Consider the following 72,089-nt stretch of genomic DNA (forward strand, 5'->3'; position numbering starts at 1 on the left):
TATATCTTAAAACAAAGCTTTTCTAATTACATCATTACAAAACATGTGTTACGTTATACAACAGTTTACATAATCAAAAAACTAGTAATAACGTGTAAAAAGTCACGTTTTTACCCGAAAAGCAAAAAGTTACACAATCGGTACCGCTTTAGTAGAGTTCATGGAAGAACGTATATCTCTTTCACTTTAGGCAAGAAAAATATAAAAGAACCTAATATATACTTTTATTAGCTTATTTTGTAGATCTTGAAAGAACGGAGACAATGGTGCAAGAATTGAACTTATAACGAAGAAACAAGAGCAAAATTGAGAAAGACGAATCACTTACACACCAATTAACTATATATTTGATGAAATTGAAGATAAATATCCTACCCAATACCATCTTATAGATAATTGAGTTAAGAACGTGTGGGCGCGAGAATCGTCAAAATTGGTCAAGAAACAATTTTGAGCAACACATTTCTTCTTACGAGGACTGTAGTTTTCTAGCCAATTCAAATATTAAGGGCTTCTTGCTATGATACTTCACTATTAGAAAAACCCTCTTTAAAAATATATAAAATATAAATATATAAATAAAAAAATAGATCCATCTATTATACTCCTTCCGTCCCATATTAAAAGTCCACAAACAAAAGATACACAATTTAAGAAAATATCATAAAAGTACTATACTTTCTGTTTATTTTTCAGTTTTACTCTTACCTTTTCTTTTTCCTATAATCATATCCACACACAGTAAGGGCATAATGGAACTTAAACTTCTTATTATTTTTCTATTTATGAAAAAAAATTATTAATTTGGAACATCCCAAAATAAAATACTGGACTATTAATGTGAGACGAACAGAGTACTTAATTTCTATTTTACCTTAAATTAAAAGATGTAGCCGTATGTAACTATGGTTTATTTTGATCAGAGATAAAAATATGGCATGTAAGTGAAATGTGATTACATGAATTAATGTATTGGATGATAATTATTTTGATCAGGGATGAATAATATATGTGTGTAGATGATGTTGAAAACATCAACTAAAATTTCCCCTTCTTTCTTTTACACAGAGTTTTGTAAAAACATAGAACCCATGTTTAATCGATAACAATCTGATATTGATGGTAAAGATGGTAAGGTTGCAATGTTAAGGAATTAATTTTTACAAGGATGGTCCATACTTAACGGAAATTTAACTTTTGTTAGGGTGAGAGATGAATTTGGAACTTTAAAATACTTATAAGGATGAAAAATGCAGAAAATAAAACACAAGGATGACACAGGCAAAAAGTAAAAAAAAAAAAAAAAAAATAGCGATGAAATGAGCAATTTAGTCTAATTAAAGCTTTAAATGGAAGTCATGGATGGTCAAGCATTTGAGGCATGGAAGGAAGGAATTATAAGTAGCCGTTCAGGAAGTAGATTGAAAAAAAATTGGGAAAAAAAAAACTAAACTCATGCTGGGATTCGAACTCAGGTGGCGGCCAAAACTAACACCTTTGTTAACCAACCAAGCTAGAAAGCAGTTTTGGTTGTTTCCGTATTAACTAAATATATCTAATATAAAGAAAGTTTGAAACTAGAGTATATAACGTAAAAAAAAAACAAAATTAATTAGCGAAAGACGGTTTTACCCTCGTGAACAGTGTCAAGCTCATGAGGATTATAATTAAAGCTTTAAATGGAAGTCATGGATGGTCAAGCATTTGAGGCATGGCCGGAAGGAACTATAAGTAGCCATTAGGAAAGAAAAAAAAAACTAAACCCATGCTGGGATTTGAACTCAAGTGGAGGCCAAAACTAACACATTTATTAACCAACCAAGCTAGAAAGTAGTTTTGGTTGTTTCCATATTAACTAAATATATCTAATATAACGAAAGTTTAAAACTGAAGTATATAACGTAAAAATAAAAAAAATTAATCAGCGAAAGTTGGTCTTACCCTCGTGAACAGTGTTAAGCTCATGAGGGTTAGTATTACTTGATAATTACCCTCACCCACTCTTTTCTCTTTCGCTGCCCCTTTCTCATAAAACATTTTGTTGCACATTTACGTCTATCTTTAAATTTGTTATCACTAAACATCAGCGGAACATAGTGTTACCGAAAGGGGTATCCGTCTCACCTGAATTTGATGGGAAAAAAGTTTTACACTATAAAAAAAAGAAAATTTTTATCAAAAAATAAATATTTTTTTAGTACTTACTCTTGCTGACACTAAAAAATTTATTAATTTTTTACGCCCTCCTTCCGCTACTATCACTAATTCACTAATAAATTATTCAACTAGAGTTATAAATAAATTAATTACATACTAATATACTCTATATAAAATGTATACTTTGATTATTCGGATATCTTTATTGATTTCTAGGTGGATTCGGTTAATCATTTCATAAGGAAAATCCATGTAAACATTGTCATATAGTCAACATTGAAGTTTTGTTCAGGAATAAGTCAACATAGAAGATGACCTAAAACACGTTTAGGTTCAGGTTACCTTTTATGTTTTTTTCTTTCGCTTTCAGGTTCTTTTTCATAAAGTGTAAAATAGTTAGTTTTAAAATTTTTTGTTATTTGGACGTGTGGTGTAAATGCGATGACATTGTCTCTCTAATAATTCGCCCATTTCAAACTTAATATTTACAATACTCCGTATTACAATAATTATTTGATACATATATATTAATTATAGTCAATGCATCCGTCCTATATTAATAGTCCAGTATTTTATTTTAGGTTGTTCCAAATTAATAGTCCACTTTCATATATAAATAAGAATAATAAGGTAAAGTTCTATTATGCCCTTAATGTATGTGACATGCCTCTCTTAATGGAAATGGTAAAACTGGAAAGTGAACAGAAAGTACAATACTTTTATGACATTTCCTTAAATTGTATGTTTTTTGCACTATTAATATGGTAGAAAGGGAGTTCTTTATTCTAGAGAAAAATATGGTGGTTACACATGGCATAATTAAATGAAGTAATTACATGTGGCATAACTGAATCTGGTAGTGACACGTAGGATTTATTGCACACGTTTTATATAATGTATAGATAGATAGATAGATAGATAGATAGATAGATAGATAGAAGATTTTACATGCATATATATAAAGGTAATTCGTAAAAGAATTTCTCTATTTATACCAATTTATGATATTTATAAAAGTTTATAGTTAATTAAAAAAAATATTAAGGTATATAGTAATATTCATTGTATCCTTAATTTTGTTTGAAAATCTAAAAGATAAATTTACATATTAATTAATAGACAAAAGTTATGAATAGTAACTAGGGGCATTTTCGACTTTTCACCTTCTTCTTTTTTAAATTTTAACTAAATATCATTTTACCAACAACGCCCCCACACTTTTTTGAAAAATTCAAATCGACTTCCCAAACAGGGGGTAAAGTATCAAATAACTATTTTCATAAAAAATCTTAAATAAACTCCACCCAAATATTTAACGGGTCATATCTTCTCGCTCGCTACGAGTTAAATTTTTCCGACACCATCGTTAAACTCGAAATAATTTTATGAACACAATGTCACTAGCTATACGCAAAACGGACGCTTTTTAAAAAACGTCAAATATTTGGGGTACTTTTCATACACGTTGATTTCGCGTTAAATTTTTAAAAGTCGACAATTCCATAGCGAAACGCGGAGATGCACATATATTGTTAATTTAAAATAACATTTAAATCTCTCACGGGTTATACCTTTTAGTTCGACTCGAATTGCGCTTCAACGACATCATCGTTAGCTACAAAATAATTTTACTAAACGCAATAAAATACATTGAAAACCGAACCCCCGGTGCGAAACGAGGGTTCGATAACTAGTTTTAGTCATTGGATCAATATAATCAATGGATGTGATTTTACATATTTCAAGTAAAATTAAGGATTTAAAAGAATATTTTTCTTAAAGTATATCGTAAGATAAAATATACAGACAGAGAAAGTTTATTTTTTTGTAAGATAAAATATACAGACGGAGAAAGTTTATTTTTTGTACTGTTGTTTACTTTAATCTATTCCTAATTTATTCCCAATCAGCGTTATTGAAATTAGATATTTTGTATTCATGCGCCTACCAACAATTTTTAAAATACGCTCTTTTTGTTACATACTTGCAAAAAAACGGTGGATCAAAAACGGTGTTGTGAATACACAGTTTGTTTTCTTAGTTAACGTTCAAAGAATTAACTAAAGTATACATTTTTATTATTATTTTATTATATATAATGTATAATTATTATAATTATAATAATAACAATATAATACTAGTATTAGTATCATTAAAATATGTGATATATATAAAGATTCTATCTATATAGTCTAATAAAACTCTAAAATGATGATGTTATCATTATGCTAAATACGCGTTAATTTTGCTACACCATAATGTCATTATTATTTTTATAATAAAAAAACGGCTGATAATGATATAAACATACTTGCCGATTTAAAACCAAACATAAGCTAACCAAATCCCATCTAGATTCGTTTATTATATATTAAAATTACTCGATTCTTAATTTTAGATTCATTTGGGTTTTATACAATTAACTCTTACATATTTAATTGGTGTATTAACTAATTGGATTTATTATGATTTGGTTTAATCTAGATTAAAATTACTATTATTATTAAAAATATAAATGCTCAACTTATAATAATTATAATTATAATTATTACATTATTAATATTTAAATATGAATTCTTTTTAAGAAATTAATTACGTTACATATGTATGCGAAAATATATGTCTCTATATATTTGTAAAAACAACGATAAGTTTCATAGTGAAACGAGTCATTAAAATAAATGACTTTAGCATTTACATTCACTTAATACCTAAAACATATCATTAAATTGTTTCATTTAAAAAAACTTGTGTTTTCACGAGTCATTTCACTAGTTATATTCTATATCTCATTAAAATAATAAATTTACAATAGCTCTTGTATAATTCTTTTTTTTTCTTCTGGTAAATAGTTACCCTAGAAAATATTATTAAAAATAATAAAAGAATAGAACAGTACAAAACAACTGCTACTAGAGAGCCTACAAGAAGTCAAGAAAATATACATACATATAGTAAAAGTATTTATTCTACAAAACCTTGTATTGTAGTTCATATGGTAATGATCTGCCTCTTTTGAATTCCACACAAGGTTTCCACTTAACCCTTGAATTTCACCCAAGTGTGTCTTCTACACATTGCGTTGCGGGGGCAGTGGAGGAGGAGGGGGTGTTTACTGCCTATGCCCTCAGATTGGGCAGTGTTTCCTCTTTATATAATTGCTGGAGATGAACAAATGAGTGGTTTAGTCCCCACTGGGTGATCCGCTTCTATTTCGTATACAATAACCTTTTTTTCCCTTTAATCTCTGTTACCGAGTTAAAAAAAAATAAAAAAAAATAAAGTGATGAAAAATGAAAAGGGGAGAAAAGAGTGTTAAGCGTATCATAATCATCGTGTATTTCATATCAATATAAAGACTAAGATATAAAGCTTACTTGAATTGAGAGATGACGTTGATGACATAAGAACAAGAACAATAACAAGATAGGATGTTGATCTTCTACTTGATACCTCTTCGACTTAGTGATGAAATTAAGTTATTCGTATGTGTTATTGTGTTAAATTAATGAGGTGATACATAAGCCTCTATATATAGGAGAGGTCAAGGTAGGGATCAACTCCCGTGCTTTATGAAGTGGTATCTCAGTAGTCTCTCATCAAGACTTTTTAAGAACACTTCATTATGATAATAATGAGACTCATCATTATGGTTATATCTTGGACATAAGACGATGATTAAAGATATTAATTCAAGAGTCTCATAACATAAGTATGTATTAACATACGTATTAATATTCATAAGGTACATCATAATGCATAATAGGTAGGACATAATAATGTGGAATATAATAATTCTAACATTCTCCCACTTGGTCGTATACCTATTTATGCTTTGTACTTATAGTTCGGTATCACGCCCCAGGTTTAGCACATAATACTTGGCGTGATTCAGAGTGTCCTAGTTTTATTGAACGACCTCTAAATGAGACGTTTTAAAGTTTTTTTTCGTAAATCGACTACATAGTTTTTTGATACAGCCCAAAAGTACAAACATACGTGAAACGACCCGTCCATATTACTATAAACGCAGTACGTTATTCATTGGTCCCATAGCGAGGTATTTGACCTCTATATGATACGTTTAAGAAAAATATTGCATTCGTTTCATAAAAAGCACACCATTATTATTCATAATGCATGTTTTAAACAAGTGGACGATTATTTAAGAAATAATCCCCATGATACATCGGTTACCAAATACTACACACATGACATAACAGTCGAATATAATACATGACAAAGGTTTTATTGAATGCAACACTTCATTTAAACAAAACCATGAGACTCCATGCACAGCTTGCTCAGATAATGCAACAGCGGAAGACTTTCTTAAGGACCTGAGAATAAACATGCTTAAACAGTCAACACAAAGGTTGGTGAGATATATAGGTTTAGCATCGATATAAATATAGACCACAAGATTTCATAGTTATAAATATATGTACACTCGCAAGTGTATAAAATTATTCTATAAGTTGTTGAACGCTTCGGTAACCATACTTAACAATTAATGTAGCATATTCCCTTTATTATGAAATCTCCATACACTGTACCAAGTGTAGTAAAAACGAAGTACTATGCAACCATTTACGATACTAGAGCGACTAGCCCGGTTGGGGTTGTCAAACCCGATAGATCAATCAATAGGATTCGCGCTTACATGTTCTCACAACATGTAAATATTAGTTACCAAGCTATTAGGGAAGATATGCAAGGTGGTACAACTCAACGTAGAATATATTATAAGTACTTGTGTCCATAGCGTAAAACATAAAATGCATGTATTCTCATCCCAAAATATTTTTAGAGTTTAAAAATGGGACTATATACTCACGTTAGTAAAAGTATATTAATAATAAGTTTTCAGCTTATTTAAAATATGGCCGTCGTCCATGGATTCACGAACCTATAACAATAATAATGATTCAGATAATAATACGACATGTGAATAAAATAAAACAAGTTCATAGAATACTTATATATTAATTTTTAACATTTTTATTTTAGTAGTCCTTTATTAGTAGTCCAAAATAGTCCGAAATGTCCAACAGTCCAATAATCGGTATATATATAATCTTAGAATTACCCCACGACGTATTGTATACGTATTATCTTTGCATCAACCCAGAGACGTATTGTATACGTATTTTATTAGAATTTATTAAAACGTATTGTATACTTATTGTCTTAAGATTTATCAAAACGTATTGTATACTTATTGTCTTAGGATTTATCAAAACGTATTGTATACTTATTGTCATGGAATGTACCAAGATTATTATATATATACAATCTCGGAATTAACTAAGATTATAATATTTTGTTATACTAATGATAACATGTCCAAATATATATAGGATATAGGAAAAGTTATCAAGGATATGGTTAATATAGTTTTTATAATATAAATTTCGTCCATACAACGTTAATTTTAGTAGATTTTGTTTTGCTCGCCAAATATTCATTACAACTCCGTTTAAAGTGAATAAAATTGCTATGAATTCATTAAGAAGTAAATTTTACAAATAAAATTCAAAAAGTTCATCCCAAGTAGTAATTTTTAGAGCTTTACCTTCTTTTTGTGTCGGTGGACAGATTTAGAAAAATCCCGGCATCCACCCAATATATGATTTTTGATAAAATACTTCCACTTTGTCTAAAATTATGAAAAAAATACTGGAAGTCTTATTTACATATATTAACATATTTATAAAGTCTTAGCCTCGAACTCAAAGTCTAAGATAGGTTTTTAATTCCCAACCCAAAACAGCCCGCTTTTTACCGAATGAAGATTAAACGATATATGTTAAGTTTCAAGGTGTTCTTCATATGTACAAGTTATAAGTTTTTATATTAACTTAATATAATATTATAATATATATAAATAAGTGTTATTAGAATTAAGTTAGAAAGATTAGATTAGTTTTTCAAACAAGTTTAGAATCAACTAAACTATGTTCTAGTTTATAAACTCTTATATAGATAGCTATAAACATATGAATTGAACAAGAGTTGAAGTAAAGTTTTTACCTCAATTTTAGAATGTAAAGTTGCTGGAAAGAAGTAGTAGAACAAAACTTGAGAGAGTTCTTGCAAGTGTGTGTGAGAATTGGAAGTAAAATTTGGAAAATGAATGTGTAAAAATGAGTTAGAAATGGTGCTTATTTATAGGCTTGAAAATTTGGTTTTTAGTGAAAATATCTAAGATAAGTTAAAATGTAATATGTCATGGATGACATATTAAATTGATTAGGTCATGGATGACATATTACACAAATAATTGCAGATTTCTATTGGTATATACCAATAGTAAATACTTCTAGAAGCTGCGTAAAATACGGGTAAAAATGCCGTATGAATGCGAGTAGAATTCTTGAGGACATTGAATGAAAATATGAGTATAGCTATCCTTTATATGTATTGATATATTATAAAGTGTATTTAATACTTGTAAGGATGTATTTATACTCGTAATACATTATATGTAAATACATTTTAACATAAGTTAATTACGTCGTTTAAATAGTAACATATATATTGTTCAAAAACTCTTTAAATTAGTAGTATGAAAATATATATATAATACTTTGTTAATATACTTAATGAGATATTTAATTATCATATTTTTGAGTTATATATATATATATATATATATATATAATACAAGTTATGACGTTCGTGAATCGTAAGAATAAAAGGGTGACTAAAAGCTTGTGTAAAACTCTTTCCAGAGGTTCAAGACTTATTAAAATTCATTGCTTATCAAGTCGGAATTATTAAATCATGTAAATAGTATAATCAAGTAGTCGGAAAAATTCGGGTCATTACAGTACCTACTCGTTAAAGAAATTTCGTCCCGAAATTTGATCGAGATCGTCATTGCTGACAATAAGTATGTTTTCATGACGAATACGAGTAGAAAATTTAGAGTTTTATCATCAGTGAGTAATATGGATAAAATAATTCGATTATGTGAAGTGTATGAGTGAAGCTATCGCAAAATAGTGAAATGTGGAAAGTAAAGATTCGTCTTAACTTTTGACGTCTTCACGGTTGATTTTCGGATTAAAGAAAATCTTTTTAATCTTAATAAGATTTGATTCTTCGGTAATTAAGGAAATTAGAATTTTCTTCGATTAGGTGCATAATCTGCCTTGATTGCTATGTCTGATATATCGCTATAAATTAACACCCCATTCGTTTCCTTATTTCCACATCTCTCATCTTCTATACTTTCTTCCTTAATTCATACTTCCAAAACATTCATCAATATGCTCCATCCGGTTCTAATCCTTGATATACTCCTAACTTTTATATCCAGCATTCTTCTTTTTCATCTGCCGCTGGAAGAATCTATTCACTTCTACTATACTCTTGGTTTTATAGTGTTTTTAGTTCTCCCGTGTCTTTTCGTTGCAATACATATTGATATACACGGTTTGTAATTTATGTATTGTCGTCGGGCCTTATATCTTTTCTTATTTTTCGGAGTCCCTGCTCCTGTTTTTCTATAATCATTGACATCTACGGTTAATGGTCTTTTCTGTTTGCTGCGATTTATACCCCCTTTCTATTTCGGAGCTTCATGCTTTTGTGTTCTTTTCGCAAGTAATGGTCCAGAATTCCTAGGTATGGAGTTTCGAATTATCATAATATACAAAGTAGAAAGGAAAGGTAGTAGCACGATTTGATTTGTCAAATTACCAGAATATCTGAAAAAGACCGAATCATCAAGAAAATATTTTCTTGATATTTTTTTAGAGGTTAAATAGAATGCAAGAGTTGTGTAACATGGCACATGATGACGTTATGATCTGTGAATCATCACATTCCATTTAGAAACTCAGCATGACGTACTGTAATATAATCACGTTGATCAAGTGTCATTATATTATGCTAACTCATGCTTCAGTTCCCAACACTACTTCAACAACATTCATATTTTAAATTTTGAATTTTTCCTAGATTTAGAAACTAAACAGTTTCCTTTATGACGTAACACTGATAGCGCGAAGAGATAAAAGATTTCAGATAAGAATAGTTATGAAAATATCTTCAGAAATATGGAGGATATTTATAATGAAAGATACGATGATATCTTAGAATATCTAAGATCAGAGGATGATGAAGAATATTGTCCATAAGGTTTTAGAGTAAAGAGCAAGGTATTCGCTAAAGACTTTAGCAGACACTGAATCATTTGAATTCTTTGAAGGCAGATTTAGTCTTTATGATTTGTCCACAGCCTCCTTCATGGTTTACTCAATCCGTTTTCCAATTCCAAACCTTCTCTTTTTCTGAGCTTTGCCAACACACTATTCTTTATCATGAAACTTTTGACTGTTACGGTTGTCTACAGTTTCTGCTGCTTCATTCAGCTTTTTCAAAATTCAGAGTATTGATTCATAGACTGGGTGCTTTTCAGAAATTCAGAATTGAAGATCAAAATTTCCAGGAGTTGCACATTATATGTATACATATAATTGAAGTGAAAATGCTGCGAGATTCGAGATTGATGATTGATGATTCATGGTAATTAGTATGGCAATTATTGTTACAGGATGTAGGTGAGTACATGATGGGGTTTCATGAATAATATAGATATTTTTCAGAGAGACTAAAGCCGAAGTTGCTGGTACATCTGTTGATAATATAGTGGAATATAAAAGGTGCTCCGGTAACGATGGCGAATGGGCAACGTATATATTGAGGTTATTATACGGCTAATCCGACTGAAAAATCGAAGTTGACTTGCTGGAGCTGTGACAAAACTGGCTACTTTGAAAAGGAATTGCAAGGTTATATTCGGCAACAACAACGCTAATGGCTCACGGATTTGTGTTAAACTTCTACTTAGGTTCCGAGAGTTTTCCAGATGCATGATTGTGGATAACATGTGGTTGGATCATCATCTCAATTATTTCTTAATTGAGGTATTTTCAAGAATCATGAAGGGTTTGAATGTAGATTGCAATGAATTTTTGAACAACACAAAAATTGTTTTATGGGTTTAATGAATAGAAGTGATGTTTTAGCACAGTTTTGAAGTCAAAGTATAGCTTTGAAAGATGTAGAGATTTAAGAGTGATGTCTCCCGTTGAGTCTTGACTTGGATTCTGATCTGTCAAAATTAGAATATGAAATTGAATTTGGATGAGAACGGTTGTTTTGATTTCTATGAAAGAATGTATATCGTTGTGAAAGTAGTGAGTATAGTTGATGATTGCTGAATCAGATTCGAAGAATGTAATATATTAATTGTGAATTTACATATCTCTCGGGTATTATCTACCCGTTAAAAGTTTCACAAGTAATATTTTGGTACAGGAGAATTTTTATTACAGTCTTTATGAAAATATATGTATATTTTCTTCAGATGTAATACAGATTTGATGAGTTAATATTAAATTAAGCTCATTTGATTTTCGGCTGGTATTAGAAATGAATAATCTCTAAAACAATAGAGATTACATAATCTTCGCGGAGTATTTCACTAATGTAATCAATACTTTATTATTTATTCTTATTGACATTCCTTGGTGATGAATGTTGATGCTTGTGAATTCTTGCGAACTTCGTAAGATATGAATGATGTTTTCTAGAAAGCTTCAAGTATATCTAAGTGTAAAATCAAACATGTAATTGAATAATACACTTAGTTTATTATGAAACGGAATTCATGGAGTTGAAACAGAGGTCGTAGTTAACGATGGTTAAGTTGTTAAGGAAGGATGTACATCATAGCATATTAGTAATATGAATTTAACCGAGTAGTATCTACCCTTATTTAATTCATACATAATAGCTTAGTACGGAAAGATATATTTTGATCTCAAAATTCATATATATATAAAATATACATATAATTTCATCAGGGGGAATGAGTTAATACTTCATAACTCGTTGATACAATATACGCGTTGTTTATTTGTGATGGTGTTGATGATTATGGAATTGGCGGAGCTTGTAGTGCTACAGGTTTTGCAGGTGTTGGTGATACTGATGGTGATGCTGGTGGTACTACCGGTGGTGCTTGTATAACAAGTCTAGCTTGTAAACCAGGCACCATTCTTGTCAGGGTTTCTACTCTTCCTTCTATCATTTCAGTCCACTCATCTGATTTATGGTTAAGGTTTGAATAGATAATCTCTAAGACTTTAGAGATTACATAATCACCGCAGAATTTTTCTCCAATGAAGTTATGAATCAATACTTCATCGTTGATTTTTATTAGTACTCCTTGGTATCTATGGTGCGTATGATGTTGATGCTCGAGGTATAGATTGTGTCGTTGAGGTGTGGAATGCGGATGTTGTTGTTGATGGTGGTAATGGTACTGTTGAAATTGCTGATGGTGGTATTGTTGATGCTGGTGATGCTGCTGGTGCTTGTAACCTTTGCACCATATTCTCCAAAGCCACTAGCCGAGTGCGAAGCTCGTTGACTTCTTCTATTACACCGGGATGATTGTCGGTTCGGACGAGCGGATGAATAAGATCTAGAATGTGAGATAGTATATAATCGTGGCGAAATACTCTGAAATGAGAGAGAAAATGGTGTTTCAGACAGGTTCGCCGGTAAGTGCTTCAGGTTCTTCGCCAAGAGGGAAATGTGGTGGATGGAAGGAATCACCTTCATCTTGTCTCCAATGATTAAGTAGACTGCGAACCCATCCCCAATTCATCCAGAATAGATGATGGCTAATTGGTTAATCCATTCCAGTCACACTGGTTTCGGAGCTCGAGTGAAACTCCATATCGGAATCCGAGGCACTTGAACTAGTGGCGGGTTCCATTTCATACGATTGAATAAAGAATTTTTCGATATGAAATGATTTCCGGCTCTCGGATGGTATTCTAATTATATAGAATATCTATATATATGGAATAAAAGATTTCGTAGATTACGGAGGAATTTACGGAATATGTCAGGCAAAGTTTACAGTAACAGATACGCTAAGATATGATTTAGCAGATATGCTAAGATATGAATTTTGTCTATACACTATCTATGCAATAATTGCAGGAAGACACGTCAAGACTTAAGATGATAAACAGGTAATTTTCGACAAGAAATAATAAGCAAAACTTTTGACATGTAGACATGGCCGAAGTCCAGACTCACTAATGCATCCTAACAACTATCAGTTAGACACACTAATGCAAGACCTGGTTCGCTAAGACCACCGCTCTGATACAAACTGAAACGACCCGTCCATATTACTATAAACGCAGTACGTTATTCATTGGTCCCATAGCGAGGTATTTGACCTCTATATGATACGTTTTAGAAAAATATTGTATTCGTTTCATAAAAAGCACACTATTATTATACATAATGCATGTTTTAAACAAGTAGGTGATTATTTAAGAAATAATCCCCATGATACATCAGTTACTAAATACTACACACATGACATAACAGTCGAATATAATACATGACAAAGGTTTTATTGAATGCAACACTTCATTTAAACAAAAGCATGAGACTCCATACACAGCTTGCTCAGATAATGCAACAGCGGAAGACTTTCTTAAGGATCTGAGAATAAACATGCTTAAACAGTCAACACAAAGGTTGGTGAGATATATAGGTTTAGCATCGATATAAATATAGACCACAAGAGTTCATAGTTATAAATATATGTACACTCGCAAGTATATAAAAGTATTCTATAAGTTGTTGAGCGCTTCGGTAACCATACTTAACAATTAATGTAGCATATTCCCTTATTTATGAAATCTCCCTACACTGTACCAAGTGTAGTAAAAATGAAGTACTATGCAACCGTTTACGATACTTGAGCGACTAGCCCGGTTGGGGTTGTCAAAACTAATAGATCTATCAATAGGATTCGCGCTTACATGTTCTTACAACATGTAAATATTAGTTACCAAGCTATTAGGGAAGATATGCAAGGTGGTACAACTCAACGTAGAATATATTTTAAGTACTTGTGTCCATAGAGTAAAACATAAAATGCATGTATTCTCATCCCAAAATATTTTTTGAGTTTAAAAATGGGACTATATACTCACGGTAGTAAAAGTATATTAATAATAAGTTTTCAGCTTATTAAAAATATGGCCCTCGTCCTTGGATTCACGAACCTATAACAATAATAATAATTCAGATAATAATACGACATGTGAATAAAATAAAACAAGTTCATAGAATACTTATATATTAATTTTTAACATTTTTATGTTAGTAGTCCTTTGTTAGTAGTCCAAAATAGTCCGAAATGTCCAACAGTCCAATAATTGGTATGTATATAATCTTAGAATTACCCCACGACGTATTGTATACGTATTGTCTTTGCATCAACCCAGAGATGTATTGTATATGTATTATCTTAGAATTTATTAAAACGTATTGTATACTTATTGTCTTAGGATTTATCAAAACGTATTGTATACTTATTGTCTTAGGATTTATCAAAACGTATTGTATACTTATTGTCATGGAATGTACCAAGATTATTATATATATACAATCTCGGAATTAACTAAGATTATAATATTTTGTTATACTAATGATAACATGTTCAAATATATATATATGATATAGGAAAAGTTCGCAAGGATATGGTTAATATAGTTTTTATAATATAAATTTCGTCCATACAACGTTAATTTTAGTAGATTTTGTTTTGCTCGCCAAATATTCACTACAACTCCGTTTAAAGTGAATCAAATTGCTATGGATTTATTAAGAAGTAAATTTTACAAAACCAATTCGAAAAGTTCATTCCAAGTAGTAATTTTTAGAGCTTTACCCTCTTTTTGTGTCGGTGGACAGATTTGGAAAAATCCCGGCATCCACCCAATATATGATTTTTGATAAAATACTTCCAATTTGTCTAAAATCATGAAAAAAATACTGGAAGCCTTATTTACATATATTAATATATTTCCAAAGTCTTAGCCTCGAACTCAAAGTCTAAGATAGGTTTTTAATTCTCAACCCAAAACAGCCCGCTTTTTACCGAATGGAGATTAAACGATATATGTTAAGTTTCAAGGTGTTCTTCCTATGTACAAGTTATAAGTTCTTATATTAACTTAATATAACATCATAATACATATAAATAAGTGTTATTAGAGTTAAGTTAGAAAGATTAGATTAGTTTTTCAAACAAGGTTAGAATCAACTAAACTATGTTCTAGTTTATAAACTCTTATATAGATAGCTATAAACATATGAATTGAACAAGAGTTGAAGTAAAGTTTTTACCTCAAGTTTAGAATGTAAAGTTGCTGGAAAGAAGTAGTAGAACAAAACTTGAAAGAGTTCTTGCAAGTGTGTGTGAGAATTGGAAGTAAAATTTGAAAAATGAAGTGTAAAAATGAGTTAGAAATGGTGCTTATTTATAGACTTGAAAATTTGGTTTTTAGTGAAAATATCTAAGATAAGTTAAAATGTAATATGTCATGGATGACATATTAAATTGATTAGGTCATGGATGACATATTACACAAATAATTGCAGATTTCTATTGGTATATACCAATAGTAAATACTTCTAGAAGCTGCGTATAATACGGGTAAAAATGCCGTATGAATGCGAGTAGAATTCTTGAGGAAATTGAATGAAAATATGAGTATAGCTATCCTTTATATGTATTGGTATATTATAAAGTGTATTTAATACTTGTAAGGATGTATTTATACTCGTAATACATTATATGTAAATACATTTTAACATAAGTTAATTACGTCGTTTAAATAGTAACATATATATTGTTCAAAAACTCTTTAAATTAGTAGTATGAAAATATATATATAATACTTTGTTAATATACTTAATGAGATATTTAATTATCATATTTTCAAGTTATATATATATATATATATATATATATATATATATATATATATATATATATATATATATATATATATATATATATATATATAATTAATACAAGTTATGACGTTCGTGAATCGTAAGAATAAAAGGGTGACTAAAAGCTTGTGTAAAATCTTTCCGGAGGTTCAAGACTTATTAAAATTCATTGCTTATCAAGTCGGAATTATTAAATCATGTAAATAGTATAATCAAGTAGTCGGAAAAATCCGGGTCGTTACAATACGACAATACGAGTTTGCAATATATAATATAGAATAAGCGATAGCGGAAGTTTTCAAAATATGCGACCAATGCTTCTATGCAACCACTTAAGGACCTGAGAAACACATGCTAAAATGTCAACATAAAGTTGGTGAGTTCATAAGTTTGTTATATCAATAATATTATGGACCACAAGATTTGTATTGTTTAAAACAGTTATAAAAACATTCTTAAATTCCATGAGCACCCAATATCGAAGCTTAACGTTGTACCTTTACCCCATATGTAACACTTGTAATCCGTAATGTTATAGGATCAAATTATTATGCACCCGTTTGACCGGCTGTCAAGTTAGCTGCTGACTAACCCGGGTGAGAGTGTCAACCCCGAATAGCTATTCACAATAAATCGCGCTTAAGTCCATAACTAACGATATTAAATTAGGGGATTTGTGTGGATTACAGAACGAACAACTCATACATAAGAATAAAGTTATAGTACTTGTGTCCATGCGTAAAACGTAAAGTAGCATGTGTTCTCACCCCGAGTATAAAACAGTAAAAAGTGGAGCTATGAAACTCACCTTAGTACGAGTAATGAAAGCTATCGATAAAAACAAGAGGCTGACCAGAAACGAGTATGTCCTGGATAATTGTATAAATACTTTTTATAAGTTTTCTTAAGATATTTATATATAGATATTTCAACTACGTTTTAAAATGTTTCTTGAATCAATTTATTAAGAATTCGTCTTATTTTAAGATTTTATTCATTTATAGGTTTATCAAAGGTTGCTAATATTATTAATATTAATATAAAGTATCAAATATTTTCCTAGCTGTTGGAGATGGAATTAAATTAGTAATTTTAGCCATCCGCTCATCAAGTAATTTGTATTTTCATTTTCGTTAGTTAAATTATTTTATGTAGTATAAGAAAATTAGAGGATCCTTTTGACTTTGTGAGCAGAAAGCGAATAGATTTTAAAACAAAAAGACTATACATTCATAGAAGATACTTAACATGTCATAATGCTTATAATTATAATGCACCTAAAATTTAAGTGTTGATAAAAAAATTGAGGGTCGTTACATTATCCACCTGTTAAAGGAAATTTTGTCCCGAAATTTAGGTAGTGACTTCTGCTGGTGATATGTCAGTGAAAAGGTGAGGGTATTTTTGTTTCATTTGATCCCCATGCTCCCAAGTAAATTCATGACCTCGACGAGAATTCCAACGGACTTTAACTATCAAAATATGACTTTGTTTCAACCTTTTGACCACACGATCCATAATTTCCACAAGTTCTTCAATAAAGTGAAGTTTGTTGTCTAAGTGAAGTTCTTCTAAGGGTATGATGAGGTTTTCATCGGCTAGGCATTTCTTCAAGTTTGATACATGAAAGGTATTGTGAACACCACTTAGTTCATGTGGCAACTTCAAGCGGTAAGCCACTGGACCAATCCTTTCTAATATTTCAAAAGGTCCAATGTATCCAGGATTTAGTTTCCCTCGCTTGCCAAACCGTATCACGCCCTTCCATGGTGATACCTTTAGCATGACCTTATCTCCTACTTGAAATTCTAATGGCTTCCTTCTAACATCCGCGTAACTCTTTTGGCGACTTCTGGCCATTTTTAATCTCTCTAGTATCTGAAAAATCTTCTCGGTTGTCTCATGAATAATTTCTGAACCAGTAAGTTGTCTGTCTCCTACTTCATTCCAACATACAGGGAATCTACACTTTTTCCCATAAAGTGCCTCAAATGGTACAACCTTAATGCTAGCGTGGAAGCTGTCATTGTATGAAAATTATGCCAAGGGTAAATACTTATCCCAACCACTTCTAAAATCAATCACACAAGCACGAAGCATATCTTCTAAGGTTTGAATGGTTCTATCACTTTGACAATCAGTTTGCGGATGATAGGTTGTACTCATGTCCAAACGAGTCCCTAATGCTTTCTGTAATGACTGCCAAAACCTTGATGTAAACCTATTGTCGCGATCAGAGATAATGGAGATGGTCACTCCATGTCTAGAGACAACTTCTTTCAAGTGTATTTGAGTCAACTTATCCATCTTATTTGTCTCTTTTATAGGTAAAAAATGCGCTCACTTAGGTAGACGATCAACTATCACCCAAATAGTATCACAACCATCCATTGTCTTTGGTAATTTGGTAATGAAGTCTATAGCTATTTGTTCCCACTTCCATTGGAGAATTTATAGTTGTTACAATAATCCAAATGGTTTCTGATTCTCTGTCTTGACCTTAGAGCATGTCAGACACTTGCTAACATAGGTGGCAACATCTGCCTTTAGATTGAGACACCAATAGAATTCTTTTAAATCATGATACATTTTTACAGTTCTCGGATGGATTGAATACCTCATTTTGTGTGCCTCGTTCAACACAAGTTTCCTCAGTCCACCATAATTAGGTACCCAGATCCGACTTGAAAAGTATCGGGTTCCATCTGTCCTTTCTTCAAATTGGTTGTCCAATCCTTTTAACGCTTCATCTTTTATATTTTCATCCTTCATTGCCTCTAGTTGAGCATCTCGAATTTGCGAGGTGAGATTTGTATGAATAGTCATATTCAATGCTCGAACCCTTATAGGTTTAATTATCTCATACCGACTCAAGGCATCTGCAACCACGTTTTCCTTACCAGGATGATAACGGATCTCACAATCATAGTCATTTAACAACTCGACCCAACATCCCTGCCGCATATTCAACTATTTCTGATCAAGGTTGTGTTGAAGACTCTTATGATCCGTGAATACCGTACACTTGGTACCATATAAGTAGTGTCACCACATTTTTAGTACAAAAATCACAGCTCCGAGTTCCAGATCGTGTGTTGTATAATTTTGTTCATGAACCTTCAACTGTCGGGAGGCATATGCAATGACTTTTTGTCATTGCATTAGCACACATCCAAGACCTTGACGTGAGGCATCACAATAAACCACGAAATCGTCATTCCCTTCAGGTAGCGATAGAATAGGTGCAGTGGTTAGTTTCTACTTTAGTGTCTGGAAGGCAGATTCTTGTTCATTCGTCCACTGAAACTTAGTATCCTTTTGAGTCAAGAAAGTCAAGGATCGTGTGACCTTGGAAAAATCTTGAATGAACCTTCGATAGTACCCAGCAAGACCCAAAAATTGTCGGACTTGTGTTGGGGTCTTAGGCGCTTCCCAATTTCTGATTGCTTCAATTTTTGCCGGGTCAACATGAATTCCTTGGCTATTGACTACATGACCCAAGAATTGTACCGTTTGAAGCCAGAATCTACACTTTGAGAACTTTGCGTACAAATGTTCCTGTTTTAGTAACTCCAAAATGAGCTTTAAATGTTGTTCATGTTCTTCTCTACTTCGAGAGTAGATTAAGATGTCATCAATGAACACGATGACAAACTTGTCTAAGTATGGTTTGCAAACCCGGTTCATAAGATCCATGAACACCACTGGTGCATTAGTCAAACCAAATGGCATTACTAGGAACTCGTAATGGCCATAGCGTGTTCTAAACGCTGTCTTGGAAACATCCTCCTTCTTAACCCTTAATTGGTGATATCCCGATCTTAAATCAATCTTGGAGTAGAAACTGGAACCTTGCAATTGGTCAAATACATCGTCGATTCTAGGAAGAGGGTATCGATTCTTTAATGTCAACTTATTTAACTCTCTATAGTCAATACACATTCGAAAGGAAACATCCTTCTTCTTAAAGAATAAAACTGGAGCTCCCTATGGCTATGAACTTGGTCGGATAAATCCCTTCTGTAAGAGTTCTTGCAACTAGCTCGATAATTCTTGCGTCTCTGATGGAGCCAATCTATAGGGTGATCGGGCTGCCAGTGTAGCTCCTGGCACAAGATCAATATGGAATTCCACATGTCTGTGTAGGGGAAGACCAGGTAGGTCCTCGAGAAATACTTCAGGGAAATCACGTACGTTAGGCACGTCTTCGAGTCAGTTTTCTTCTGGCTTATTTTCCTTCACGTGAGCTAGTATGGCATGGTACCCCTTCATTAGGTACTTCTGGGTCTTTATGCACGTTATAATGTTCAACTTCGAGTTGCTCTTCTCCCCTTATATAACCAAGGTCTCTCCGTCCGTGAGAGGAATACAAATGCTTTTCTCAAAACACACAATTTCTGCTTTGTTCTTTGATAACCAGTTCATCCCGATGACTACATCAAAACTTCCTAGTTCAATCATCATTAGATTAACCTTAAATACTTTGTCGGCTAGATTTATAGTACAATCTTCTAATATCTTATCTACCCTCATCAATTTACCATTAGCTAGATCTATAGAATATTTAACGTCTAAAGTTGTCGAGGGCATATTGAATAGGGAACTAAATTTCTTGGACACAAAGCTTCTAAACGCCCCGGTATCAAATAACACAGAAGCATAACAGTTGTTGAGGAGAAACATACCAGTGACTAAAGCTGGATCATGACGGGCTTCTTCAACAGTGATAACGAAAGCTCTCCCATGAGTAGTCCCATCTCCTTTCGTGTTTGGGCAATTGTTCTTGAAGTGCCTAGTCTGCCCACATCCATAACAATTTCCAGGAGCTATCTTATTTGTTGCTGGTGCAGTGCTCCTACAATCATTGGCCATGTGGCCAATCTTATTACATCTCCCGCAGACCATCAGACAAATACCATGGTGGTGCTTACCACACTTGTTACAAAGTAGTTGGTTTCCAATGTATCCCCTTTTATCATTTCTCCACGTGTTATGGGACTTGGCTACATCAAGCTTCTTGTTGTGGTATTGATTAAAATTATTTCCTTGGTTTCTATCCCACTTCCTCTTTCCATCATTGGTTTTAATGTCCGTTTGCTTCACCATGGATTACTGTCGAACGACTTGATCCATAAGGTAGTGTGCCATGCGTATGGCACTCTGAATAGTTCCTGGTTTTGATGAGGTCACAAGTCCTTGAATTTGAGGTGAAACTCCCCAAATGTAATGCTCGATAATCTTAAATTCAGGTGTGACCATGGATGGACATAACAGCGATAACTCCAGGAACCGATTAGTATATCCAACAATATTAGTGCACTTCCCCTTCAAATCCCAAAATTCAACCTCCATCTTCTGGATCTCATTTCGTGGACAATACTCTTCAATCATCATTTGCTTCACATCTTCCCACGGGGTTTCATATGTTGCGTCAATCCCGATTGATTGAGCAAAAGCGTTATACCAAGTAAGAGCACTGTCAAGAAGAGTGCATGTGGCAAATTTTACTCGGTCTGTTTCAGCACAGTTACTGATTCTGAACACACACTCAAGTTTCTCAAACCAACTATAACAACCCAGAAATTTTCGACTAAATTTAAACCATATGATTCCGACGATTCACGAACAATTATTTGTAAATAATTACGCATTAATTTGTTATATTAATATTATTATTATTATTAATATCTTTCTTTTTAAAATATATCAATGATTAATATCATTATTATCAGTATTATTAATATTCAGTATTATTAATATATTTATCAATACTACAATCTATTATTATTATAATCATTACTATTATATAGCAACAATAGAAATTATTATCATTAATATTATAGTTATTATTTGCAATTATCATTATAGTATTGTCCTTATTATTAATATTATTATTATCAAAATTATTATTATTATCATTTATCATTTATTATTATTATGATTAATATGATTATTAATATCATTAACATAATTTATATTATTATTATTATTATTATTATTATTATTATTATTATTATTATTATTATTATTATTATTATTATTAGTATTATCATCACTAATATTATTATTATTATTATTGTTATTATTATTATTATTATTATTGTTATGTTATACTTGTTATTATTATTAATATTTTCATTAATATTATTATTATTATTATTATTATTATTATTATTATTATTATTATTATTATTATTATTATTATTATTATTATTATTATTATTATTATTATTATTATCATATTTATAATTATTATTATTATATATTTATTAATATATTTAATAATAATATCAAAAGTTAAAACTATCGTACTAATCAGTTATATATTTTATAAAACAAATCTGCTTTCTATATTTTTATATATATCTTTTCACCTGCTTCTATTTTTTTATGATTCTTTCCAGATCATGATCGAGCATTAATATTTTTTATCTGCTTTTATTTTTTTATATTTTTTTCCTTCTTTTCTTCTTACGTGTGCTTGAATGTCGACCCATTTATTTGCTATAAATCAATCAGATGTAGTTGTTAAACAATTCATTCACTCACATCATTATCAATTACAATTACCCATTGAAATTCATAAAATAAATACAGAAAGATAAAAAGCTTAACTCTCTGTTATTGATTCATTTTTCAAAAGCTTTAATTTCTAATCAGTCTTCAAAATGTAATAACGCAGTTGTGTTAGGAATCCTTTGAGCGAACTATCTGCAAAATTTCAATCTTTAATTCCTTCGTTTGATTTTTAATTTTAGAGTCAAACTTTATATTCAAAAAGTCAAAGATTGTGTTCATCGTAAAATTTGAATCTGTTTTAATGTTTCTGTTGAGGTTAATGATTCCTAAAGTTTCTAGGAGGAATGTACTATCTAATTCAGGTGGTAATTGTGATCCAAAACGTTCAAAAGTTCGAAATTGAATTTTGTGTTCATCGTGTTCTTACGAGTCTGCTGCTGCTCAATTTTTTATTATTATTTTTGTTTCTGTTAAATTAAACAACCACAATAGAACGTTTTTGTATCAAGTTCCTAATATAATTCAAGCCTTTAATTAGCTATTACGATTGTCGTTTGGTTTTAGTAGATTATAGTATGAAGAAGAAGAAAAAGATGAAACGGGTTAAAAGGTTTTGAATTTAGTTTTAATTCAGAAAAATGGAAACAGAAGAGTGGTTAAGGTGTTTGTGTGTGAGCGAGAGGTCTCGGGTTTGAGTCTAGGCGACGACATTTATTTTTAAGGCTTTTTTTAAAGGTAGTTTCATTTTTTATTTGTTATTATTATTATTATTATTATTATTATTATTATTATTATTATTATTATTATTATTATTATTATTATTATTATCATTATAATTATTATAATTATTATTACTAGTATTATCATTATTATGATTAAATAACATTAAGTATCATTATTATTAATATTAGTATTAGAATTACCATTTAACATTAATTTTAGTGTTATTATTAATAAGATTAATGAAATTACTATTAAACTATCATTTTTATTAAAATTAACATTTTTATTATTACTTTTATTATTTTATTTTTATTATTATTATCATAACTATAATTACAATTATGATTATTATTATTATTATTATTATTATTATTATTATTATTATTATTATTATTATTATTATTATTATTATTATTATTATTATTATTATTATTATTATTATTATTGTTATTACTAATATTATTATTATAAGTATTATTATTTATATTATAATGAGTATTATTATTATGTAATTACCAAAATCATTATCATAACTAACATTAACAGTAAAATTTATATTTTTACAATTATTATTATTAATATCATTATTCTTATCACTAATATATTTATTAACATTGTTATCATAAACATTAAGTATTATCATTGTTATTTTTATCATTACTAATATTATTTTAATAGTATTACAATTACTATTTTAACAAATAAATGACATATATATATATATATATATACACATAACATAATAAAATTTATATTCTTAAATATATAAAATGAATATGAGAAACTTATATGTTATTAATATAAAACTGGCATAACTAATAAATTTATATATATATATTTATATATAAACTTATTCGATTACAAGTATATGTGTTAGTATATATAAAACTGATATAGGTTTGTGAATCCAAGGACAACTCTGTACTGTTCAGTGCCATTCTATGCATATTTACTACAAACTATCGTATCGTGAGTTTTCATAGCTCCCTTTTTATATGTATTTTTGGGCTGAGAATGCATGCGCAACTTTTATAACTGTTTTACACGTTACACACAAGTACCAACTATTAAACTGTGCTATATCTGGCTATGTCCTGCAAGTCCCCACTGTGATATTTTTAATTTCTTTTACATAACGCATTCTTAATTATTGGGGGTAGGCCTATCGGGAGTAACGTCCCTGATACATTTGACCAAGTCATTGTATTACTTAATAATGATTCAAACCGACAAGGATAATACAACTTGTCACAGGGCAAACTTTGAAACTGTTTAGTCTAAATATCACAAACTTGGCACTACTTTTAGATCCTTGCGAGATCTACTTTTTAAAAATCTTGTGGTCTATATCTATTACTGAAATCATTATTTATGACAAACCTATGAACTCACTCAACCTCGTGTTGACTTTTTAAGCATGTTTATTCTCAGGTACTTAAATATTGCTTCCGCTGTATATCTGCTACTTTGATGATGATTGATTGCTATGCTTGGAGTCTTCATTACATATCATATCAATTAAAGACATTAAATGATCTAAATACAATGTAATCTATTTATCTTCCGCTGCAAAGCTCAATAAAACATTTCATATAGAGTCGTTCTCGTTTATACAACTGTGATTTGATATAATTAGTCACAAATACCCCAGGCCCTATTTGGGGTGTGACACCAACGCAGCAATCCTACTGGTCCTTCTGTTCCTTTAAAATTTTGGGGTTTGCAGTTCATGAATCCCTTATATGAACATCCTTGTGAAGTGTTCACTCCTTCGCCATTTACATCTTGGCTCCCATTTCCCGATTCTCTTTGTGCCTCGATGGCAGCCAGTGCCTCAGTTACTCTTTGGGAAATCATTTTTTTGATATCCTCGGCATTCATTTTCCTTCTAGGCCGCTTGTTTCTTCAAAACAAAACTTTTTTTCCAAACCAATACAACGTTAATTACATGGAGTCATCACAGGCATACATAAGTATGAGTAAAAGAATATGCACATGCAATGAAAATGATGATTCAGCTATAGTCTAGACTCCTTAATGGATCCTAACGATTCCGATTAGACACACTAATGCAACCTAGTTCCCTATAACTGGAGCTCTAATACCATCTATCATGCCCCAGGTTTGGCACATAATACTTGGCGTGATTCAGAGTGTCTTAGTTTTATTGAACGACCTCTAAATGAGATGTTTTAAAGTTTTTATTCATAAATCGACTACATAGTTTTTTGATACAGCCAAAAAGTACAAACATAACGACAATACAACTTTGCAATATATAATACAGAATAAGCAACAGTGGAAGTTTTCAAAATATGCGACCAATGCTTCTGACCGAGACTTCAAGCTATGCAACCACTTAAGGACCTGAGAAACACATGCTAAAATGTCAACATAAAGTTGGTGAGTTCATAGGTTTGTTATATCAATAATATTAAGCACCACAAGATTTGTATTGTTTAAAACAGTTATAAAAACATTCTTAAATGCCATGAGCACCCAATATCGATGCTTAACGTTGTACCTTTACCCCATGTGTAACACTTGTAATTCAGAATGTTATAGGATCAAATTATTATGCACCCGTTTGACCAGCGGTCAAGTTAGCAGCTGACTAACCCGGGTGAGAGTGTCAATCCCGAACAGCTATTGACAATAAATCGCGCTTAAGTCCATAACTAACGATATTGAATTAGGGGATTTGTGTGGATTACAGAAGGAATAACTCATGCATAAGAATAAAGTTATAGTACTTGTCTTCATGTGTAAAACGTAAAGAAGCATGTGTTCTCACCCCGAGTTAAAACAGTAAAAAGTGGAGCTATGAAACTCACCTTAGTACGAGTAATGAAAGTTATCGATAAAAACGAGAGGCTGACCCGAAATGAGTATGTCCTGGATAATTGTATAAATACATTTTATAAGTTTTCTTAAGATATTTATATATAGATATTTCAACTACATTCTAAAATGTTTCTTGAATCAATTTATTAAGAATTCGTCTTATTTTACGATTTAATTCATTTATAGGTTTATCAAATGTTGCTAATATTATTAATATTAATATAAAGTATCAAATATTTTCCCAGCTGTTGGAGATGGAATTAAATTAGTAATTGTAGCCACCGCTCATCAAATAACTCGTATTTACATTTTCGTTAGTTAAATTATTTTATGTAGTATAAGAAAATTAGAGGATCCTTTTGACTTTGTGAGCAGAAAGCGAATAGATTTTAAAACAAAAAGGCTATACATTCATAGAAGATACTTAACTTGTCAAAATACTTATAATTATAATGCACCTAAAATTTAAGGGTTGATAAAAAAAATTGAGGGTCGTTACATTTTGTCAAGTACTTTATTTAATAATTAATCGTCATTAGGTAGAACTTCTAATGCAAATCAAAGTAGTCACATGTATCATTTTTCGATACATGGCCCCTATCAATTATACAGTTAGTCATTTACATAATTCATAAATTTCATAATCCATAATGAATTTCAGTGGCAAATAAAACATGAGTGGTAACCAAACATAAAACCAATGATACTAATGATCCATTAATAATAGTTTGTTGATAATATCTCTTTAATGTGCACAAAATAGAGAATAACAAACTTCAACGTAATGTGGATGAAACGTAATAGAAAGAGCACAATCCTTAAGTTAGGTTATTACATAATCCTATGACGGCATCATGCTCTATAAAGAGCTTGGGAAGTAAACCTTTCGTAAGTGGATTAGCCAACATTGCATTACTACGTACATACTTTATGGCAATGCTCTTATCTTCAGTTCTCTCGAACATACAGATACATAATGTCAAGATAGAAACCAGCTCCACTAGAACCAGTTCAATTTAAAACTAACTAACGTCACTATTTTCATAATATAGCCTAATAAATCGTTCTACAAAGTCAACCACCTTAAGTCCACAAATTATGTTCTTAGGCAGAATATCATGATAAGTCATGTGATTGTATGCAACATACTAAACCATTATTCTTGAGCATATACAAGATTTTGATAAAACTAAAACATAAGGAATATATCTCATCTCTTCGTGTTCTTCCTCATTTTTAGGACATTTAAATGAGCCAAATCGGCCACCTTTAACATTAAGGGGTAACTAACGGTGAGCAAATATTCATGTTGTATTTCTTCATGACTTTTTCAATATAAAGATATATCTTGGTGTATTTCAATACCAATTACATAAGAGGCTTCTCCGAGTTGCGTCATGTTAAACTTAGTTGGATAAACTGTTGGTCTCGTGCGATATATCTGTATCATTATATGCCAAAAAACATATCATTAACGTATAATACAAGGATAGCATAGTTGCTCCCACTGATCTTAAGGTATATACATTGATCCACTTGATTTTTCTTAAACTGAGATATATATCAATTACATAATGAAATTTCAGATACCATTGTCCAGAAGCTTTCTTTAACCTATATATGGATATTTTCAAGTTATATAGATAACTTTATTGAAGTTATCATTTAGAATTACAGTTTTAACATTCATCTGATGCAACTCTAACCATAATGAACTATTAGATCCATAATTGTCCTTAATAATTATTTTCTTAACATGGAAGAACAAGTTTCATTATAATCATTCATTCCATTAAGTATTGCCTTTAGTAACTAGTCGTGCTTTATATCGATTTCAACTCGTCATAAATGACTTTAAACCAATGAGTTGATTTATTGCTCATAATGACTTATTTATAGAAGATGAGATCTTCAACTTTACTTAAGTTATATAGTCAACTTAGTTGACAGATTTTCTAGATCTTATAGAAGTTCATAATGGTTGCTCACTATTGGTTTCACAATTTTGAACATTACTATGCTATTGTTGATTGTTCATTGATTATCAGAGTAGTATGTGGCAGCTTATTATGTGGTTCATTAATAATAGGGACATCATATAATCATTTTGAGACAATGATGATGTATTTCTCATATGTAGTGGTAATTGAACATCAGAGTTATGAGTGTTTACATTCTCTTCAAGTTCAATAGTTCTTCCCAAGCTCCTACTATTTTCACCATTATCAATGAAATCGACATTTCTTAATTCAAAAATTATTGTAATATGATTATGTCAATAAAATCGACAACCTTTATTTCGTTCTATATATCCAATAAAATAACAAACTAATGGTTTTGGAATCAAATTTCTTTAATAATTTATTCCATACACGAGCTTCAAATAATATCCATAAGAATTCAAATATGGCTTTAGTCAACACCATTTTATTGCAGTGTTCTCGGTATAGTAAGTTGATTTATAATTTCATGTCTATGATAAAATAAGTTAAATGTATCAGGGTTATGCTAAACATTAGGGTGTTTACCATAATACTCTCCACCCTCATCTGATCTCACAATCAAAATCTTACTTTTAAGTTAATTCTCAACTTTAGATTTATAGATTATGAAACAATCAAGAACCTTAGATTTTTCTTAAATCAAGTAAACCTAAGTATAATGAGAATAATCAATGATAAAGTAATAGAAAACTTATGACCTCCTATGTACGTGATGAAAAAAAATCTTCACATCTTGTGAACCCTTATTAGTTTTCACGAATTTCCCTATTAAATTCAATACATTGGTGGAAATCAGAAAAATATAGAGTAAGCAGAATTTATTCTTTTGTTAGACATTACATTATGTCTTTTGATATGTGGGTTAAACGTTTATGTCACAATGTTTCAGAATTTTCATTTTATACGATTTTTCTTTTTCCATTAGTGATAACATTTACATCCTTTGTCAATAGGGATTCCGCATTATTGTTATTCATATAAAACTTATGGAGATCATTTCTTAATTAACCAATACTGATAATTCGAGAACCAAGATACACTTTTAAACATTCATGTCCAAACTTAAAATCATATCCAATATGATCATGTTTAGAAACATTAAATAAGGTATCAAATCATTAATAGAACATAAAGTGTATTGTTTAAGTACAAACTAAACCACTCTTTAAACTAGTAAAAGAGTTTAAGTGGCTTCAATATGTAACTCATCTCCATTACTGACGTTATTGATTCTATCTCCTTTTACATTAAAATCATTATAAGTCCACCAAGTATCTCAAGTAACATCAATAAAAACGATTGGTGAGGAGTTACAATGGGATACGTACAAACCTTTCTTGTATAATTATTCTCTAAACTTTAGACATTCTCTACGAACGTTTTTAAGTTTCTTACAAAACTTATATTTAGGACCATTTTCATGCCCTTACTTATAATTCCCTTTAATAAATTTTCTTTAGGAGAAGCTCCCAATTCCCATTTAGAACCTTTGATATTTTTTTTATTTTTTCTTATGAGTGATCTTACAAAATTTTGTAATCTGATCTTTTTATGTGGTATTCTTAGTTTTATTTAAGTGTTCTATGCCAACATACGATTTTCCATAGCAATGGTCTTAAAGCTGAAATGTAACTCTCATTCTAAAGCTCATTATTATGCTCATTATTAAACTCATTATTAAGCTTATTATTATGATCATTAAGATGATCATTAAGATGCTCATTAACAACTTAATTAATGATACAAAAATTAAGTTATAAAATAAGACTGTTTAGTGACGTAATAATTATATCGAATAACCAACCATAGGGCAAAATTGGTGTAGATAATCTAATCACAACCCAAAATTAGATTTATCAAATAAGTTGGGTGAAATCATTGACTTCTCGGTGGTTCCATCAACAATACACTTATAACTTTTCAGTTAAATAATACAAAATTAGTTTACAAATGCATCACCATTGGAGCAGAATTATGAGTAAACTAATTATAAATAATTTGCAAAATACCGTATGATGTTTCAAAATTATGGGTCACCGTTGGGCTATCTCATAATCTTTAGACACCAAACGTAACTTAATATGACTCTTCATTCGCCATAATTATTTCAACTAGTAACCATCCGTTCGGACGACAACTAATCTCAATAATTAGGTAGTCATTAAACATATTGAAAAAAAAATACAAACATGTTCTGTAATGGCATAAAATAAACGAACTTCACACAATTATTTATCCAAAGTAGATGGCCATACATAACTACTAGAGGGTCATGATCTTTTCAGTCAATGACTTTTCAAAAAAAAAAAAAAAAACACAACCACATCCAAGTAGAAATTTTTTAGTTAAACACCGTCTATTCGGTCAACTTTTGTGGAATGTAAGATTACATAAAAAAAAATAGTTCTTAGATATATAAAAAAAATAAGCTAATGATAATGGGTCTTGAAATGTCCATTTATATAAATAAAACATAAATTGCTAAGAATTTTCTTTATAATTTTATTATCATTTTGAGTTGAACTGGATAATTTGTGTTCAATCAATTTAAAGATTAATTGTAACGACCCGACTTTTTCGACTTGCTTTTGTTCTTGTTACTTTCTGCGAAACTGCGTATTTGTGCGTACTGAGCTTTATTATATTCTGGGATATTATTTGATGATTAATTACCTTCGTTTATGCCATACAACGTGCCATTAAGTACTTAGTTACTTAACTTGATCATCGAATGCTTTTACGACCGTTAGTGTCACTTGACGTTGAGAATGTGCTATGTATTTTGGTACACATTTAACTTTGGTCTTAATTGGAATATTACGACTATGAAATACTAATTGTTATTTTCTAATAAAAAATTACTTGGGCTTTTGGTTGCTTAATTACGCTTAGTAATTTATTTATGCTCACTAGTTAGTCTTGTTGGACTTTCTACCTTTTTGGACTCAAGCCCACCCTACTCTAGCTAATGAACTATTTAATTAGCCCAATTTTAATAAGTTTATGACCCATATAAGTGTAAGACAAATGCCCATTTATTAGAGGGAACATACTAGCATTTTTGTTAACCATAATCACAATTGTTGCATGAGATCCCAACATAAGCACCAACTTTAGACAACCATTAACCAAAAAGCAAAAGTTTGTCCCCCTTATCCCCCCCTAAACCCCACGGCCACCACCACCATACCACCCCATCACCTCCTATAAATACCATGCTAATTCCTCACATTTCACACTTGATTTCATTCATAAATTACACACACTTACTCTCTAATTCTCTCTCTAGTCTTTCTCACTCTAAAAAAAGTGTAAGTTTTAAATTTTCTTTCTCTTCTTCTTCCCTTCATATCCACGACATCATCATCATCATTTAAAGGATCTAGCTTTTTAGCTTTTGATCTTGTTATATCTTGTAGATTCAAACTTGGGTTTGAATCCTTCAAGAACATGAAAGATTCAAGCTTTCTAGCTTTGAATCTTCATTTACTTGTTAGATCTAACTTATGATTTCTTTGTTTTGCTATAAAGATCAAAACTTGTGTTTATGATCTTCATGTAACTTGAAGATCTAGTCTTTTGCTTTAAGGATCTTCAAGAACACTAAAGATCCAAGCTTTCTAGCTTAGGGTTTCATTATTTTGTTAAAGATCTTAGCTTTTTAGCTTATGGTCTCATTACTTTCATTAGATCTTAGCTTTCTAGCTTACGGTCTCATTAATCTTGTAAAGATCCAAGCTTTCTAGCTTAGGGTTTTCTTAATACTTGAGATCTAAGTTATTATTGTAGATCTCACTTACTTGGAACCTTTTTGTGTTTGTTGTGATGATAAATTTCAAGTCTTCATCATCACATATGATGGAGATGCGTAAACTTGTGTAAAAAGGACAAAGGTTGAAGCTTTATTGGATTTATGCAATAAAGAGTCAATCTTGATGTTCAAAACTTGTAGAATGATAGATTTTACTCTTAGTTGTGTGTTGATGGTTGAAACTTGGTCAAAGTGATGCTAAAACATCAAGAGTTGTACACTTGAAGCTTACACGCATTAAGGATGAGAACCGTGATGAGCATCAAGCACCATGAAACCCACCGGAGCACTTGTTTGCTGTTTTTCAGGGTCTGATCAGACTCCTGTACTTCTGGAAAATTTATTTTCAGATAGTTCGTTTCGAGTAGATAACTTTTCGTTTAGGCCTCTCATAAATCCGATATACGGTTTAGGATTTATAGCCTTCCGAAAGTCACTAAGCCTTTGTAATGATGTGCTGAAAATTCTGACCTACTCGCACTTAAACCATCGCCACGATCAAACGAAGACGAGTTAGGTTCTGAAAATTGGAAAGAGGTTAGAGGACTCACATACGGAGCCTTGGCCACTGACCACGCGTCTTTTAATTTTGTATAAAGGTCGTAGCGGCTGTCCGAAGTCAGCCTTTTGTTTCGATCTCTATTCTTGTTGAAAACTTACTTTATCTTTTACGAATGATGATGACGATGATGATGTCTAGGACTTTACTTACATACTTTTAAGCCTTTTGGGACAATATACTGACTTAGTGACCTTTGACTTAGGTTGACGACCTTTCGGACCGACTTACTACCTGCATACTTTTCATATCGACTTTTACTGCTTATTCACTGTGAGTTATAGCTTCCCTGTTTACTTTACTATTTTTGGGACTGAGAATACATGTGCTTTTTATGTTTTACATACTAGACACGAGTACTTAAACTTTACATATGTGTGGGTGATATAACGGCACAAAGATTCCCCTTAGCACGGTAACGTTTAATCATTGGTTTTTGAACCGGTGAACGCGAATATTAGATATGGATCCATAGGGTTTGACATCCCCACTCGGGCTAGTCGCGCTAGCATTTAACAGGTGTTTGATACTTCGAGGACATACGCACTCGCCAAGTGTACTTTTAGGGGGTATTATTATTACGTTAAGTTAGTTACCGGGTGCCTACGGATAAGCATATGCTTTTCATACTATTTTGGAATACGAAATCTCGTGGTCTACATTACATTACTTAATACAAACTATAGCTCACCAACATTCGTGTTGACTTTTAAGCGTGTATTTCTCAGGTGCTTAGACGTTGTTGCTTCCGCTGTTAGACTTGCCGTCTTTGTGTTATAGACTTGCTGTTACAGACTCGCTGTGTTAGACTTCCGCTGCATAACTTAGAGATGTCTCAATCATGGAACTTTTATCTTGCATTCACAACTTATGTTATTTGAATAATGGCTTGTAACGACCTTTGTGCCACGTTATCTTTTGTAAAACGTTATCCTTTTTGAATGCAAAACTTGTTTTAAAAACAGCATGTAGTATTGTACCGTGTAATGGACCTGTTGTTGACGATTCGTACATGATGGTTTTGTACGGAGCGTCACATTAATCATGACATAATTGAGAAATATTAATTATGCAAGTTTAATATAAAAACTATTTGCTTTCTCTTCGAATCATAACATCAATTAGTTAATTACTTATTTCATCAATAACATTAACATTAACATTAATTATTAATCATTAATCATTATCATTATAGTAAAATAAAACTTCACATTAGGATTGAAGTGAACATTTTTTAGCAAACATTACAACTTGATGAGTCAACTATGAATTTTTGTTATATCTAATGTTTTATATTAGTGTATCTTTAAGAGGTAAACATAAACCTCTATTGTTAATCATAATAGTCCGATCAATATAAAGTTATGCTTTAAAATATTACTTATCATAATACATACTTCTCATACGATTCATTACTTCTATTAGTGTACTTCTATTTGCATGAGTATATACATAAATGTTAGAATTTATTTGAAATGTATATGAGTACATGTACACCAAACTTATTATTATGTTATGTAATTAAGGTAGAAGGTATTATTCTTAATTAACATGAGATAAAACTTGTTTCATATGCCAAATTACGATTACATTGCTTATAAAAATACCATTTCTCATTCTCATACGTTTTGATATGTCAAAAGGTGTTACTGATTGTATAACATCATCACCTCATTGAGGTTGACTTAAGAGTAAGAGCACAAATTATTAGTGTGCTAATATATGCACATATACATATCTGTCTCATTATTTTAATTATTCATATCGTCATTTATGTTTCAAATATTGAAAATATAACGATAGTCATACAACAGTGAATGATTAAAATAAAACCTTATAACAAGATGTATAAAAATAAAATGCCTCACATACTTCAATTCTGTTACATTTCAACTTCAGTTATGAATATCATGTTAGTAATTCGAAACATCAAATAAAGCTAATTGTTGAAAACATGTGAAGACCAATTAGACTAAAAGAGCCGGTAATCAACTACATCATTTACAACTAGTCTTATGCAAATAAAATCACATAAATTGTTTGAATACGATTTTCCTTCAATTAACCATCATCATATCATCCTTTCAAAATGGTAATTACACAACAGTAGTATTTTCAATAGCAAAAAGGGGGATGATTCTAACACACCCTTTTTTGATCCTCACACACCTATTTTAACCTTTTACTCTTCTAATAATACTCCATTTCTTTAAATTGGTGTGCGAGGATCAAAAAAGTGTGTGTGAGAATCATCTCCCTAGCAAAAAACATGTTTAGAAATAATAAATTACGTGAGATATATTATTTGGATCACAACAAAAACAACATACCAAATCTCACATGTGTGAGGTATATTATGTAACATCCCGCATTTTTTCGTTAAATTATTTTAACGCCCGTCTTTTTTTTATAGATAATATCTTCCGTTGTCTAAATTCGTTTTTTTCGTTGACTAACGTCCTAATATTTCCGTTATTTAATTATAACATCACTCGTTTACTCGAGCGTTTTTAAAATGTTCGTTCGATTAATTCCCGCACCCGACTACAAACTTGAGGGACCAATATTGCCAAGAGACCAAAGGTGTGACTAGGTTAAATGGTCAACACCTTCCTCATCCATTCATTCATCCACCTTTTTCTTTCTTTCTTACTTTCTTTTTCTCTCAAGAACACAAACAAGAAATCATCATCTAAATTCGATCTAGGAAGCTTGCAACAAAACAAATTACATATTTGGAATCCTCTCTTCATCCTCTACAATTTGATACCAACTTCATCTCGTTTGGGTAACATTTCTAAAACTCTAGATTTTCTCAAATTCGTGTTTTTGATTTGAAATGGTGTTAGTTAGTGTCTATGGCTCGTGTGTAACATGAATATATGTTTTGTTTGCTCGATTTGTTGTTTTGAGTAACTAACATGAACACTTGATATGGGTGTGCTTAATCCTTGATTTTGATTGATTAAATGTTGTTAAATTGTTAAAGTTCATGTTTTAATTGTGTTACTAGTATCACTAGCTTCGTTTTGTTGTATAGGTTGATTAAGAAAACTTCAAACACATGAATATTGATTTTGTGAGTTTTGATTAGGGTTTGATAGCTCTTAAAATGGACTTTTGATGATTTGAATGCCATGAAACATTGTTAGTAAGTGTTTAGTTGTATTGTATGTTTCATTACCTTCAAAACGGCGTATCGTATGTGTAAATTGGATTCCCAAATCATAAAATGCATTTTGCGAACTTGAGACTTTGATTATGAATATTTAACGATCATTTGATGAGGTTTTTGTTGTTGTAAATTATGAACTCGATTGATGATATGTGGTTAGTTGTATCCCTTGTCAAAATACCTTTCCGATGATATAAGATACTTGTTCTAATTGTTTGCGGATCATAAAATGTGATTGTTTGAAGTTTGGTTCGTGCACTTGTGTGTTTCAGCAAAACAGGGTCTGTATATGGATCTGGACGCCGTCCAGACTCTTGGATGCCGTCCAGCCCTTCAGACTTGGACACCGTCCAGACTCTTTGAACGCCGTCCAAATGCACTATCAGATTCTGTTTTGTTTGGTCGTTTCACGAAAAATGTTTGCTATGATACGCACCTCCGATTAACATGAAACTTGGCAAACATGCTCATATATGATTATATAACTTAGAAAAATTGTCGGATACCCGACCCGACCCTGTTGACTTTGACTTTGACTTTGACCAAGTTTGACTTTTGGTCAAACTTAAACAAAACACTTATGCAATCGTTCTAATCTTTCTTTTATACTTGATTCTTGCATGAAACTTGACAACGTGACTCACATGCTATATATATTCGAGTTGTAACGAGCCATAGGACTAATTGAACACATTTCGCCCGACCTTGTGTCGTAACCGGTTAATTAATACAACTTACTTGTTTAGGTTAAGGCTAAGCAACTATCATGCACACTTTTACTTTGTGAAGTACATTTATACTCGTGCACTCGAGGTGAGATCATAGTCCCACCTTTTCAACAACTTTTATACTTTTAAATCGTGGGCTGAGAAACATATACTTTGTTACATCTTGTACTACTTACTTTTATGTCTTGAACACAAGTCCGATAAAACAAACATTCTACAGCGAGTTTAGAACAAAATCCTCAATTCGATTATCATTAGTTACACTTGCCGGGTGTAAGCGAGAACTTATGTTGTATGGATCCATATGGGTTTGACAAACCCTCATTCAAACAGTTCGCTACCGTTTACGAATGAAATATATTTTCGAGAAACAGTGTATGATCTAACACTATTGTGATGGGGTTCTATGGAAGGAATGTTAAGCATTGATAATTGGGTGCTCGCGAACCTATTTTTGGAATGTAACTTTTGGATGATAAATTTTATGGAAATACTAAATCTTGTGATTCAAAAATAACGTTTATTACTACATCTATGATTTCACCAACGTTTTTCGTTGATAGTTTTCTATATGTTTCTCAGGTTCATACTTGGCTACTTGATACATGCTTCCGCACACTTCGATTACTTTCTTGGAATCAAGCATACATGCATACGCTAGTGATAGCACATTGGATTCAAACTTTAAGCATACATACTTTCGCTATTTATAGCAAACCGTGATTTTAAACTAATTATGTCGCAAGTTGTTTCATTTACACTTCATAAATTTTGTAAAATTAACTTGTTGTCGATCCGTTTGGTAAACTAAACCTTGCAAGTCTTGTACCTTTCAAATGAATGCGACATAATTTTGGTCAAACGAGTCTCATATAGGGACTATGACCACGTAACGGGACCTAAGTTAGCGGCGCCGTCAATGACAATTTTGTCGGGTCGCTACAGATGGTATCAGAGCGTTGGTTGTAGGGATCTAGGATGTGCATTAATGTGTCTGACAGAGTCGTTAGGACGCATTAGTGAATCTAGACTACAACCGGATAGTTAGCCATTGCATTCTGACATACATTTGCTATAGATAGCACTTACTTAACTACTTGTGCATTATACTTGAATCATTCTTAGGCAAACTTCTTAATGGTACCAAGTTTTCAACATACGAATCTATAATCTACCGCTTTCTGGTAACACACGTAAACTTAAGATTCATACGCGTATGGACGACGAAGACTTCATTAGTCATACTTGTTCGAGAACTCTGTCTCCCAGACTGTTATTCGCCACCGTTTCAACTTACTGTCGGTGTCACACCGGTGTTCCTTACTATTTACCACTTCTTGTTACTACCATCACTACTCTAGGTGAGTATCGTCATCACTATTTATCACTACGGTTGCGTACTATTCGTTATCATTATTCGTTACACTTCCCGTACCGAAATACACTATTGTTTGACTTGGACTGCTTTGACGTGAACAATCATTATACATTTCCCTCGGGGAACGCTTCTTTAGAGTTGCACTAATTCTTTCGATTCAATACGAGACACGTTAGAGACGTCGTTACACTTTGTTTATTTTAAATTTTCACGATTACACGAACTTGAATCTATGGAGTTATGTGGGAATGGAGGTATGAGTTAGCGTAATATAACGACACTCGATCAACGTGGTTATATTACGGTAAGTCATACCAAAGTTCTAATGACTCGTGATGGTGATTGGACTCGATCAACCTAATCACCACCATGTGCCATGTACATGACTTCATTTTTCTTGTTTGAACATCCGAAAACTCCGAGAATACTGATAACAACCATACCCGGGACACATCTTCGATTATTGACGAACCATATTTATGCTTCCGAATGAATGATAAATTCTTTTGACTTCAAACATATGTTATACGTGTATACTATCTCGTTTTCTTACAGTTTATCGACGAACTACAATATGCTTGTTATGCTCACATCGAGGCGAAAACTTCTCTCGCCTTACACTCGTACTTCCGTTTAAGGAAATCCTTTTATCTAAATTCTCAATGGAGAGAGAGACTCTTCACATTATACTAGTATTCGCCTCGAGGGTGAATAGTCATAACGAACATTTTCGGAAACCGATAAATCTTTCGCGGCTCGAAATTCTTGAGAAACAAAAACTTGTTCAAAATATATCTTGAGGAGATATACTTCATTTCGGATCGAGATCCTCGTTTCACTTCTAGATTTCGGGGTGCCTTACAAAAAGCCTCGGGACCACATTTAAACATGAGTACAACACATCAACCACAACCCGACGGACCGAGCAAACATACGATTCAAACCTTGGAAACCATAGTACGAATTTGCTATATCAACTTCAAATTTACTTGAGAAAAGTATTTGCCTTTAGTCGAATTCTAGTACTACAATAATTTTCATTCGAGTATTAACGCCACACCTTTCGAGAACTCATATAGCCACAATTGTCATTTTCTAAATTGTTGAACCGAAGTAGGTGACATGCAAACCACCGGACCTAGACTCATTCATGAAATAACCGTTATGATCGTTTAAATCCAAGAAAGGCTCAAGGCGGCCCGTAGTCGCCAAAAGAGCTATGCCGATGTTAGACGTGAACCTCTCGAATTCTAAGTGGGTAACTGCGTAACGTTAAAAGTCGCACCTTGGGAAAGTGCAATCCGTTTCGGGAAACATAGGAAGCTAAATCCGCGATACACAAAACCTTTTAAAATCCTGGGGCGTTTTGGACCCGTTACTAGCCGTTTAGATTTTTCAACTCATTCGAGTCTCCGTTCATCCTACATTCTACGTATCAAACTTAAAGACGTGCCTTGCGAAACAAGAACTTGTTATCCTCTTCGGCGAACCTACTATCGATGACAAACTTTCCTTCCTAGGAGAACCGGTTGAAATTTTGAATCATGAAACCAAACTCTGAAACAACGTAAAACCCCGACTGTCAAAGTTCGTTGAAATGCCCGAGGAAGTACCTTCACTTATTCGTAGAATTACGCGAGGTTTCAAAGAAGAAACGACGACTACTACTTCCAACTAAATTTCGGGATGAAATTTCTTTTAAGGTGTAGGTAATGTAACATCCCGCATTTTTCTGTTAAATTATTTTAACGCCCGTCTTTTTTTTTTAGTTAATATCTTCCGTTATCTAAATTCGTTCTTTTCGTTGACTAACATTCTAATATTTCCGTTATTTAATTATAACATCACTCGTTTACTCGAGCGTTTTTAAAATGTTCATTCGATTAATTCCCGCACCCAACTACAAACTTGAGGGACCAATATTGCCAAGAGACCAAAGGTGTGACTAGGTCAAATGGTCAACACCTTCCTCATCTATTCATTCATCCACTTTTTTCTTTCTTTCTTACTTCCTTTTTCTCTCAAGAACATAAACAAGAAATTATCATCTAAATTCGATCTAGGAAGCTTGCAACAAAACAAATTACATATTTGGAATCCTCTCTTCATCCTCTACAATTTGATACCAACTTCATCTCGTTTGCGTAACATTTCTAAAACTCTAGATTTTCTCAAATTCGTGTTTTTGACTTGAAATGGTGTTAGTTAGTGTCTATGGCTTGTGTGTAACATGAATATATGTTTTGTTTGCTCGATTTGTTGTTTTGAGTAACTAACATGAACACTTGAAATGGGTGTGCTTAATCCTTGATTTTGGTTGATTAAATGTTGTTAAATTATTAAAGTTCATGTTTTAATTGTGTTACTAATATCACTAGCTTCGTTTTGATGTATAGGTTGATTAAGAAAACTTCAAACACATGAATATTGATTTTGTGAGTTTTGATTAGGGTTTGATAGCTCTTAATGGACTTTTGATGATTTCAATGCCATGAAACATTGTTAGTAAGTGTTTAGTTGTATTGTATGTTTCATTACCTTCAAAACGTCGTATCGTATGTGTAAATTGGATTCCCGAATCATGAAATGCATTTTGCGAACTTGAAACTTTGATTATGAACATTTAACGATCATTTGATGAGGTTTTTGTTGTTGTAAATGATGAACTCAATTGATGATATGTGGTTAGTTGTATCCCTTGTCAAAATACCTTTCCGATGATATAAGATACTTGTTCTAATTGTTTGCGGATCATAAAATGTGATTGTTTGAAGTTTGGTTCGTGCACTTGTGTGTTTCAGCAAAATAAGGTCTGTATACGGATCTGGACACCATCCAGACTCTTGGACGCCGTCCAGACTCTTGGACGCCGTCCAGACTCTTTGGACGCCGTCCAAATGCACTATCAGATTCTGTTTTGTTTGGTCGTTTCACGAAAAATGTTTGCTATGCTACGCACCTCTGATTAACATGAAACTTGGCAAACATGCTCATATATGATTATATAACTTAGAAAAATTGTCGGATACCCGACCCAACCCCGTTGACTTTGACTTTGACTTTGACTTTGACCAAGTTTGACTTTTAGTCAAACTTAAACAAAACACTTGTGCAATCGTTCTAATCTTTCTTTTATACTTGATTCTTGCATGAAACTTGACAACGTGACTCACATGCTATATATATTTGAGTCGTAATGAGCCATAGGACTAATTGAACACGAGTCTCATAAAGGGACTATGACCACGTAACGGGACCTAAGTTAGCGGCGCCGTCAATGACGATTTTGTCGGGTCGCTACATATTATTTGGATCATCTTCATATAATCACCCAAATATTAACATAAAATTCAAGATTATGAACTTTTTATTTACTCCCTCCGTCCCAATTTAATAGTCCACAGACAAAATGGCACACAGTTTTAGGAAATCCCACTAACTTCATTTATCCACCAATGAAATATTTTCTCTCTCCAGATCCACCAATCAAATATCCTCTTTCCTTTCTATTTATGGAAGTGGACTATTAATTTGGGACATCCCAAAATGGAAAAACAGGACTATCTAATTGGGACAGAGGTAGTATCAAACGTAAACATAATTCGGTTTTTATATATATGAGATTTCTTTCCTCTGATACCACATATTAAGCGTATCATAATCATCATGTAATTCATAACAATATAAAGACTAAGACATAAAGCTTACTTGAATTAAGAGATTATGTAGATGACATAAGAACAAGAACAAGATAGGATGTTGATCTTCTACTTGATACCTCTTCATTAGTGATAGAATTAAGTTATTCGTATGTGTTATTGTGTTAGATTAATGAGGTGATACATAAGCCTCTATGTATAGGAGAGGTCAAGGTAGGGATCAACTCACGTGCTTTATGGAGTGGTATCTCAATAGTCTACCATCAAGACTTATTAAGAACACTTCGTTATGGTAATTATGAGAGTCATCATTATGGCTATATCTTGGACATAAGACGATTATTAATGATACTAATTCAAGAGTCTCATGACATAAGTATGTATTAACATACGTATTAATATTAATAAGGTATATCATAATGCATAATAGGTAGGACATAATAATGTGGAATATAATAAGTCTAACAATGAGGATATTCCGATTTGAAAAGAATTAGTGGATAGAAAATTAAACACAATTCTTCTTCCACTTCTTTCCATCTCTCTACCTAAAAAATAGAAACAGCTATTTCTTTTCTATTTCTTTCCGATATGTTTATTTCCAAACTAAAACTTCAAAATAAAGGCTTAGTTATATCAATCAACTAATATACTAATACCCATTTACTATTCACAGTGGCGTGATTGAAAATACCCCCAACTTTGGGGGTATTTTTGTATACCTTTTTATTTCTTTTTAGAAAACCTTTTCCAACCTAAATTTTTATTACTTTCTTTTTACCACTCTTTTTTATTTTTACTCATTCACATTTTAAACATTTAGTAGCCCTAGCGTTAACTGTTTTTACCGTTCAATCAACTGTAACGTTAACAGACCCGTTATGAGACGACCCGTCCTAATCCATAAGGACGAATACAATAACATATGATTACATCGCGAGGTATCTGACCTCTAAATGATACATTTTACAAATATTGCATTCGTTTTTAAGAAAACAAACTTCCATTACAACGAAAGTTGACAGACATGCATACTATCTCATAATATATCCAAACTATGAATGACTTCTTATCAATCTTGATGAACTTAATGACTCGAATGCAACGTCTTTTGAAATATGCCGTGATCGACTCCAAGTAATATCTTTAAAATGACCAAATGCACAGCGGAAGATTTCCTTAATACCTGAGAATAAACATGCTTTAAAGTGTCAATCAAAAGGTTGGTGAGTTCATTAGTTTATCATAAACAATCATTTCCAATAATATAATAGACCACAAGATTTTCATTTCCATTTCTCATAAATATACTTCTCATATAAGGCATTTCGCAAACTGCATAGAGATAAAAATCATTCATATGGTGAACACCTGGTAATCGACCTTAACAAGATGCATATAGAATATCCCCATCATTCCGGGACATCCTTCGGACATGATAAATTCGAAGTACTAAAGCATCCGCGACATAGATGGGGCTTGTTGAGCCCAATAGATCTATCTTTAGGATTCACGTCAATTAGGGTGTCTGTTCCCTAATTCTTAGATTTCCAGACTAAAAAGGGGCATATTCGATTCGATAATTCAACCATAGAATGTAGTTTCGATTACTTGTGTCTATTTTGTAAAATAATTATAAAAGCAGCGCATGTATTCTCAGTCCCAAAAATATATATTGCAAAAGTATTTAAAAAGGGAGCAAATGAAACTCACTATACTGTATTTCGTAGTAAAAATACATATGACGTCATTGAACAAGTGCAAGGTTGGCCTCGGATTCACGAACCTATATTAAGTATATATATATTTATATGTTGGCCAATATCCGTCTAACAATTTAAGTCAGGTCATATTGTATCACAATCCTAATGCTCGAGATTATCATGCAGAGGTTAACAAAAATCAATTTGACTTAAAATAACTTCAAAATATATACATGTTTATTATATGACTTAAATATAGTCATTTTATATATTTAAATATTTTTATTAGATTTTATTTTAGTAAATAATACAAGTCTTTTATTAATAAACAAAAATTTATATTAAAATTTATATATGATAAAAAAATATACTTTTATATATCTTTAGTAATAAAATTTATAAAGTTCACTTAATATCATAAAAATATAGTGGTATGTATTATTAATGTACTTATATTACGTGTGGTAAAAATATCTTTGTATTACCTATCTATTTGATAAAATAATACTGATAATAACAATAATGAATAAAAGTTGTATTTTTTAATAATAATATAATAATAATTATTATGATAATAACAATATTTATTTACTAAAGATGATTATAATAAAATGATAATTCTAATCATGATAATAATAACGATACTTTTTAATATTAGCTGTAATAATAATATTTTATATAAAAATAATAATTCTATTCAAAATGATAATTTTAAATAATAATAATACTAAAATGATAATAATAATGATATTTTATAATAACAACGATATTTCTATTAAAAATGATAATTTTAATAAAGAATAATAGTTTTAATATTAACATTACTTTTAAAATAATGAAAACGATATTTTTATCTAAATCAATAACTTATAATATTTTTATTTCATCATAATACTTATACTCATTATTCCCTAATCGATTCGTTTAATAGCTATTAGTACTCTTTTATATTGCATTCATAATAATGATAATAATAGCAATCATAATAATTAGATGATACTAATATTAGTTTTAATGATAATGATACTAATAAGTATTATAATAATATTAATGATAATACTAATAATTATAATAATAATGATAATATTAATAATAATTTTTAATGATAATAACAATAATAATAATAATAACAATAACAATTATTAATAATGATACTTATATTAATAATAATAATAATAATAATAATAATAATAATAATAATAATAATAATAATAATAATTATTATTATTATTATTATTATTATTATTATTATTATTATTATTATTATTATTATTATTATTATTATTAGATAATAATAATAATAACGACGATAATAACGACGATATTAATAATAATCATTTTAACAATAATACTAAAATTCAATTGACTATAACTTCTAATCTGTTCGTCGAAACCAATCGATATCTAAATGAAAAGTTCTTAATTTTTTGCTAGCTTTCCAACGACATGCATATCATATACCTTATCTCAGTAGCATATGTATCTAATTCAGGATTCAGCATAACCTATCTAATGACAATATCAAACGTACAAGTATGCATAATCGTATATACTCGAGCACTAGTCAGGGATACACTAATAATATATAAAAGTTAAGTTATGAGTGCTCACGTATCAATATTGTGATTCAATATTGCAGGAAAGTACGTAGATGCAACGGAGATGATAAACACTAGTTTGACCTCACGAGCATACCCCCGAACCATACCCATAACCTTCATAATTATAACCCATAATCTCCTTAGCTCTATTCATCTCAAAAGAAAAATTCCATTTTGAAATAACTCGCTCATAACCTCGACGTAGTATTTTATGTATAATACTAATAATAATACTCCTAATTATAAGATTAATAATAATATTAATCTTAATAATAATAATAATAATTATAATTATAATATATATAGAGAGAAATATGCGAGAGGGATATAGATTGAATGAATGAATTCAGAAAACTGGAAATCGATCGAGTTTTAAACATGTTTTTCCCACCTAACCCCACCATGCGATCGCATGAGCTTGTGGGCATTTCGCCATGCGATCGCATGGCTTCGTGCACCAGCTCACAATCGCATTTAAGTCTTGCCGACACTTTCATTATGCATATATATATATATATATATATATATATATATATATATATATATATATATATATATATATATATATATATATATATATATATATAATATATTTAATCTTTAGAATTAATTAAATATTATATTATATTCTTGTGCCTAGTTGATTTGTAATTTTTGTACCGATGAATAGTACGTTAACGCTCGACTTACGTGCCGGTTACGATTTTTCGAACGTCCTTTCGTACGCTTAGAAAACTTGTACTTTATGTTTCGCGACGTGTACCTTTATAACTCATTTCACCAATAACTATACTAATTGAAATGTAACTTATACTTTTGATTGTTTTGGTCATTTGCTTCTTTAAATCAATGACTCGTTGTTCACCAAAATATATTATTTTAATACAAAACGTTTTATGACTACGTTATTATTATATCTCGTTATATTGTAAAGTACACATATATATATATTTTTATCTCCAAATATAAGTTTAAAATATTTATAATATAATATTTAGTTTTTCAAAAGTAACTATATTTCAAGACTCATTTATAATCGTTTAAATGATAGAAAATATTATATCATTTTACGGTTGCGTTTTTGAAACACAATATATATATTTTTAATTTATAATATAAAGCTTTAATTAAGTTCTTCAACATTCACTAACAAAGTATCTTATAAAACGTTTTGATAATAAAGTTCTTTCCAAATTGAAAACGTTTTAGTACTAAATCAAATAAATATAATAACTTTTATTTTCCAAAACTAATATATATTTAAGAATTATTTTGTTAAAGAAAATTAAAATAATGGAAAGCGTTATATCGTGTTTGAAAAGTAAAATTTATATATAATAGGTTTCAAGTTTTTAAATCACTAAATATTGATAAGGCGTGAGATAAAGTCCAAAGGTTAAATGAACGTACGAAATTATCTTAATGTAAAATGTCGATATCCAACGTCTAAGTTATTTACATTTCATGTTCCAACCTTAAGATGAAAGTTAAAATAGTTATCTTATTAAAATCACGAGAAAAATGTTGTAAAGCATGAATTGAAAATCAAATAGGAATGTCCATTCTAGTACTCGATAATTGGCATTTTGTTCTTACTTGTAAATTACTTTACCATTTATTCCGAATACCGTTAAAAAGAATAGATTTCTTAAATCATAGTGGACCTCATAACAGAGACTCGTAATCATAATTCAATGTATCTGATAATTTAATCATTTGGAATTATCTTTTAACTTCGTAAGTAAATATATCCAATAGGTATTCAAACCAAGATGTTTAATGTACGGTGACATATACCCTAAACATTTATTAACGTTCTCTAGTTATAATATATATATATATATATATATATATATATATATATATATATATATATATATATATATATATATATATATATATATATATATATTAACATTTATGCACAAAACAAGTTACATATATTGGTTCATGAATTGTCGGGGTTCGGTCGAGGTTAATGAATGTATGAACATAGTTTAAAATTCTTGAGATTCAACTTAACAAACTTTGCTTATCGTGTCGAATAATATAAAGATGAAGTTTAAATTTGGTCGAAAATTTCCGAGTTGTCACACGTTAATCTTTTTGAACCGACCAAAACTATTCCGCAGCAAAACGCGGGCTCTATATCCTTGTTAACACTCTATCCATCCGAGAAAAGTGTTCTATTGGATTTCAAATATGAATGATTAAAGTTGATAAATGAATGTAAATTAATAAGTTTAATGATATTTAATAGATATTTTTTTTTGGAAATTAACAATTATTTTGATAGTGACAGATAGTAGAGTGAACGACTTATTTTAAGACGTTGAAAGTATTAAATTAAAAAAGTTTCTAAGAATACAACTAAAACTAAACTACAACCGCCAATCATCCAACATGAATCAATTAGGGATCATCTATGTTTTTGCACATCTTTAAAAATATGCATACAGCCTTGCAACAGCCAATCAACTAACAAACACTTCCATAATTCCACTATATATAAACTAATTCAATGGCCTACAAAGATACACAATCAGACTCTAATTCTTCACTTGTCTCCTCAATAATTCCTATTTCTATTCCCCTAATTATAAGTTCGCTCTTATGGCTTATCTAAAAGAAAAGTTTCTCCTTTCCTGTTTTGTGATCTTTAGCAGTTTACTGTTTTCTGTTTCATCTCGAGGTGCGGTTTATCGACCACCAACCGTTGAGCAGTTAACCGATCGTTTCCCTCGCATTCCATTTACTCAAGGGATGTCTACATTGTTCGGAGCACCAAATGTTCATTTTAAAAGCAATGGGTCATATGTTGATATCATTCTAGACAAAAACACAGGTACTTCTTAGAGATATTTTTGACAAGCACACTCTACTATTTAGAGTATATATACAAGTTTTGTATGTCATATGCTTGTTTTATTGATTTTTAATTAATAATTTTTTTTGTTTGTGTTTGTACATATTCAGGGTCTGGATTGATTTCAAAGAACAAATACTACCATGGATTCTTTAGTGCTGCCATCAAGTTACCAGCAGGATTTACCTCCGGAGTTGTTCTAGCTTTCTATGTAAGTCCATATTTTTATAAATTGGAGTATTTTTTTACCCATAAATTATATATATATATATATATATATATATATATATATATATATATATATATATATATATAGTTATATAGTTATCTAATTATGTGGTATATGCATGTTCAGATGTCTAATGCTGATATTTATCCAAAAAACCACGATGAGGTCGACTTTGAGTTGCTCGGCTATTCGAAAAGAAGGCAATGGGTTCTTCAAACAAATATGTATGGGAATGGAAGTGTCCATACTGGAAGAGAAGAAAAGGTTTACTTGTGGTTTGATCCAACTCAAGACTTTCATCAATACACCATTCTTTGGAACAACTACCACATTGTGTAAGTTTTCTTGATTCACCCTTGTTAACTACTTGACCAAATGGCTAGTTTTTCTAACATTCACACTGTTTAGGTGTTAACATTGGCATATATATAAGACTACAAAAGTATAAAATGCCAACATAGATGTTCTCATTTTAAAGTGTAAAAAAAAAAAAAAAATACTCTTTCGTTAAAAAAAAAAAAAAAAAAAAAAACTGTTTACCTTACTATTTAAATCAGTGACAAGATAATTGTTTAACTGCAAATAATAACTATTGTATATCATGGAAATACCCACTGTACCCCAGTTTATTAATTTCAGTGACTAATAAATAAATTCAATCAAACTTAATTTAAATATAAAGGAAAACAGTAGCTGATTCAGGAATTTGTAAGGATAGGATGAAATTCTTAGTCTATGTTACGAGTCCAATAGAAGATCATCAATTTCAACCACATATTTTTTTAGAAAATTTGTTCATATCTATTGATTAACAACACATCAACAAACAAAATTACTAAAATCATGAAGTAAAAAGGAAAGGAAAAAATCTCAAGAAAACCAATGTTAAACAATTCTAAACAATTACAATATATTATACTTAACGACAATAATTTGTATAACTTAAAGCCTTTGAACTTAAAATTTATAGCATAAATTGCATAGTAGCATAATTCTGTTCAAGTAAAGGCCCATGTAAAAATTTTAAAACTTCTAATAAATGAAGGGCTGGACTTTACAAATGATGTAGATTTGGGCTTAGATAATTAATCAAATATGAAAAGATTGGGCTTATTTTGGACTTGACCCCACTTGTTATACATTGCTTCTGCCCATAAGAGGTAAAGTTATATTTTTATCATACATATACCACTCCTATTTAGATGGAGAGAGGAATAGATATCATTACTAGATTTCTTATGAGCAAATTAATTGCGGCTAACTATTTAAACATGTAAGACAAAAAAATTAAAATATACATGTGTTTAAACTTTTAAAACCTTGATTGTGTATATATTCACATTTGATTTATTGAAAATTGTTGGTAATTAATTTGGGTCAACTGTCTAAACATATAAATGATTTGTAGTAGCATCTGATGAACTTTTCATATGATCAGGTTTCTAGTAGACAACATACCAGTAAGAGAGGTGGTCCACAATCAAGCCATTTCATCTGTGTACCCATCAAAGCCGATGTCACTATACGCGACCATATGGGACGCTTCAGAATGGGCAACTAATGGAGGAAAGTACCCTGTGAACTATAAGTATGCTCCATTTGTTGCATCTTTGGGCCAACTAGAAATTGTAGGATGCTCATTGCAAAAAACAAACTCATCAACGAATAGTACTACATCTGGATGTTTAAAGAATACAACTGTTTCGAGCTTGGATCCTGTAGATGGACAAGATTATGCAAAGCTATCAAAACAACAGATTGATGGTTTGAATTGGGTCAGAAGTAAACATATGTATTACTCATATTGTAAAGATACTGCAAGATATAAGGTGATGCCTGCAGAGTGCAATGCTGTATGATTCTTAATATATTATCTACATGGCTCTAGGTTTCCATTTTTTATTTTTTCAATCCAAGATTGACAATGTATTCGCGAACAAACCGAAGTTTGGGCACATTAAGAAACAATTTATCGAAAGAATGTCATGCAACTCTAATTTATATTATCCATTTTCTATTTACCATCCAAAATGGAGGCTTCCTATTGGTTGAAAAAGCACTATTCACGTTTTGGTTTTTTTTCAGCATTTTTTTTTTGGGCTTTATAATGTGTTTTCCTATTTTTTTTAATTATTTTTCCTGTTTTCTAACCAAATGCTCTTTAGATGGACTCTTTTAGATTACTTGATCTATGATTTTGTTTAGGTGAGCTTATTCTCACTTGTTTACACCAATGCCTAAAAAATAAAAAATAAAAAAAAATTGGGTACTGTAAACTTTGAGGTAGCGTGCAAACTTCACCGTCCTTCCACCCATTCCTTCAACCCATACCTTCCAAAGATAACAGCTCCTGCTCTTTCCATGTTCATATGGCTTTAAATCTAAAAGGTTATCATTTCTTCAATTTATATTTTATTTTATTTTTCAGTGGTAGGAACTGCCTCTTTGTTATGGATAATTGGAAGTCAACAGAAGTCTTGTGAGCAGCATGTGGGTTCCAGCTGGGTTGGCACGCTTTCTGCACGTGACCTTAACAACTCTGTTAGTTGTTAGGTTTAGTTAAATAGCTCGATTAACCGTCTGTTAGTGCAGTTTTTGGATTTCTGTTGTGATCAACATTTCCCTCTCATATTTCTGTAATTGAATCTCAATTTGTATTGATGTTGTAATCAATTTCATCGCTTCCAATCTATTAAAGCTTTCAGGTTGATTATCTATTGAATTCAATTTAAATACTTAGTTTAATCATAACAGTGGTATCAGATTTCACGACTCGATTCCTGTGACCAATTGATCAATTGCTTCAGGTATGGTTATTGCAACAAGGAACACAGCCGGCGGCAGCGACGGCAATGAATTCGACGCCATTAGAGCTTCGATTGTGGAATTGACTCAGTCGATTCATCAATTGAACGGTCGAATTGATGGCGTAGTTACACAACAACAGTATCTCTCTAACGATATGCAACGATTGCGTAATGGTGAAGTGATTCACAATCGTCCGATGCAGCTATCCAGAGTCACTAAACTCGATTTCCCCAAATTTGAAGGCGATGACGTCAGAGGATGGATATATCGCTGTAACCAGTTTTTTACAGTTGATAGGGTTGAAGATGATGATAAGGTTCGAATTGCTTCTATTCACATGTATAAGAAGGCTCTCAATTGGCATCAACAATACACAAGGATACATCGTGAAGTGATCGATTGGAATGTTTATGTTGAAGCTGTTTCAAAACGTTTTGGTACTACAGTGGAAGATCCATTGGCTGAGCTTAAACATTTGAGGCAAACTGGAACAGTTGAGGCTTATTATGATGAATTTGAGCAACTTCTGAATAAGGTGGACATTAGTGTTCAACAGGCTATTAGTTTATTTTTGGCAGGTCTGCAGAAGGAAATTGAGCTCAATATTAGGATGTTTAGGCCTACTAGCTTAGAAGATGCTTATTCTTTGGCCAAATTACAAGAAGATACTATGGCAGTGGCCAAGAAAAGGTATACACCATTATTACCTACTCCTAGAACTGTTTACAACACTAGAGCTAATGTGTACACCCCTGCTGCAACCCAAACTGTTAGTTTGCCACCTTCAAGTACACAATTAGCCTTACCTGCAGTGCCTTACAATGCTAGTTCTAGGGTGAATAAGAAGTTAACTCAAAAAGAAATTGAGGAAAAAAGGGCAAAACACCTGTGTTTTTATTGTGATGAAAAGTACTCACCAAACCACAAATGTAATGGTCAATTGTACTCATTAGAAGTTGTGGCCAATGAAGATGTGGAAGAGGTGGTGGTACCTACTAATGATAGTAATGAGGCAGTTGTTACTGAAGTGACAGAATATGAGTAATTTTCACAGTCACACTTGTCCTTAAATGCACTCACAGGAACCAATAACTATCAAACCATGCGGGTTAGTGGCAAGGTGAATAAGTATAAGGTCCACATACTTATAGATTCTGGCAGTACACATAATTTCCTTGATTATGAAACTGCAAAGAAGTTAGGGTGTAGGTTGAGCAAGATGGTACCCATGCAGGTTAATGTGCCAGGAGGTAGTAAGCCTTTAACCTCAACCAGTTGTGATAAGGTGGTTTGGACTATTAATAGTGTTGGGAGTTCAATGTTTACAGACATTAGGTGATATTCAATGGAATTTTGAGGAGCTCAAAATATCTTTCAAGTATTGGGGTAGTAGAGTGCAGTTAAGAGCTACAAGGAAATCTGAATTACAATGGTTGGAAGCAAAAAGAATGCCACAAGCTCACTTGTCCTCTATGATGCAATGTGTATACCCTACTAGTGATTGTGAGTTTAGTAACATTTAACTAACCTCAAATTCACAAGTACCAGCTGAAATCACAACCTTATTGAATGAGTTTGCAGATGTGTTTGATGTATCTAAACAGCTACCACCTCAAAGATTAAAGGATCACAAAATTCCTTTAAAAGAAGGTACACAACCAATCAACATCAGACCTTACAGACATCCACCAAACCAGAAGGATGCCATTGAAGCAATGGTGAATGAGTTGCTAGAATCTGGAGTCATAAGGTCAAGTCAAAGTCCATATGCAGCACCCATTGTTATGGTGAAGAAAAAGGATGGGTCCTGGAGGATGTGTGTGGATTACAGGGCTTTAAATAAGCAAACAATCAAAGATAAATTCCCCATTCCTATAATAGAGGAACTGATAGATGAATTGGTTCGATCTAAAGTATTTTCAAAACTGGACTTGAGGTCAGGTTACCATCAAATCAGGATGTATGAGGATGATATTGCCAAGACTGCATTCAAGACACATGAGGGTCATTATGAATTTTTGGTCATGCCCTTTGGTCTCACTAATGCACTCTCCACATTTCAAGCCCTAATGAATGAGGTATTCAAGCCCTTTTTAAGGAAATTTACACTTGTATTTTTTGAAGACATATTAGTGTATAGTAATAGCTTGTCTGAGCATACACAACACTTAAGGGTGATTTTACAAACCATGAGGGAACATGTGTTGTTTGCTAAGCAGAGTAAATGTGTTTTTGCAACCCAAAGTGTGGAGTATTTAGGGCATGTGATCACTGAATAGGGGGTCAGTACTGCACCTTCAAAAATAGAGGCAATAGCCACTTGGCCATTCCCTAAGAATTTGAAACAATTAAGGGGTTTCTTAGGGCTCACAGGGTATTATAGGAGGTTTGTTAAGAATCATGCCTCAATTGCTCAACCATTGACTAGGTTACTTAAGAAAAATGCTTTTCTGTGGGATGAAAAGGCAACACTTGCCTTTGAAAAGTTAAAGTTAGCATTGCAAACCTCACCTGTACTACAGTTGCCAGACTTTACAAAAGAGTTCACTATTGAGACTGATGCATCAAGGGTGGGAATTGGTGCCATTTTACAGCAAGATGGCCACCATATAGCTTATTTGAGTAAAACCCTAGCTCCTAGGCACCAATCCTTGTTCACTTATGAGAAGGAATTTCTGGCAGTCATTATACCTTAAGATAAATGGAGAGGGTATTTGTTAGACAATCACTTCAAGATAAAAACTGATCATGTGAGTCTAAAGTACCTCTTGGACCAAAGGATTACAACACCTACACAGATGAAGTGGCTGCCCAAGCTTATGGGTTTTAATTATGAAATTTGTTACAAAAAGGTGAATGAAAATATGGGAGCAGATGCATTGTCTAGAAGAATGCATGGTGGTCAACTATTTCAGATTCATATTTCAAGTATTTCTAGCAATATGGAAGCTAGGGTGATAGACAGTGTTACTCAAGATATGGATATGCAACAATTCATATCTAAATTGCAAAATAAAGAAGTTCAACCCAAACATTATTTGTGGAAAGATGGCAAGTTATGGAGGAAGAACAAGTTGGTGGTAGGAGCTGATAATGCTTTAAGGACTGAGCTGATACAACATTTCCATGATGATTCAGTTGGTGGCCATTCTAGGGTACATGGCATTATCCACAGATTGGCAACAAGTTTTTATTGGAAAGGTTTAAGGCATGATGTCAGACAATATGTGAGGGCTTGTCAAATCTGCCAACAATGTAAGCCTGATTTGGCTATGTCACCAGGGTTGCTGCAGCCTTTACCTATTCCAAAAAGGGTTTGGGCAGAAATATCCATGGACTTCATAGAGGGTTTACCATCTTCTAATGGGAAAACATTTGTTTTGGTAGTGGTTGATAGGCTGAGCAAATATAGTCACTTTATTGCTTTAAAACATCCATTTACAGCTCATCAAATTGCAACTGTTTTCATTGACAATGTGTATAAGCTTCATGGGTTGCCAGAAACAATAGTGAGTGACAGGTGTGACGCCCCGTACTAAATCATCATGTACGGACCATCAACAACAGGATCATTACAAGGTTAAGTACTATATGCGATTTCAAAAGAGTTGCATTCATTAATAAAAGTGACGTCATAACCAACGTCAAATGTTTTACAATCCAAAAGCATGCTTCACTAAGTAGAAGCAAATAATAAGTGTACGTGACCCCAATGGTCATTACATAACATAGTTTCAAAAGTAAATAAGTTTGAATGCAAGATAAGTAGTCATGCGATAACAACTCTAAGCAGCGGGTTCTACAGCACGACTAGTACACAGCGGAAGCTAACCTCAAGCACCTGAGAAAAACATGCTTAAAAACGTCAACACAAAGGTTGGTGAGCTATAGTTTAAGTATAACAGTATGTAAAGTAGGCCACGAGATTTCAGTGCTACAACGAGCGTTTCAAAAGTATGTAAAAGTATATGCTAACCGTGGGCACTTGGTAACTAACTTAACGTTTATACCCCCTGAAAGTACACTTGGCAAGTGCGTATGTCTACGAAGTATTAAACACTCGTTAAATGCTAGCGCTACTAGCCCGAGTGGGGATGTCAAACCCTATGGATCCATATCTAAGATTCGCGTTCACGGTTCAAAAACCAATGGTTAAACGTTACCGAGCTAAAGGGAATGTTTATGCCGTTGTATAACCCACACATATATAAGTTTAAGTACTCGTGCCTAGTATGTAAAACATAAAATCCGCATGTATTCTCAGTTCTCAAAATAAGTTTAAAGTAAAAAGGGAATGCTATAACTCACAATGATATGTAGCGGTAAACTAGTAGTCGGGAAAGGTGTGCAAGTAAACGGTCCGAAGTCCTCAACCTAAGTCAAATAGTACTAAGTCAGTAAATCGTCTTAATAGGTTTAAAAGTATGTAATTAAGGTCTTAAGGGTCATCATCATTCATCATTAAACAAAAGGCGTAAAGTAGGTTTCGTTTATGAAAGTAGTTTAAAACAAAGTCTGACTACAGTCAGTCACCACGGCCTCTACCCTTACTGAATTAAGGTGAGACCAGTGGCCATGGCTCCGTCTATGAGTCCCTTAAGTGTGGTAAACATTCCAGAAGCAAACTCGTCTTCGTTTGACCGTGGCGACGGTCTAAGTGCGAGTAGGTCAGAAATTTCTGCACCACGTTAAAGGACATAGTGACGATCGGAGGGGCATAAATCCTAAACCGTAACTCGGATTAAGACGAGTCCTATATGAAAAGTTATCTACTCGAAAAGTTATATCTAAAAATCAAGGTTAGAACAGCCCAGGTCTACTGGTCTGTTACAGAAACATCAGATCAGTAGCTTTTGGACAGAAACAGTAAGTTTAAAAGGGTTCCGGTGGTCTTGGTGCTTGATGTTCATCATGGTTCTCATCCTTGATGCATATAGCTTCAAGTGTACAACTCATTGATGTATCTACATCATCTTAACCAAGTCTTGACCATCATAACCCTAGTGCAAGTCTAAGACATGAAGCACAACTCACTTAAGAGTTGCATGTAGTTTGATGAACCAAATTTACATCAAAGTCTTAGGTTTGACACTTACATGAACTATAATAGAAATATTGAACTCTAAACTTGAAAGTTAACTAAATAATCAAGATCATAAGTAGTAGAACATAGTTCTTAGTTTGATCTTGAAGATCCAAGACTCAAAAGTCTAGATCCAAAGTTATATTTAAAGAAAACTTATTTGTGTGTTCTTGAACTTTCAAAGTTAACTTAATTTGTTCAAGAGATATGAGATCAAGACTAACTTGTAGTACTTGACCATATAAACTAACTACATGAAATTAAAGTGCATAAAATGAAGAAGTAACTAAGTAAACATGTAATTTGTTCATGGTTGTTCATACTTTAAAGATTCAAACCAAAGTTTGATCTTTAGAAAGTAAACTTTAAAGTTTACTTCATGAACTTCAAGTATGTCTTTCAACCATGAACTTTATAAACTTTGAACAAGTATTAAGTGAAGATCATAAACTAGAGAGTTTATGTCTTGTATGTTCTTGAAGATTCAAGATAAAAGAAGAATTAAACTAAGAAGTTTGATTCTTGTAAACTAGTAAGTAAATAATAACAAGTAACAAAGTAACAACAACTAACCACTACAACAATTAACAAACAAAGAACAAAGATGATGATGATTTAAGGGTGCAAAGTGGCGGTTTTAATCAAGAAAGAAGAAGGAGAAGTTGTTCATAATACTTACAAGTAAAGAGAGAGAAAAAAGAGAGGAAAAGTTTGAGAGCAAATGAGTGTGTGTTTGAGAATGAGATTTACAAGTAACAAGTAATGTAAAAAAATGATTTTGAATCCCATTCCACCCTTGGTGACCCACGGCCTGCAGAAAAAAAAGAAGGTGGGAAAGAGTTGTTCCAAGGTTACTTGCAAGTAAAGCTCATAAAGGTGGATAAAGAGTGGTTGTGCATGGGAATAACAAGATAACTAGATTCCAATCCTTACAAACTAACTAGTTACCATTTAATTGATACTTACACTTTGAAAGAGTGGGCTAACTAAGCCCACTTAAAGGTAGGGTGGGCTTACAAGTCTTAATTCATGAGTCCATTAACTAATCAAAGCCCAAGTTCAATTAATAACAAGTTAATCCAATTAAAGCCCAAGTAACTAACTAATAGTCTTAGTTAATTAAAATGATTAATAAATTTAATCATGAATGTAAATAATACTTGAAAATATTATTCGTGAAAGTTCCGGGTGTCACAAAGACGTTTCGGGCATTTAAAGGTCAAGTACGGGCAATCATGGTAACATGTAAATGTAATAACATACATTCGTTTAATCACACGTATTAATAATAATAATTATTAATAAATTAACGTTGGAAATTCCAGGGTCGTTACAACAGGGATAAGGTATTTTTGAGTTTGTTTTGGCAAGAGCTATTCAGGCAACTAAAGGTCAAGCTTCATTTATCCACAGCCTACCATCTTCAAACTGATGGTCAGACTGAAATAGTCAACACGAGTGTGGAGTGTTACTTAAGATGTATGACTGGGGAGAAATCAAAAGATTGGGCCAATTGGTTGTCACATGCTGAGTATTGGTATAACACCCATTTCCATACAGCTATTGGCACTACTCCTTTTGAAGTTTTGTATGGCCAAAGTCCTAAAGATGTGGTCAATTATAACAAAGGAGCTAGTAAGGTGGACTTGGATGAAAGATCTCTGTTGGAAAGAGAAGAGGCAATGAGTATGCTCAAATACCATTTGACAAGAGCACAGGATAGAATTAAGTGTTATGCAGACAAGAAGAGGACTGAGAGATCATTTGTGGTAGGTAATTGAGTTTATGTTAAGTTGCAACCATATAGGCAGCTCACCTTAAGGGGTAACACTTTCAACAAGTTATCTCAGAAGTATTATGGGCCATTTGAAGTGGTTAAACAAGTGGGCCAGGTGGCTTATCAGTTGCAGCTACCACACACTTCAAGAATCCACCTAGTTTTTCATGTTTCACAGTTAAAGTTACACAATGGCAGTCCACCTGTGGAAATGAGCAAGATTCCAACATTTAACCAGGATGATTTGCTTATAGTTGAACATGCTAAAATTTTAGATCGACGTCTTACAAAGAAAGGCAATGGAGCTACGGTCTCATTATTGGTGAAATGGTAGAATGGTAGTGCAGATGATGCAACTAGGGAGGTGATTGAAGACTTCCAGCAACGATTCCCAGATTTTAATTTAGATTCTTGAGGTCAAGAATCATTTGAAGAGGGAGCAATTGTTATGGATAATTGGAAGTCAACAAAAGTCTTGTTAATTCAAAAGTCTTGTGAGCAGCACGTGGGTTCCAGCTGGGTTGGCACGCTTTCTGCACGTGACCTTAACAACTCTGTTAGTTGTTAGGTTTAGTTAAATAGCTCGATTAACCGTCTGTTAGTGCAGTTGGATTTCTGTTGTGATCAACATTTCCCTCTCATATTTGTCTGTAACTGAATCTCAATTTGTATTGATGTTGTAATCAATTTCATCGCTTCCAATCTATTGAAGCTTTCAGGTTGATTATCGATTGAATTCAGTTTAAATACTTAGTTTAATCATAACACTCTTCTTCGTCCGCCAAATTGATCCCCACCACCGCCGTTCGCATCGTCGTCGCCGGTGACCGTGGCACCGGTAAGTCTAGCTTGATTATCACCGCCGCCGCTAAGTCTTTTCCGATGAATGTTCCGCCGGTACTGCCACCTACTCGGTTGCCGGAAGATATGTTTCCTGACCGTGTCCCTGTTACTGTCATTTTTTTTTTTTAAAGGCATTCCCTGTTACTGTCATTGATACGTCTTCCAGGTATTAATTATGTTATTGATATGCACACACTTGCAGATAAATTTGGAATTGGTAACATCAATTGGATGTGTTTTGTAATTAATTTTTCTAATTTTATGTTTTTGATTTATAGTTTAGAGAATACAGGTAAACTTGCTGATGAGCTGAAGAGAGCTGATGCAGTTGTTCTTACATATGCTTGTGACCAGCCTTCTTCGCTTGATCGATTGAGTACTTTTTGGCTTCCTGAACCAACCGCTGTTCACTCATCACTCTTTCCTCTAGATTTATCACCATTATTTCCACTTCTTCGTGTAGATTAATCACCACCATCGCCATCGGTTACGAGGAGCGCCGACGCCGCCAACAATAGAACTTCGTGACTTTTCATTTGAAATTCATGTTCTTTGCTGTTTATATGATTATGATATTTGGTTATATTTGTGTTTAGGTGATTTTCTAACAGGTTTCTATTTCGATTCGGCAATAGTGCAGGTATTTATGTTATTGTTTTTATTCCAGCATTTTAGGGTTTTATATTTATCTGTTTTTGTAGATAATTGTTGATTGGTTGATACATTAAATTTAAGGTTTTGTGAAAAGTGGGGTTGGTAGGAGTTCAGGTGAAAATTAAGATGCTAGACAGTGATAACACAGTAGCTCTTACGAGTTTTATGGAGGTAGGTGAAATATGGCATAAACTATTATAGTTAAGCGTTGAAAATGTATATACATGAAGATTTTGCCTTTCTTTACTAGTATATGACAACAAAAATAGATTTCTTATGGAGATAGTGGTTTCATTTAGATAGCTAACTCCCAGTTTAATGCAGTTATTGAATAGTCATTAAATAGGAGTATTATAGTACTAGATTTATCGAGCCCGTGCATTGCACATGGACTCTTACGAAAACGTTATATAATACACTGCCAACGTATATTCAATATCGATATTATACGATCATTGCCCTAATTGTGAACTTGTTTTGAAACGTCACTTAGCGATTGTGAGACTGAAAATCACCATAGAATGAAAACCACCATCTGACTTAAAGTGCTTAAAACTACTACTTAAAAATTAAAGTTAGATTTGTACTATGTATATATATCGAACGCTTTTGATTAACGACTATCAAAGATATATTTTACATTGTAATAAATGCACTATCATTAAATAAGCATACCACCAACACTTGAGGGCAAACCACTCTGAAAGTGGACCACCGAAAACAATTATACAGCAGAAGCACTTAATCAAACAACGAACAAAATTATACCGCTGCCACAAAAATCAGCAGTACATTTTATGCAAACAACAATCTCGCAAAATGCATACAACCCAACAATAACAGTTTACAAAATCAGTATTCCTAAATCTATTAATACGCATAAAATGTTATTACATACGCAGTTTTAAAAACAGCAACTAAATTTTTAAAACCAAAAGGGACTATATATTATCCTATGTTAAAACTGCTAAAAAACATTAAATTTTTTATATTTGATAATTGATACCTGGTGAATGTCTCCGATGAAATGCGATTCAAAATAACAGTGCTTCTGTAAGATTATCTGCAAGTCAAAGTTAAAATAGACTATTATTTATACTGAAAATTATCTCTGGGGAGCTTCTTTAAGTAAAAACTATGTTTACAACTATATTTGATACTGGTATTATATGTAGAAAGCATCATGTACGCCTATTGTTTTTGCAAGTATAATAACAACATTAATATACAAACACAACAAACAATATATGTTAAATCCACATCACATTACGCCTATTGTTTGTTATAACCAACGTTCAACAACCAAAGCTGAAGATTATTAGTAGCTGAAGCCTAACCTCAAAATTACGGTTAACTTCTGCTGGCAATGGATGACTAAATCCACCAACAACGGTCCTTTTATTATTGAATTAAATTATACCGGAATGCCATATTCTAACAACAACTTTTTATGCTTCCCTTTCATTCCTTATTCTCTTTTGCTGCTACTCTTTTCTCTGAAACAACAATTTCTAATAATCCTGATATCATCATATATGTAGCTCTTTCTTATGTTGACTCTCCTAAAGAGCAACAAATCAAACACAACAAAATTTATAAGAAAGACAGAGCAACAACCCAGAAAATATATACTAATAACGACAGTCAAGATATAAACGGTAAAGAGAAATATTGAAACAATGAACAATAAAATGTATTACCTTCACCATTTGATGAACCCCAAAACAATAGATTCAACAACTCATTTCATACCATAAACCCCAAATCAAACAAAAAAAAACCATACCTTTGATGATTAAATAGTGTTTGGTACAGTGAAATAAAAATTCTGACAAAAAAAAAAAAAAAAAAAAAATAAGCAAATAAATCCTAAATCAAACAAAGAACAATACCTGTTGAGAATAGAAATTAATCGTGGCTGAAGCAATACAAACAACAGCACGAGCAGAATACACAAAGCTGGGGCGATGAACGAAAGCAGCGAAAGAATATGATTTAGTAAGGAAACATTATAAACTTGGGAGCATGTCAGGTAACCAATTATAGATAGACAAATGATTAAGTTTTTGATACTGGTGCTCAAATATTTTAGATGTATGAAAAAATGATTGTTTGACCCAAACCTGCTATGATTCATTACTCAACCCACCCATTTTGTCACCTTATAAGAGTGTGTTAATCTGACTTTCTAATTATAGTTATATATCCATCTCTAACTCATACTTAATTACAAAGTTAATTCTAACATAAATTTTCAATTATGAAAAACAATATATTAGTTTTCTCAAGTACACAACATTGTACCAACATTAATGAGCATAAAAATAAAGATATATTTGTGTGATTAATCTCATTATGCCTTAAGTATAAATGCCTTAAGATATATTAGTTTTCTAGTAAAAAACCCATGAAATCACGGGTTTATTAAATGACAAACCTTTAAATAAAAGAGAGAGAAAAAAGTAATGCATCTCATCTCATAAAAGAGAGGGAAAAAAAAATGTAAAAAATTACATCATAAAGCAACTCATTAAAAATCATGTCATTAGAGTTCATCCTCATCTTGACGTCCACTGCAATCATAATTTTAACTCATATATCCACATTCCAAATTTTCCAGCAAATCACAAAACATCTGCATTTGAACTCTCTTTTTATTGACCCTAAAAAGTCAAACCTGCAACATATCCTTGCATATTAATGATCGCATTGCATATATACTTACAAAATTCTGAAGTTTCAGTAGAGCAAATCGAATAACAAAAAGCACCAACTTAAGTTATACCATTGTGGTTATCAAAAATCATGATGTCAATACACGTTAGTCAATTTGAGTCAGTAATTCAAGCAAGCACAATGGTTTGACATTTAGGATCAAGTATCCATATTCCAGCAGGCTCATTTGCTTTCTTTTCGCTTGCGGTTTTAGCCCTTAGTCATTCTATACAATGGTGGTGTAATCCCATTATCATCAAATCAAAGGTTAGAGGTAAACCAATTCATTCTTTAATATGCATATGTTTACACGTATATTTTAAAATTCAAAATGAATACGTAAAAGAGCCCACTAAATGGGTTCAAAAAAAAAAAACCCACTTGTTCCTTCTTTTTTACATTCAAAAATCTTAGTCACAATCTTTAAAACTTCTTGTTCTCTTGCAGATATTTCAGATAATAATTAAATAAATAATTCATTTAATCTCGTACGATGTGGCATGAAGATCGAAAAGATTACCTATAAGCCCATACTTTTGTAAGAAATTATCTGCTGTGGCAGCATCCCAATCATACTGATGCTTCGTGGGTTCTTCAGGCTTAGGCTCAATACGAAGCGTTCCTGCATGTAAGCGAGAGAAAATTGTTTATATACGTATAGCGGTTACTCTATTTTCTCTATAAATATTCTTCATTTACTTTGAACATCAAATTTGTAACTATAAAAGTTTTAGTAATTATATATACTTGTATACTGTTACTACTAACTTCAATGTAATTATAATACTAAATACTTATTATCGTTTGACATTCAAAGTCAAATAGGACAGCTAATATAGAAAATTTAACTGCATAGTTTGATTTATAGACAGACATATCAGTTGCTTATTAGCTACTTCTAGAGACCCAATGAATGAGAAGTTCCAAAATGATATCTCAAAATGAAAAGTACCTGTAAATCCAATATTCCTTTTATAAGCTACATCAGCTTTAAAAAATCGTGCCTGTAAACACCAGCATTGCATGATATATCCTAGTCACAATGTTATCAATCTCATTTTCTTTATAGTATTACTTAAGTTAGTTGTACTAAAAAATTTAAAATGAAAAATTCACTCTGGTGACAATCTTACCATATGATCGAGCTCTCTTTCCATATCAGTGCTCAAAAGAGTCTGATAACCTTCACGAACACCCAAAAAGACATAATTTTCACCCCCGAGATAATGTGTAACCTGTTTTTTTTTCAATTGGCATGGTAAAGCTCACATCAACAAAATAAAAAACCTTCCTTTCTCCTTTTTACATTAAATTGATTAATTACCGACCTCTATTGCTTTCTTAAATTGAGCCGTATCATAGGCATATACTCCATGTACAGATATACCATGGCTAAAGAGTTAGTACCATCTTCCCATGGCCACATCTTAGTAGCCATATACTTTCGTAAGAAATTAGCCATGGTTATATCTAAGGTTAGTACATATAATTAACCAAAAAAAGATTGTTGCATAAATCAAACTAATGACAGATTTAACATCACATAAGAAAGAATAAATACAAAGTTTTAACAAACTAATCAAAATGCATATGGTTATCTCTAAAGCAGTTGTACATGAGAACATATTTGCAAAGAACATAATAAGTGAGCATGCCAAAAAGATGTGATATACCTTCTCATCAAAGATGACCATATCAAGTTGGCAAGTTTTATTCCAAAAACTCAATATCCTAACCTTCAACTTCCAACGAACATATTAGCTCAAGAACAACGTCTCGTGCTGAAGGTCAAACTTGTGGTGCACCTGATACAATCCCACACTCATCTTTGTTACAAAGTATAAAAAAAATATTATTATATTAATAATATTTCTAAAGGGTATGATGGTAATTTTTTGGTCTAAACTTGAAGGAGGTTACCTCAATTAGCCAGTCAATTAGTATAGCTCTCATCATCTCATTGATATCAGATTGTTGTGTTAACATATAATTAGCTGAAACCATGTCATAACTCATAACTCTGCAATTCAAAGAACCTGTATTAGTTATCGTGTGATACCAAAACACAATCAAAAACTCGATTTTCAATGCATTAAACACCACGTGGCGTACCAAACTTCAGGATTTCTAATGCAATGTGTAATAATTAGAAAGTAAAGTACTTCAATTGAGCAATTTTTAATTTCAAGTGAGGCAATTTCATGTTCTTTCATTTGATAACCTCTTTATGAACCTGCTATATCACAATAAAATGTAAGAAGCATCCTAAAGGTAAAACTTAAACAAATAGATTCAAATATTATTTCAAGTTAGAAAGGAAACTGAGTGAGACCCCATCTTTCTATGTCATTTTATCATATACATGGAGTGCGTTTAAGAAAAATGCATATCTTGATTCAAGTCACAATTTCTAATACATACAAGATTACAAAACCATAAATAGTATACACAAACAAAACAACCCTACAAAATACAAAAACGGAAATGAATACTTGTAATGCTAAATATTTTGATCATAATCCAAACTTGATAGTAATCTCTATATGAATTCAAGTTGAAAAATTAAAACAAAAAATATGACATGGAAACTGAAAACTTATCAGGCATAAAATCGAAATATTAGCTTAAAGAAACACATCAAAATCTATTAATTTGAAAAAATAAATCACAAATTTAGCCATTTTTCATTTGGACATTTCATCAAACACTTAGTGTGCAGCATTTAGTGTGCATACAAGAAACATAACCTTTCAAAAGTAATACCTCTATAATTGAAAAAATAAAAGTAAGAACCCTGCAACTGAATCAACTATAACTATAAATATATAGGAACAAACGATAACAGTACTTATAATACTAATCTTAATTACACAAGATCCTCTTGAAAGACATGTCCTCCTGATACTCACAATATAATTTTTCATCCCTTCACAACTTCAAATTTAAATATCTTGTAATAGTCCAAATCCCCTGAATAGATTATATTTTAAATTTGTGGTTAGTTAATCATTTAAAATAGGGGAATATTGATATTTATGACATTAACATAAATCACGAGGATCATCAAAATGAAACGACCCAACCCGCGGTTAAAACGTCCCATAATTTTTTTTTATAACAATTAATACTATTAAAACGATGCCATGATTATGTTTTCCAATTATCTTTAAAACAGCTACTAGTACGAATGACATTAACAACGCACGCTACATAATTTAAAACCATATTTATCAAATCCGATTACATAACCAAAAGACACTAATAAGTTTTCCGACAAAAGATCGAGCATGGTGATTGGGAACGTCTACCCAATCCTATGTAACCCAAAAAGCCGAGTCTTCTAAAAATCACAAGCTAGCTCACTAGTTCCCCGTACTTACCCTTGCCGCCATCATGCGAACCTATAAAAATAAAGTCAACGAGAGGGTAAGCTAATGCTTAGTGAGTGAGAATATACCACATACATATATATGCATAAAATGGACACGCCACACAATGATAAACAAGTAGCACATACCGGAGTCCGAGCATAGAGGCAAGATAATCTAAGCATACAGTACGATCGCTATATAACAAGCTAATATAACAACAATGTAAGTACACCAACAACGATATGTACAACGCCGTCAAGCTACACCCGGATGGCTAGCTACATCACAACAATACGACGAAAATATATATAACAATGCATAAACCGCCCAAGGTTAACCCCTTAACCCAATACCAAATGAAGATTGGCCGAAACTACACGAGCCTTAGTAAATCCGCACCACACGCGACTACTATCTTCAATACCATCACAACATCGAGGTTGACCGAAACTACACGAGCCTTAGTGAATCCGCACCACACGTGACCGCTACCTCAATAAGATGACCGAATCTACACGCGTCATCGTGAATCCGCACCACACGTGATTCACCTCCCAAATCAAAACCCATGGTTCCGAGATTATATAAATCCACATCACAAGCCCATGTGATAATGTTCACACGAAGTGTGCACCTCGCCAAAGGTGGTCAACCAAAACGCACAACCGTGCCAATTGGACCTATTACACAAGTCCATCAGATCCACCTATATGTGAAGTGAGCTCTATAGCCGAGGATCACTTCACCCAACCCGCACCCATCCTATACATACATATGCACATAGTATATTGACACTCACCTTGAAAACTTGATGGATGTAAAACCAAAATCCGCAATCGCCAATGGAAAGCACCTATTCCATTTATCACATAACAAACAACACAATTAGGGTGGATTACAAACAACCCATATTGACACTTAGTGCAATTTCGACCCAAAAGATCTTCCAAGCACAAACCATGCCCAAACTAACCAATAATCACTAACACAAGTGAGAATGGTCCTAATACACTAATTAAACCCAAATCATAAGTGCTAAACACTTACCTTGCCCAATTTGACCATAAACCCTAATTTTGACCCATTTCAAAATTAGTCCACCCAAACACACCCAAATGTGTTCCAACACTTCCATAATCACTAACAATAGTGATCATACCCAATTTACAAGCCTTAAACTTGACCAAAACATCAACCTACCCAAAATCCACCAACGACACTATAAAACCCGATTACTAGCATCACCAAACTCACTTCATGAGTTTAATGGGTTTCTCAACAAATCAAGTTCAAACCTTAACTTTGAATATCAAATCAAATAATGAAATTCGGAGTTAGGACTTACCAACACTATCAAAACATAGCCAAGAACGAGATGAACAACTTTAACACTTGAGCTTTCACCCGAATCGACCTTCTTCTTCCCCAAATCGAGCTCTCTCTCTCTCAAATGGGTTTATCTCTCTAAAAATGGTTGGGAGTGTTTGTGTGGGTGTAAAATGAGACAGAGATAAGATTGGATCTGCATTTGTCGTCTACAAATCGTTTCCTAAGTGAAAAGACCATTTAGCCCCTTAAAAACCCCAAATTTAAGGTTAAATTTGTAACGTGCCAGCACCAATATTGCGGCCGTAATCCCCAAAATTGTGGCCATAATCCCCAATATTACGGCCGTAATCTCCAAAAATGCGGTCGTAACTTGGCTGTTTTCAGAAACATGTCACCCTGCTCAAAAGTTGCGGCCGTAAGGCCATAAATTACAGCCGTAATTTTTGGTTTTCGGGCCCTTTTTGTTTTATGACTAGATTAAACAAACGTGGCTAAAGTCAAACACAATAAAGATCGAATACGCACCTTTGGACTTCGTACGTCGACCAAAGCAACATGCCAAAGGAAAACTGGGTGTTACAACTCTCCCCCACTTAAATTCGATCACTTCCCCGTGATCCTAGTCACTTAACGAATCCGGACCTACACTCTACGGTCCTTCGACATGCTTCCACACCTGATGTTGACAATAATCCCAGCAATCCGAAAACCTTACACCACACTTCTAGGCGGCCTTTCTCAATGAGTCACCTTTCCAAATTACACCGTCATCCGGGATCTACCAAATCCACGAATCCGAGCACAAGAACTCGCTCAATCACTCACATCGGGAAAACTCAACCAATCTCGTACCGAGATATCAACCCTTAGCATACCCTTACCAAGTACAATGCTAAAGTAACCACGTCCCAAAAATAAGGTCGACAACCAAACGATGAAGACCGAATAAAAGCGAATCCTTACGGATAACACTTACCACTTAACATCCCTTGTAGTGCGCAAACACGGCTAATACGCAATTACCGCAAACACGTGAGCAAAACATGGGCATCACTAATCACACATCATGGTCCTCCCGATCGAACCACCGGCGCATAAACAACCAATAGTTCTCAGATCCAACATCATGAAAGCTGGCCGAAACTACACGCGCCTTAGCGAATCCGCACCACACGCGACTCACTACCTCCACCGCAACAACAATCTGGATTGGCCGAACATACACACGCCCTAGTGAATCCGCACCACACGAGAGTCATTATCCCAATAGAATGACCGCATCCACACGTGTCCTTGTGAATCCGCACCACACGCGATTCACCACCCAAAATACCATAACACAGGAATGGCACTCCCATTAGATAATGTTATACCATGCCGATATAATGCTACTCCCAAGGTGAAGTTAGCAGACCGAGTCAACGGCCATAACCCACCAATCACACACGATCTTTTGACCTCAATCAACGAGTGGTGTAGCATCGCGCGTTGCGCACACCATAGTGAATCCTAACGGAATACACTAACCAATCACCACAAGCAAAAGTATATACGCATACCTAGAATCATTCCACACCGCCTGGAATTTCCGCACATGAGCTATACGCACACGCGAACATTGCTATCACAATCGAGCCAAGAACCACCTATATCGCACATAGGCACAACAATAATTCTTTAGAAGAGAATTCTGCACGCACATCCCTTAACCGGGGATCTCACCTTGCTCGTCAACACGTCCATTTATCTCCTAATGAGACTCACCACATTACCACCTCGGTGATAATATAAATCCAAAACCATAAGTACAATTTATTCCAAACCATACTTTTACCACAATCGACCAATGTAGGTCTAACGCTAGCTTCGAATCTATATGAGCATCGTCCAATATCAACACACTAGAACATCTTCGTGCGAGAGTTTAAACTCCCCACTTAGAACTCCGTTCCATAACCACATCATCGAGATAACAGTATCCCGCGAAACCACTATCCACTCATCGTTGACTTAGTCAACCGTCGAGTCAGTCTCCGTCTCACCGAGACTCATACAACTAATATGCTAAAGAAAGACAAGATCCATCCGTCTTGTATTCCATAATATTCCCATCACGATATCTTGCTCCAACCTTGAGCACACGAAGGACTTCGGATCGTCCTTCTCCACTTCATTCAAATCGTTCATTAACACGAACACAAAACATCTCTCTTGCAATCGTCCGATTGCTATGGCTTGTCAAATTCCGCCTAGTCACTCATGTACCTAAGGGTTTCTATAGGGTACCCTAAGTACAATGTAACCACAACCATCGAAATCGCAGATCATGCCAGCAGGTATAAAAAGGCACCTGACATCGCGTCACGTAGACTTCATTATCTACATACATCGAGATCAAACACTCGATCTCTAGGGTCCCATCCACCCGATAAACCTCATGGTTCCCCATCCTCAACACAAAAAGCGAACACACGCTTAACAACCGAATACCAATGCCCATTCCCATGGCTTGGTAGAAACATTTCCTAAACACTAAGGAATGCTTGGTTGCACCAAGTCTTACGCCCTTCATCCGTCAATCCAAAATGTCACCATAGGGTAATTCCATTAGGAATGTCCCCCTAACAATAATACGCACAACACAATCGAAACCTTAAGGGTCTCACTCGAACGAGCTTAACGACCCGATACCAACCAAATGCCTAAGCATCCAAAGATTCGCACAATAGAGTCAAGGCACAACACACTACTCATACACTATATTTAGTGCAACCCGAAACTATAAACGTAAACCGCCCGCTCGCTACGGATTATCCCCAGCGGAGAATAAAGTTTAGCTAAAACTTACGTACACACCGCATGTTACTACAAACGGACAACATACAATATCACACTAAAAGTACCTGATGCAGCATCGTTGGACTTCCGTGCTCCCCTACCCATCAAGTAGTCGCGCTCTAACCTCTCAACCCGATCGTCAAACGATTCGGAACACTCCGACTTTCGGTATCCCTCCTTCCGACAAACGAAGCACCTGATCGTGCCTGAAGGTACACCTGTACAATCTCGTGCCAAGTGACCTCGTTCTGCACACTTAAAACATGTAGGCCCGTAACCTCCCTTACTCCTCTTCTTCGCATTCCTGATGCCTTCAGGAGTACTTCGCGCCCTCTTACCAGGAGCACCATGTGACTCTAACCTTGCAAGTACTTCTTCATCATCACTACCTCGAGGTTTGGAAAACCTCTTCTCAAACTCTTCCCTTACGACTTTAGTCACTTGGTCTCGGACCATTTCGGTTACCCGTCCTTCGATTGACTCCTTGACTACTTGTCTAACTTCGTTGGCCAAACCCGAGACATAGTGTTTGATCGCGGCTTCAACCCTTACCGTTAACTCATTCTTCCCTTCATGAGTAGGTCCGTCCGTTCCGTATTCATCTTCCGTCTTCATTATAAGGAATGCAAAACGATTAAACCACGAACGTATAAAAATCTACACGCACAACACCGCCCCATCTTGCTCAACACTCGTTGTACTTCGCTTGATGAACACGATTTGCACCCGTAACAATGGTAGCTAGTTATTATTACGCGCACACGCCGTATCAACTTGTTAGTACAACGACCGCCTCGCTCGATGTTTTAAACCAACACAAACAAAAATTCTACGCAATATAAACACACGCAAGAATAATATCACGATACATGCCACAATCCTAGTTAGTTCACCTACACGCTAAGGCAATAACCAAATCCCCGTCAGACCCGTTCTCCTACAAGTCCCGCAACAAATAAGCACACACAAAAGTCTAAGTCTAGGCACCTATCTCAAGTCGCCTAAATCCCTTTGACCATGCTATGATACCACTTGAAACGACCCAACGCGCTGTTAAACTGTCCCATAAATTTTTATTTTTTTATAACAATTAATACTATTAAAACGATGCCATGATTATGTTTTCCAATTATCTTTAAAACACCTACTAGTACGAATGACTTTAACAACGCACGCTACATAATTTAAAACCATATTTATCAAATCCGATTACATAACCAAAAGACACTAATAAGTTTTCCGACAAAAGATCGAGCATGGTGATTGGGAACGTCTACCCAATCCTATGTAACCCAAAAAGCCGAGTCTTCTAAAAATCACAAGCTAGCTCACTAGTTCCCCGTACTTACCCTTGCCGCCATCATGCGAACCTATAAAAATAAAGTCAACGAGAGGGTAAGTTAATGCTTAGTGAGTGAGAATATACCACATACATATATATGCATAAAATGGACACGCCACACAACGATAAACAAGTAGCACATACCGGAGTCCGAGCATAAAGGCAAGATAATCTAAGCATACCGTACGATCGCTATACAACAAGCTAATATAAAAATGTAAGTACACCAACAACGATATGTACAACGCCAATAAGCTACACCCGGAGGGTTAGCTACATCACAACAATACGACAAAAATATATATAACAATGCGTAAACCGCCCAAGGTTAACCCCTTAACCCAATACCAAATGAAGACTGGCCGAAACTACACGAGCCATAGTAAATCCGCACCACACGCGACTACTATCTTCAATACCATCACAACATCGAGGTTGGCCGAAACTACACGAGCCTTAGTGAATCCGCACCACACGTGACCACTACCTCAATAAGATGACCGAATCTACACGCGTCATCGTGAATCCGCACCACACGTGATTCACCTCCCAAATCGAAACCCACGGTTCCGGGATTATATAAATCCACATCACAAGCCCATGTGATAATGTACACACGAAGTGTGTACCTCGCCAAAGGTGGTCAACCAAAATGCACAACCGTGCCAATTGGACCTATTACACAAGTCTATCAGATCCACCTATATGTGAAGTGAGCTCTATAGCCGAGGATCACTTCACCCAACCCGCACCCATCCTATACATACATATGCATATAGTATATTGACACTCACCTTGAAAACTTGATGGGTGAAAAACCAAAATCCGCAATCGCCAATGAAAAGCACCTAACATAACAAACAACACAATTAGGGTGGATTACAGATCAACCCATATTGACACTTAGTGCAATTTCGACCCAAAAGCACTTCCAAGCACAAACCATGCCTAAACTAACCAATAATCACTAACACAAGTGAGAATAGTCCTAATACACCAATTAAACCCAAATCATAAGTGTTAAACACTTACCTTGCCCAATTTGACCATAAACCCTAATTTTAACCCATTTCAAAATTAGTCAACCCAAACACACCCAAATGGGTTCCAACACTTCCATAATCACTAACACTAGTGATTATACCCAATGTACCAGCCTTAAACTTGACCAAAACATCAACCTACCCAAAATCCATCAACAACACTATAAAACCCGATTACTAGCATCACCAAACTCACTTCATGAGTTTAAATGGGTTTCTCAACAAATCAAGTTCAAACACTAACTATGAATATCAAATCAAATATGTGATGACCGGAGAATTTTCGACTAAATTTAAACTTAATCTTTATATGATTTCGATACGATAAGAAAAGTCTATAATGTTGAGTCTCAAAAATTTTGAAACTATATTCGTATAACCAATTACCCTCTGACTGTCCCCGATGATTCACGAACCATTGCTTGTAAATATGTGGATATATATAAATATGTGTATATATATTAATACATGAGTATATAA

The 72,089-nt window shown here is 32.8% G+C and overlaps 3 protein-coding genes across 3 annotated transcripts; 1 reads left to right on the forward strand and 2 right to left on the reverse strand.

Moving 5' to 3' along the window:
- Positions 1 to 20,340: 20,340 nt before the first annotated feature.
- LOC139859828 (uncharacterized) lies at positions 20,341 to 21,114 on the reverse strand. The gene has a single exon (XM_071848597.1). The coding sequence runs from the start codon at positions 21,112 to 21,114 to the stop codon at positions 20,341 to 20,343; it is 774 nt and encodes a 257-aa protein (XP_071704698.1).
- A 26,132-nt stretch (positions 21,115 to 47,246) lies between these two features.
- Positions 47,247 to 49,679, forward strand: LOC139858665 (probable xyloglucan endotransglucosylase/hydrolase protein 33). Its single transcript, XM_071847501.1, has 4 exons — positions 47,247 to 47,556; positions 47,688 to 47,788; positions 47,933 to 48,141; positions 49,245 to 49,679. Exons 1-4 carry the CDS (start codon positions 47,325 to 47,327, stop codon positions 49,663 to 49,665), a joined length of 963 nt encoding a protein of 320 aa, XP_071703602.1. The 5' UTR covers positions 47,247 to 47,324; the 3' UTR covers positions 49,666 to 49,679.
- An 11,723-nt stretch (positions 49,680 to 61,402) lies between these two features.
- Positions 61,403 to 64,066, reverse strand: LOC139858502 (xylose isomerase-like). The gene is made up of 6 exons (XM_071847348.1): positions 63,607 to 64,066; positions 63,360 to 63,491; positions 62,820 to 62,921; positions 62,639 to 62,690; positions 62,207 to 62,308; positions 61,403 to 61,648 (listed from the first exon to the last, which is right to left on the reverse strand). Exons 2-6 carry the CDS (start codon positions 63,378 to 63,380, stop codon positions 61,635 to 61,637), a joined length of 291 nt encoding a protein of 96 aa, XP_071703449.1. The 5' UTR covers positions 63,381 to 63,491; positions 63,607 to 64,066; the 3' UTR covers positions 61,403 to 61,634.
- Between the last annotated feature and the right edge of the window lie 8,023 nt (positions 64,067 to 72,089).

This window comes from Rutidosis leptorrhynchoides, chromosome 7 (assembly GCF_046630445.1).
Source record: "Rutidosis leptorrhynchoides isolate AG116_Rl617_1_P2 chromosome 7, CSIRO_AGI_Rlap_v1, whole genome shotgun sequence".
Classification (NCBI taxonomy): domain Eukaryota; kingdom Viridiplantae; phylum Streptophyta; class Magnoliopsida; order Asterales; family Asteraceae; genus Rutidosis; species Rutidosis leptorrhynchoides.

What these genes read in the sequence shown, in the direction of transcription:
- LOC139859828 (XM_071848597.1), bottom strand. Translation starts at nt 21,114, where the DNA reads ATGGTGAAGCAAACGGACATTAAAACCAATGATGGAAAGAGGAAGTGG.
- LOC139858502 (XM_071847348.1), bottom strand. Translation starts at nt 63,380, where the DNA reads ATGGTCATCTTTGATGAGAAG. An exon ending in TGGTCATCTTTGATGAGAAG is followed by an intron (nt 62,922 to 63,359) that starts GTATATCACATC and finishes AAAAAAAAACAG; the next exon opens with GTTACACATTATCTCGGGGG. An exon ending in AAGGAATATTGGATTTACAG is followed by an intron (nt 62,309 to 62,638) that starts GTACTTTTCATT and finishes GCTTACATGCAG; the next exon opens with GAACGCTTCGTATTGAGCCT.
- LOC139858665 (XM_071847501.1), top strand. Translation starts at nt 47,325, where the DNA reads ATGGCTTATCTAAAAGAAAAGTTTCTCCTTTCCTGTTTTGTGATCTTT. An exon ending in CATTCTAGACAAAAACACAG is followed by an intron (nt 47,557 to 47,687) that starts GTACTTCTTAGA and finishes GTACATATTCAG; the next exon opens with GGTCTGGATTGATTTCAAAG. An exon ending in GAGTTGTTCTAGCTTTCTAT is followed by an intron (nt 47,789 to 47,932) that starts GTAAGTCCATAT and finishes ATGCATGTTCAG; the next exon opens with ATGTCTAATGCTGATATTTA.